General features: G+C 40.0%; 8 protein-coding genes across 13 annotated transcripts; 5 read left to right on the top strand and 3 right to left on the bottom strand.

Annotated features, from left to right (window-relative positions):
• The first annotated feature begins 11,633 nt into the window (after positions 1-11,633).
• LOC108598073 lies at positions 11,634-14,556 on the top strand. Its single transcript, XM_033293443.1, has 6 exons — positions 11,634-12,109; positions 12,164-12,297; positions 12,345-12,568; positions 12,619-13,193; positions 13,700-13,853; positions 13,926-14,556. Exons 1-6 carry the CDS (start codon positions 11,634-11,636, stop codon positions 14,403-14,405), a joined length of 2,043 nt encoding a protein of 680 aa, XP_033149334.1. The 3' UTR covers positions 14,406-14,556.
• A 958-nt stretch (positions 14,557-15,514) lies between these two features.
• LOC108598480 (spermine synthase) lies at positions 15,515-18,467 on the top strand. Of its 2 annotated transcripts, none has more exons than XM_017985132.1 (4): positions 15,515-15,909; positions 17,307-17,415; positions 17,678-17,800; positions 17,866-18,467. In XM_017985132.1, the coding sequence occupies exons 1-4, from the start codon at positions 15,622-15,624 to the stop codon at positions 18,447-18,449; spliced, it is 1,104 nt and encodes a 367-aa protein (XP_017840621.1). In that variant the 5' UTR covers positions 15,515-15,621; the 3' UTR covers positions 18,450-18,467. The 2 variants fall into 2 exon arrangements, with proteins under 2 accessions (XP_017840621.1, XP_017840619.1); XM_017985130.1 differs by lacking the exon at positions 17,307-17,415 and adding an exon at positions 16,552-16,663.
• Positions 18,468-19,434: 967 nt separating this feature from the next.
• Positions 19,435-21,177, bottom strand: LOC108598071. Its single transcript, XM_033293543.1, has 3 exons — positions 20,020-21,177; positions 19,763-19,911; positions 19,435-19,708 (listed from the first exon to the last, which is right to left on the bottom strand). The coding sequence occupies exons 1-3, from the start codon at positions 21,172-21,174 to the stop codon at positions 19,456-19,458; spliced, it is 1,557 nt and encodes a 518-aa protein (XP_033149434.1). The 5' UTR covers positions 21,175-21,177; the 3' UTR covers positions 19,435-19,455.
• A 4,247-nt stretch (positions 21,178-25,424) lies between these two features.
• On the top strand, positions 25,425-26,764 carry LOC108598987. The gene is made up of 2 exons (XM_017985763.1): positions 25,425-25,559; positions 25,617-26,764. Exon 2 carries the CDS (start codon positions 25,715-25,717, stop codon positions 26,741-26,743), a length of 1,029 nt encoding a protein of 342 aa, XP_017841252.1. The 5' UTR covers positions 25,425-25,559; positions 25,617-25,714; the 3' UTR covers positions 26,744-26,764.
• A 672-nt stretch (positions 26,765-27,436) lies between these two features.
• LOC108598979 lies at positions 27,437-28,895 on the bottom strand. The gene is made up of 2 exons (XM_017985754.1): positions 28,742-28,895; positions 27,437-28,689 (listed from the first exon to the last, which is right to left on the bottom strand). The coding sequence occupies exons 1-2, from the start codon at positions 28,893-28,895 to the stop codon at positions 27,554-27,556; spliced, it is 1,290 nt and encodes a 429-aa protein (XP_017841243.1). The 3' UTR covers positions 27,437-27,553.
• A 327-nt stretch (positions 28,896-29,222) lies between these two features.
• LOC108598306 (CG32204) lies at positions 29,223-44,007 on the bottom strand. 3 transcript variants are annotated; one of them, XM_017984921.2, is made up of 8 exons: positions 43,702-44,006; positions 35,961-36,247; positions 34,649-34,736; positions 34,309-34,394; positions 32,730-32,837; positions 31,786-31,845; positions 30,796-30,867; positions 29,223-30,688 (listed from the first exon to the last, which is right to left on the bottom strand). In XM_017984921.2, exons 2-8 carry the CDS (start codon positions 36,066-36,068, stop codon positions 30,179-30,181), a joined length of 1,032 nt encoding a protein of 343 aa, XP_017840410.2. In that variant the 5' UTR covers positions 36,069-36,247; positions 43,702-44,006; the 3' UTR covers positions 29,223-30,178. The 3 variants fall into 3 exon arrangements, with proteins under 3 accessions (XP_017840410.2, XP_033149423.1, XP_033149424.1); XM_033293532.1 differs by lacking the exon at positions 32,730-32,837 and having other exon boundaries at positions 43,702-44,007; XM_033293533.1 differs by lacking the exon at positions 35,961-36,247.
• On the top strand, positions 30,910-31,671 carry LOC108599291. Of its 3 annotated transcripts, none has more exons than XM_017986092.1 (2): positions 30,910-31,120; positions 31,245-31,671. In XM_017986092.1, exons 1-2 carry the CDS (start codon positions 30,968-30,970, stop codon positions 31,260-31,262), a joined length of 171 nt encoding a protein of 56 aa, XP_017841581.1. In that variant the 5' UTR covers positions 30,910-30,967; the 3' UTR covers positions 31,263-31,671. The 3 variants fall into 3 exon arrangements, with proteins under 3 accessions (XP_017841581.1, XP_017841580.1, XP_017841579.1); XM_017986091.1 differs by having other exon boundaries at positions 31,242-31,671; XM_017986090.1 differs by having other exon boundaries at positions 31,172-31,671.
• Positions 44,008-49,589: 5,582 nt separating the features above from the next.
• On the top strand, positions 49,590-53,908 carry LOC108601126 (organic solute transporter alpha-like protein). Its single transcript, XM_017989047.1, has 4 exons — positions 49,590-49,702; positions 52,641-52,860; positions 52,917-53,654; positions 53,714-53,908. Exons 2-4 carry the CDS (start codon positions 52,728-52,730, stop codon positions 53,827-53,829), a joined length of 987 nt encoding a protein of 328 aa, XP_017844536.1. The 5' UTR covers positions 49,590-49,702; positions 52,641-52,727; the 3' UTR covers positions 53,830-53,908.
• The last annotated feature ends 1,797 nt before the right edge of the window (positions 53,909-55,705 follow it).

Genomic DNA, 55,705 nt, shown 5'->3' with positions numbered 1-55,705 from the left:
GTTTTACATAGAATTCTTCTTGAAACAAATTTTGTAATATAGTTCAACAGTAGAAAATTTTGTTAAAACACACGCTAATTTTTGCTCTGCTTGCAATTTTGAAATTGAATTTTTCTTTCTTCCTCTGTCTTTATGTGTTTCTCAGCAGTGTTTCGAAGCTACTATGAAAAGTAGAGGGCCAGCGCTACGGTATTTATAGCCCCGTTGGCTCGCTCAGTTGCGGCGCTGCGGTGGTGGGTGATGTGTCGGCAAGATACACAGACAGCGAGAGCGAGCGAACGAATGAGAGAGAGAGAGAGCGAGAGAGAGCGAAACTGACTCAATATGCTTGCTGAGCAATTAGCGGTTTGTGCGCTCTCCGCTAAGAGACCGCTATACGCTCAAATGTGAGAGCAAGCATATACAATACGGCCGCTGTATGTATGTGGGTGCTGTAATTGTAAGTGTAGTTGTAAGTTGTAGTTGTTGCTTTCGGCAAACTGCAGGTAAAACGGCTGATGTAAGTCGCCTGCTTTTTACATTGGCCTCTCTCTCTCACGCTCTCTATGTGTGTGTATCAGCTGTTTCACTCAACGCTCTTACAACAGCCGTTTGTGCTCTCGCTCATGCGCGCAGCCACCGCACCTACAACCGGCCTCTGTCGTTGTCACTGCATGCGTGTGTGTGTGTATCTGTGTGTGTGTGTGTGCCTGCATACGTGACTTTTGTACCGGCTGAGCATGTTTCTGCTGCTGCTGCTGCTGCGGCTATGGCCTCTGCTGCCGGCGTCCAACGAACGAGCGTCCGAAGCAAGGATGATGAAAATGTTCTCTCTGCAGCAAGGAGGCACGTACATACAATTTTCACTGCAGCCCCGGCGCACTTCACACCCTCCCTCTGTGCGAACGTTTCGTTCCACATTACTGCGCTGCTTCACAGTCGCCGTCGTCGTCGTGCTGCTGCTGCTGCTGCTGCCAGTAGATGTTGCTGTTGTTGCTGTTGCCACCGAGAACGCACCATGTCAAAATTGAAATTTTCCACTGCAGTTTGCAACAACTTCAAAAATCGAAGCCCAGTGGCGGATTGAGGATTTTTCTTTTTGAGCAAGAGCGAGACAGCGTTCACTTACTACAATGTGTTGCTGTTGTTGTTGTTGTTGTTGTTGCTAATAGCATATCAAGTTGCAAGTAGCATGATGTTGCAAAGTCCGTGCATTGTTGTTGCCAGGCCCGTTAAATTTCGCAGTCCCCTAGAGAGAGATCTGCTCAAGATACAATTGTTTACGGCTATAAAACCTCAAAAGTTGAACACTACTTGGAATATGATCTATGGGTTAGCAGAAGAACTAACTGCTATTCCTAGAAGCATGAATGGGAAGGCTGCACTTGCAGCTTAGCTAGGTGAATGAAATTTGCAATGTGCAAAATTCTAGAATAATTAAAGCCATAAGAAATATAAATGCATAAAAAATGAATTTATTAGTTATTAAAAATATCAATAGTTTATTATTATAAACATGTTCATACATTTTTTATAACTAAATGGGTGACAAGGGTTGTATGAATCTAGAAAATTCTAGAATAATAAAACTTATAAGCAATATACATATAAACGCTTAATAAAATTTATTAAACTGCATATGTATCTATCAATAATAAATTTCATTATTTCATCACCATAAACCTGTTCCCAACTTCTCTTTTATGCTCAAATCCTCCAGCTCAGCATATGTATGTCCTTATGTATAAATATATTTGTATCTATGCGTGTTTAACGAATTTCATCAGCATTCGAAAGGCCAAATTCGAATGTATTTATTCTTAGTTTTATCTTTATCTCTTTCTTCACATTTTTTTTTTTTTGCATTGTATGGAATAATTTGATATTCATATCATGATTTGATGCTGGTGTCCTTTCATTTCAATTGAATGCATCTTCAAGATACAACTATTCTATTGACTGTCATTGTAGTTGTTGTTGCACACACACACACACGCACACGCATACATATGTAGATTGAAAACGAAAGATTGAAATGTATCTCAACCTGCTCTTGTGCCTGTTTAGTTGTTGTTGCGTGTCCAGTGTCGCATATAATTCAGTAAAATTTCATTTCAAATGGAAATACATGTGTTGTCAACTACAAACATATAGTATATATATATATATAAATCGACTTTAGAACTTTTGTTTGGCTGACAACATCAGCAGCATGAGTTTCGCAATCTTTGCATATGAGACAGCAAAAGATTGCGCTCATGATTATAGATTATTCCCTATAGTCTGACCAGCGACACGTAGACAGCCAACCAATTTGATTAAAATTCTGTTTAATTTTAATCGAAAACATTTTCTAATTTTTTTTTTGCCCAAGCATAAAACGTGCATGTTAAGGAAAAGCAACAGCCAAAATTTTCAGAATTGTGTATAGCAAAGAAAATTTGTTTCTTGGAAACAAAGCTCATTTATCTAAGAGATCTTAACTTTCGCGGAACAGATAACAATCGTTAATGGACGCAACTTGCGAAAATAATTATTATAAATAAATAAATTTTTGCTTTCAAGTCAAATATTTTTATTATAAACGTAAATTTGTTTTAATAATTGCATATTTGCTTATAAGTAAAGCCTGCAAGTCATAAATTATTAAATTATTGCAAATCGTCAGACGACTGAGTTTATAAAATTGTCTTGTCGTTTCGTTCGGCTCAACTTGGTACACGTGGCGCCATCTAGTGTGAGCAAAGTTTGTAGCGAGTGCTGAAGAGAGCGCTCGTAGGCATTTGCTTTGCTTTGAGTGCTGTAATTTAGTTGAATACATTTTTTTGTTTAAACAAACTTGGCAAATTAAGTTAAGTTGTATGAGTTCTTGAATTAGAAAAAAAAAAACTAAGTTAAAGATGCATAATTGATTTATGCATGCTCAATATGCAAAGCACTTTGGTAGCAACTTTTTAAACAATTTTTGCGTAAAAAGTTTTTTGATTTGAAACATTTCTTTTGCTTGACCAGCTCTAAACGTGTGACAAGCACTTTTGGCGAAGAGTGAGCGAGAGAGCGAGAAGTGGGGGACTGAGAGCGGCTGTTGGCCACTGGGGGCCGGTCGCCCGCAAGCAAAAGAAGCTGAGCAAAAAGCCATTAGCATAAATAAATATGCATTTACATATACTTATACATATTGCTACACATGTATATGTGTTTATATGTATTGCAAAGATTACTTGTGAGTTATTGCTCAAAGCGTTGTACAGTTAACGCTCAAGAGAACCAAACGCGCTCTTGAGTTGTTTGCTTGCGCTCAATTGCGCTCAATGCGCTCACTGAGTGCGTTGCGCTCTTTATTTCGACTGGCTGGCAGCTCACAGCTGTTTCGCTCATCATCTGTTTTTCAAACCCCAACAGCAGTCCACACATATATTATGTATGTGTGTGTATATACAAAGTAACATTTATATACATATGAGTATATGCAGTTTTGTTTGTTTGTGTGCAGCTAGAGCTCCAAATGCTTCTCAGTCAGTATCTTGATTTTCCAACTCGTTTCTCGCAGTTACATGCACACACACACACAAACACTCACATGCATACATATTGCTAGTTGTTGTTATTTTCTTATTGCCTGCCACGCTGTTGCCGATTTTCACTCGACTTGTGTGCTGAGGCCGCTGCAAACGAGTTGCTCAACGGCAACGTCGCCTCTCTCTCATCTGTTTTTCACATATGTATGTGCGCGCATATATATGCATTTGTATCTATGTGTGTGTGTGTGTACTGCGGCTGTTGATGTTTGCTTGTTTTCTTTTTAGCTCGCTTATTTATTTATTTATTTTTTATGTCTTCGCTGGCAGAGCCCACAAAGCGCGAAGCAGAGAGCCTCAGTTCATGTGTTAGAGCAAAGAGTGTCGATGTGGACTAAGGCGGGGGTGTGCGGGCGCCGGCCGGTCCGTCGGTCGTCGGAGCCAGCAGTTGCCAAGCTTTTGAGCTGCTGTTGTCTTTGTTACTTTTCTTCGCTTTGCTTATGGGCAATCATCTGTTTTATTCTGCACACACACATAGAAAGGCACACACACATACAAAGTCATGTATCTGTATCTTTTGCTTGTGTTGCATTCGCCGTCAGCTTTTTTTCTGCTGCCTGTGTTGTTGTTGTTTTTTGTTTTTGTGTCCATCAATAGTTCATTTTCTGCTTGGCAACGGCGTTTTTTTTTTCTTCTTTTTTGTTTTTGGCTACATAAAGTTTCATGAAATTGGAGAAAACGTAGCAATGATGAAATTACTGGACATACGTGAGTGTGCCTCGTTCATGGGTTAGCGCTGCGCATCCCTTGAAACACATTTTAGACACAACACTGGCGCCTCTGGGGCTCTGGGGCGCGCTGCAGTTATTGGATACGCTTTTTCCCCAGTACAGCGAGAGCTGCAATACACAGAAAAAAATATATATGTATGTGTATATTCATCCGCTGTAACAACAGCTGTAGATTAGTTCCAATGAATCAACATATGTACTCACTTCAAGACATATGTATTCATGTATCTGTAGCTGTATGCAATGGCGAAAAAGATACAAAAAGAGAGCGACATGCTACATGGTTGTGATCTTATCGCTTAGTGCCAATATGTCTGGTGAAATTGTACGCTTTGTCATATTATCTACAGATCTGACCAATAGATAAGGCAAACAAAGAATCATTTTAAAAGTCGGTTAGCTCATAATAAATCAATATCTTTATGCAATCTTGCGAAATTATTAGCTTATGTAAGAGGGAAGTTAATTATTGTTATGTAAGCAGCGAACTCAATTGAATTTTTTTTTTGTGAAAGAAGATACATCTAAATCATATATAGCATATATAATCAAAATACAATTGCGTAATTAATTCTTAAAAATATAGCTGTCTAAATTTACTTTATTTTATTATAGCATGCAAACTTATAATTTATTTCATTAATAGATAAGCCAAACAATGAATTAATTTAAAAGCTAATCAGTTAGCTAATAAAACTGAATATCTTTATACAATCTTGTGAAATTATGTACTCAATATTAGAGCAGAATTGGGTTATAAGCCAATTAACTGCAACCCTTTTGTATTTCATTACCATGTACAGTGCATAAAATTTGACTAACTATATTTCCCATTTGTGCGAAATTCGTTCTTGTCGTAAATTTCATGTCTAAATAAACTATTTTAATATGTTATCAAGAAGAAACTTATAATTTTATGTTGTATATTGTGTGTGCTTCAAAAATTTTATGACTTCTACTCTGCCTTAAATTTCCATATGCAAAGCATTGACTTTCCAACCCCCCACACCCTACAAAAGTTCTGAGCGCAAACTATTAAAGAGTTGGGCAACTCTCAGCTTGAGATTTTTATGTTAGTTTGGGAATGGGAATTGCTTAAAGCAACTTGATGCTCGTAAAAATGCCGTCACCCCAAAGTGTCAGGCAGGCAACTTCCTTTCCAATAAAGGCAATTTATCAATTTAACACTCAGCTACTTTTTTTTTTTTTTTTTTGAAACAACAACAATTCCCCTACTCTAACTCCCCAAACTAAACCAAATGCCTGCGCCGCTTGCTGTCCAAGCTGAGAACGCTAATCACCCTTAAAATTGTGCGCTGCGTGTGCGTAAACCGGAACGTAGGTCAGACAAACTGATTCGATATTCCATCCTGACTTATTGACATCGACAGACGGCTTGGGGCAGTTACTAAAGCTATAAAGAACTAAATTTAAACAGCTCCCAGCGCATTTCATACTAAATCAATTAAAATACCAATTCAGTATATACTGTAACTATTTGAAAACGACGACCCTGTGAACCAAATGCGACCTGGGCTCTACCTTTGAGGCAGACCCAGCATAATTTATGCAAACACAGTTGGAGTTTGAAAGGGTCGAGTTGATTTTTTTTATTTTCAAATTGATGACATTGCATCAGCTGAAAGTGTTTGCTGTCCATATATATTGTACAATTTTCCATTTTCCACTTTTCCATACACGTTTAAGTGCTCTTTGTTGTGCGGGTTTTCTGTTTTGGCGAGTTACCCAGATACAACTGCAGCTGATCTACCTGATGGTGTTTGCTGGCCTATCCATCTACCTGGCTACCAGTTTCAAATGACCCCGCAAATTATCCACAATGAGTTAGCCCTTGGGTTTTTCCACATTTGGCCAAGCACGACAATCCCCTATAAAAGTTAAGTGTTATGGCTGCAGTCATAAAGTTATCCCTATAGGTGATTTGTCTGCCTAAACGTAAATATGTTTGAGATTTTCAGAGCTAATCTCCCAAAGCAATTGCAGCTGCTATACACGAATTGATTTCCCAAAGTTTTCTAATGCCAAAATAATTTCCAAGCTTAGCTGAAGATATCATTTGAAGTGCTCAAACTGTTTGCAATCCTTTTGGAACGATATATTTGAAATTTGTTCTAGTACTTTGAATTGATTTAAATTGAAATAGCAACTGTCATGGAATCAATCAGTTGTCAATTATTTGCTTAAACCTTTCCAAACGATCTACTCAATCCTTTTGGAACAATCAATTTGTTCTATACATTTAACTTCCAAAGTTGTCAAGCTACTTTGGTAAGCGAATCTAATTTTCAAACTAAGACTTAACATTGAAGTAGCAACTGTCATAAATGGAAACAATCAGTTGTCAATCTTTTTCTCTAAACCTTTCTGCACGCTCTTTTCATATTTTGTTCTAATCATTTGCCTTTCCATCAAACATAAGTATATCATTTATCATCATATTGTTTGAACTAAATTGCAAATGATGAAGATCTTTTCCACTGATGGATGGATCACAATATATATGATATATAGAAGCGACCTTGCTGATAGGCACAATTGTAAATGGGGACGCCTATCGGTCTGACAAGATCTGTCTAGTGCTTTGTGTTCTGTGTGGCTGATAACAATGCAATTTTTGCTATTGTTTAAAATGCCTGTTAACAGTTTACAGTTTACACAACAAATATTTGCCAACAGCAAATCAAACTAGTTGATATGACAAGGGTGCAAATTGATGGAACTAAAGTTGTTTCAATGCCTATCTAATTGCCAACGACAAAATGTCTGACTGTGTGCCAAAGCTAGACGAGGCAAAATATATAGTATGAGTTATACTATTTATCAACAGTTGAGTTGAAGAATATTAAATCAATATTTAACGGCTGCTAGGGCAAGAATGCGTCATGGAGTGGAGCGAGAGTCAGAGCTAGGCAGCGGAGTGGGAGTGGCTAACTATTTTGCAAGGTCGCGTGCTTATCGCTCAAAAAAAAAAAATACTCTTTGCACTTCATAAACGAAAGACGATGGCGTGATATTCAGCCCACATGTCAAAGCAGGCGTAGACAACAAGGAGACTACGATTTTGATTAGATCACTGAGCAATTATAGCCCGAGCAGCGTATTAACAAAAAGAGAGGCAGCTACGCAGCTAGAGCGAGAGAGAGAGAGAGAGAGAGCGAGCGCGAGTTGTTATCAGAGCAGTGACGAGCCCTCAGCAGCTGCATAAAAAAATACTTTTGGCTTTATATATATAAGCATATATATTCAATATTGGCGTAAATTTCATCACTTGACAACCGTTTTAAATTTGAGTTAGACTCATATTACTCAGACCCCAGAATTTCGCAAGCTTTTTGTGCAGATTTCATGATAACGTAACACGTCAGTCTTAAGTTTAAAAAAGTAAGCAAAAATAGTTGCCTACAGATAGAACTTAGCCCTATGAGTCAAGCCTTGGGTATGACTCTTTAGCTTTTAATATATACAGTGCAGCAATAATAACTCATTGGCGTTTATATAACAAATCTTCTTTTTTTTTATATAAATGCTGCATTTTGTTGAAATCAACTTGCATAATAAATAAAAAAGCTTTTGATTGATTTTTTAACAAGTCTGATGATATAATAAAATTTTTGTTGTCGCTTCTTTTCACAATTTCGTTGATTTAAGCGATTTTTTCTAGTTTCAGTTTATGAACAAATGAAAAGAATACATCAAACATGAGGCTCGTTGACATGATTATTGTTTCAGCAAAGGCAATTTACTATAAAAAATTATGCAAATGTTAAAGTTATAACCAACAGTTACCCACTAATGTTTAGAAGTAGCAACAATTAAATGGGTTTGTTTATTTTAAGCAACTTGTTTAATCAGTTAAAAACAATATCAGTCAGTTGGAGTTCATTAGCTTTTAGCTTTAGTCATAGACCAATGAACTAATAAAATGAATAATTAAAAGCAATATGGAGCTTAAAATTAACTTTTTCAATTAAATGTTAATAGAAATCTCTAGAGAGTTAAAGCGAAACAAAGAGCTATGAAATTATTCAACTTAAAGTTTATTTAGTGTTGCTTTTGGGGCTCATGCCCATCTATTTATCCCAGCTAATCCACCCTTTACACTAAAAATCTCTAGCGTATTTGCAACCGTTGTTAACTGACAATTGTGATTATATAAATAAAAATAAATCGAAAAAAAACTACTTAAACGTCAGTTGAGTTTGCGAGTGAAATGAAAATCAGTAAAATAATACTAAAGAACGATTTATCAGCAAAAATGGTTTGTTGTTGCTTTATTTTTATTTTTTTTACTCGCTATACAATTGATTTACATAATGAACAAAAACGCGCGTTCCGTAGCCAAACCCTCCAAATGGCAAATCAAAACCCCTAAACTCATAGAATTGCGAATGCTCTGTGCATTTAATTGAATACTGATTAAGTTTTATTCAATGAAAGCAAGCTGCACACACAATGTATACTATATATATATATTGTATATACTTTGTATATAGTCGCTGTGTATGCATAGATTAGTCATTGATATGGACAACGTTGCGTATACGCTTGGCACATTTCTAAACGTGAATAATTTAATAATGCCTCATTAAGATAATGAATTTAGTTCAAATTGGCAGCTGATACTCCACAATATGCCGACACAAACATGCATTAATCTATTGATTAACAGATGTCTAGTTATATGGTAATTAAGTTTGTGTGAACATAGCCATGTGCCAATGAAGGCTTCCAAGCCAATATAGACTAGCGCACTAATTACAGTTTCTAGAGCACTAACTAAGCTAGTATATATGCTATATTTGCAAAAGGCAAAGCACACAGCACACATTTGACACACACACACATTTGATTAATTAATTTGTAATCCAAGAGTTCACACAATGTATAAATTTTTTGGTTAGCAGCAAAACATAAATAAAACAACTAGCAAAACCAGTTAGTATTTATTTAGTTGTTCCCACGCATTGGTTTTAAACTTTGTCGTGTGCAATATTTACATAAAACGCGCTTTAAAATTTGTTAAAATAAAAGTTTATTTATAGCTCTATATTTATTTAAGGTCTGTCGCTTGTTTTTGTTGCGACAAACTTTTGTGAAAAATATAAAATTCAACAGCTGTTTGCAATTTAGTTGGGAAAATGTTCTTTTCGTCTTTTTTTTTTTTTTTGCTAAGGCACTGGCAATTAGTTGGCTGTGAGCTGGGAAAATTATTTGCGAAACGCAATTCTCAGGCAAAAGTAAACAAAATAGAAACCAAAGCATGGAATTTGAAATTTCACACTTTTGGCAAATAGGCTTAACAGCATTTTAAACAGTAGCACACAGTCTAACAAAAACCCAAAGGAACTGTTGCAACGACGACGACGCGTGCAACATATGACTGCTCATAAAGATTTTTGTAGAAAATCTCAAGGAAAATCTCAGCAAACGTCGCTTTTCAAATGTGTCAAATGTAAACAAAAGCGCGAGAGAATTCGCTGCCAAAAGGGCAAACCAAAACCCAAATACAAGAGCAAACCCATAGGCAGCGCACCGACTGTGCAACAGCAACAACAACAACAACAACTACCTGTGTGCTCAGGTTTGGGCCATGTTGTTCTTTTGGCCTGGCCTGGCTCGGACTGGACTGTAACGAATGGTACCTGCAGCTAATGGCTAATGGCCCGACCGCGCAACCGACATAAATCCATAAAAACATAAAAAGAAAATAATTAAATTGCAATTATGTGCAAACAATTCCAAATCCGGAGATTCGGAAAAAGTTAATTACATGACAATAAAGAGCAGAAGTTGCCACAGACTCGACACCAACAAGCGCTCAGACTCAGTCCCAGACCCAGACTCAGACCCAGGGCTTGGGCTTGGCTTGGTTTTTAGGGCACAGGTATAAATCATGACGATGTGTGTGTGTGTGTGTGTGTGTATACATCCGCTTGGTCAAGCGAGAGTTTCGCATTGGTATTGGTCTCTTTTTTTGGCTTTCGTTCTGAGCTCAGCGTCTCTGAACTTAAGCTGACATTAATGTCTATTTGAATGTGGCTTCTGGTTCTGGTCTGCGTCTCTTAATCGGGTTTGGGTATTTCGATGGTTTTTGACTGATTTAGCTGCTGGTGACATTGCGTCTCTATATAATCATTAGCTCAACCCAAAAATTGTCTCTCTGACTTTTGATCACAATTTACTGATTCGCGTGTCTCTCTTGGCTAATGAAGACAAACATAATTAGCTGCTAGCTGCGTGGCGAGGCATGGGCCATAAAATTAGTGCAGCTTTGAAAATGTAGCGTAGATTTAATTTTCGAATTATGCATGAGAGAGTTTTAATTGCAAAGCAAATATATTCCAAGTAGTCTATTAACTTAATCAACTGTTGTATCGCTAAGAGCTTGCAGCGAAGTTGATTAAAAAGATATAAACTTTGGAGTGTTGGAGTTGTATATAGGCTTATGAATTTGGTTGCATAGTTTTCAATAAATTTCGTAAACGTAGCTTTGCCACTTTGAATTTAAAAACAAAAAACATCAAACCAACGATGGCAATATCGATAGTATCGATTAGCATATATTAATATGCAAGCATTGAACTTATCTAAAAGTAGCTAAGTAGCTTTGCTGATCTCAACTGATCTGAAATCTAAAGTGTTGCTACGAAGTTGCTTAAAAAATACAAACTTAGAAGTGTTGGAGCTTAAAATATGGTAAGCTATATAAATTCTAAATCTCTTAAATGTTTACGCTTGGGTTTGGTATATTTTTAACTCGAATATTTTTGTTACAGCTGCATTAGTAAACAACAAACTATCGATAGTATCGATTAGCATAAATTAACAAGCATTGAACTATCTCTGCTGCTAAACTTATTGCCCAACTTTGTGTATTTCAACTGAGCTGAATTCTAAAGTGTTAGAGCGCATTTGATTTGTGGACTAAACTTGTGAAGTCTTCTAAATATTTAAGGTTAGCATAACTTACCATGAACTGGATAACAAACCAACTGAGCTCAGCTTGTCTGTCCAACTTTTGTGATGAGTCATGAAACCAATTAGAGCCAACTAACAGGCCCATATGCTAAGCCTATCAAAGTCTTAAGTCTCACTGCTATCAACAGTTAATTGGAACAAGAGCCAGCCAAGTTTAAATGTTAGTAAATCAGGTCAATTGCAGGTGCATGCAACTAGTTACAACTGACACTTGCTGACACGAGTTCAGGCAAGTTTAATTAGTTCTGCATATTAAATGCATAAACAAAGCCACGAGTTTTGCCCAAAAAGCAGAGCCAAGCAGCAGTCACAGTCAGTGCATAATGTTTGCTGCTGTCGACAGGCTATGGCCATGCAACTGATTGTGAGCCAAACTCAACTTGTCGATGGCTATCGAAGCAGTTTGCAACAATTGCTGGGGCATCTGCTGTGGACGTCGCAGCTGCAGCGCTGCTTTGCTGTAATCAGCGATGATGTGCATGCGGATATCTATGAGCGAAGCTTCTACGAGTCCACACAACGCTGGAGTGTGCCGTACTTTATGCTGCGCATCAATGCCAGCGAGGATTGGTCTAATCCCAGCCAGCAGGCGCAGCTGCTGCTGCAGGCCATCAAGTCGAGTGGCTGTGATATGCATGTGCTGACGCTGCTGAATGGCTGGCAAGTGAAGCAGTTTATTAAATATGTCTACGATAATCGTGCACTGAATATGCAACAAAGGTTCATACTGTTGCACGATGAGCGGCTGTTCAGTGTGGATATGTTGCATGTATGGAGTGTTTTTGTTAATGCAATATTTTTGCAGCGTCAACAGCTCAACAGGTGCGTGGCATTTACAATATAAATACATATATATTATATTATATATATCTTTAGCTTTAGCATACATAGCATTGCCTATCCGGGCATTTTAAGTGGCATATTGCTGCTTAAGCAGCTTGGACATTGGACCAAGGGCAAGCGCATTGCCAGCGCTCAATACTTTGCAGACAAAACCAGCAATCTAAACGGTTAGTTAGCAGCTGATTTAGTATCAAATTAATAGTTTTAGTTGCAGGCATGTCGCTTATGATTGCTTTGGTTGAACATGCGCCCATGGTGCTTTTGAATAAAACCACAAACAAATACGAGGGTGTTGAAATTGAAATTGTTGCAGCTTTGGCGCAAACTTTAAATTTCCAAGCTGTCTACTATACACTAAATGAAAGCGCTGCTGCTAATTGGGAGCAGCTGCCGCAGTCTAACGACAGCTCACTGCCAGCAGGACTCATAGGCGAGCTGGTAAGCTTACATATTTGTTTATTATTTGCATTTAATTTATTGTTTGGCAGGCTCAGCATCATGCACGTTTTGCCATTGGCGACTTGCATTTGTTCAGCAGCTATGGGCCGCATGTGGAGCTTAGTTTGCCACATAGCGTTGAATGCTTGACTTTTCTAACGCCCGAATCCTCTGCTGACAACTCCTGGCAAACATTCATTCTGCCCTTTAGTGCTGGCATGTGGTTTGGTGTGCTGCTCTCGCTTTTCGTTGTCGGCAGCATCTTCTATGTCATCAGTTTTCTCAATTCGCTGCTTACGCGCCACAGTCAGCTGCGTTTCTTTCGCTGCCTGCGCCGACGCGCTACTGCGCAGCTGCCACAGCAGCGCTGGCAGCGTTTGAGCTTTCGTCTAGCGCTCAGTCGTCGCCACAAAGCGCGTGCAGCTTTGTTGCAACACGATCTATTCGATGACTATGCCACTTGCCTGCTGCTCACCTACAGCATGTTGATGTATGTCTCGCTGCCACGCATGCCACGCAATTGGCCACTGCGCGTGCTAACGGGTTGGTACTGGATCTACTGCATCTTGCTGGTGGCAACATATCGCGCAAGTTTCACAGCCATTCTGGCTAATCCCGCTGCACGGTAAGCAAATGAAACGAAAAATCCCCAACAGTGCCACACAAATTTCTGAATATCCTTTAAGCCAAATCATAGATTCATATTTCATTTATTTATATTTATTTTACTGCAACAAAAATTAGTTTTTGATTTAAATCAATATGCAATTAGCCAAAACATATATTAAGCTTATACATTTTTTATATCAAAAACAGCGAATTACACATTTTATTATTAATACTAATATTTTGCTTTATACTAATTCTTTTGCAATTATTTCGTTAAGTTTCTTTTAATAACAGTTTTTAAAGCATGAGGCAGGCAGATTGTTTCACAAATGAGTAGTAAAGATAGCAGAGATATTAGTAATATACATAAATAAAATAAATAATATACACTGTTAAAACGTAAGCTTAGCTTGTAGCTCTTCTCTTTAAAAGAAATATCTCTGTCCGCTATTGAACTAGAAACTGCTTTTGGATTGTTTTGTTACAAATGCTATAATTAAATCTAATTTTTGGTTATTCTAGTGTTACCATAGACTCACTGCAGGAACTATTACGCACCCGCATACCGCCCGTAACCGGCACCGTGGACAATAAACAGTTTTTTCTGGATGCCAGCGATGAGCTTGCACAGAAAGTGGGCGCACAAATGGAAGTAGTGCAGCAGTTCAATGATCTGGTAAGGGCAGTTAATTAAATACTATAAGCTACTTAATAAGTTTTATGTTATTTTTATTTTTATACTCTGCAGCCGGAGCGCATTGCGCAGGGTCGTTGCGCCTACTATGATAACGAGTTCTATCTGCGTTATCTGCGTGCTGCTGATGTTACCCAAGGCTATGGATCGTCCGCTTTGCATATTATGCGTGATTGCGTTGTGCAGATGCCAGTGGTGTTGGGGCTGGAGAAGAACTCGCCGCTGAAGCGGCAAGTCGATGGTTTGTTGCAGCAGCTGCGTGAGAGCGGATTGATTGAGAAATGGCTGCGTGATGCAATAGAAATGCTGCCAGCCGAGGAGCAGGCGCCACAGGAGGCGCTCATGAATTTGAAAAAGTTCTGGAGCTCGTTTGTAGCTTTGGGCATTGGTTATCTTGTCTCGATTTGCGCCCTGCTCTTGGAGCACGGCCACTTTAGATATATTGTTATGAAGCATCCAATGTATGATGCGTACTATCCTAGTCTGTATTACAATTTTAAACGTCTTTATCCAGATGAACGCATAGCTAAATAATTTGTCTGCCATCAGCATCAGCACTTCAGCACAGAGCCGCAACGTTTGCATTTCCATAAGTAACGTCATATATCATTAGAGTGACCTCAAGTACCCAAGCAATGTGTTAAATTCAATTTCAAGAAGTTTTGAATTCTTTCCATCACTTTACATAAATAATAATTGTTTGCATTGTTTATGTTCGTTTCTAGATTAAGCATCATCTTGTGTTTATATATTGCAGTTTGAAATATTGATATCTGAAAGCTAAATACTCGTAAATATTCTTGGCACTTTTAAGTGCCCCAGACTAAACACACAACAGCATCAACAAATCTATTCTGAATTTTATCAAGAAATAAATGAATTTGTTATTTATTAGGAAATAATAAAATAACTATGCCCATTGGTGAAAACCCGCACTAGTACTTTTGCCATACAAGTTTAAAAATACATTTTTTTTATAACAACTTGATGAAATGTTGCTGCCACTAAGTATGCAACAGATTGTGGCAACAACATTTTGACCTATCTTGTGTTGTGTGAGTTCAATATTCGACGACTGCAAATTTGTGCTAAACAAACTCATTCAGTTTATAAAAGAATCAAAGAAACCAGTATATTTGTTATTAATTATTTTAATGTTAGCAGTTTGTAAATGAAAGTGGGTAAATTGGGAATGAAAATATTAAATAGTTATGGCAATTATAAATAAGCGCTTTATATATGCCAACAAATAAAGACAAATATCTAATTATAATAAGCAACACGATTAATACTGTTGTAAATAAATATTTGCATTTTATATTTTCAAAATTAACGTATGCGCAATATTTGAATTCAAACTACCCGCCAACTTGACAGTGTAATGGAACTGCTAACAATTGTAGCGAATGACAGTGGCAGTAACGCAGTCGATAGTAAATTGTACTGGATGACAGTGTATTGTAAGCAGCCAAAATTATACTTGATGGCAGTGTCAGTGCAGCAGTTGAGATGAATGGCTGTGTCGAAGTCTCTGCATGAATTAATAATTTGTTAAAACGGCAAGTGTAGATAAATAATTAACAAACAATTGATTGAGTTTGCTAACTATAAACCTTTATTTCGCACATTCATTTGCAGAGCACAACAAACAAAAAAGTACCTTAACTGTGTGGCGTACAAATTTGACAAAAACTTTTATATAAACATTGTGTGCAATTGGAAGCCGGCTAACAAGAAAAAAAAATTTGCAATGGCAGCGCAGACAATACTCTTTGATTTTACATTGAGCGCCGAAAGCCAAACAACAACATCTGCCCAGCGCCAAGAGGTGGCCAAAGTTATACGCAGTGAATTGGAGCTGCTGTTCCCGCAGCTGGAGCTCGGCTACGTCTTGGAGACACCGGAGAATGGCTACTTTGCAGTGCTGCACGAGAACAAGGAAACAATTGTGACCATACGTATTTTCAAGCAAGGTTTGCTAACTATTAATGTGGAATACTATCTGCCTGATGGCAAGGAGCCACTCATATCCTTTGATGTAAGTACATATGTGTGTGTGAGTGTGTGTGTGAGCAAGGGCAAATTACTTGTCTGTATGTGTGTGAGTGTCTGCCCCACGTGAGAGAAGAGCAGCGGTGAATGGGGGCGCGCAAGTGAAATTGATTTTTCATGTCTCGCTCTCACTGTATGTGTGTGTGTGTGTGGGTGTGTCACATGCACTTGACCGTTGTTTTGCTTTGGCGGCTAAACATTTTGTTTGTTCCTATGTCTGCACTCTTCACAAGTTGGTCAAGGGCAGGGACAGGGACAGCGGCCAAGGGGATGTTGCTGCAACATTTGGGGCAAGCAGCCAAGGTCACAAATACATTTATGAAAGCTTCACGTATTAAACCGTCTGAAGGCAGCATTTTAATCTTAGTCCACGTGTTAACTTAATCAGCTGTAGTACATTTGTTTGCTTGTATGTGTGTGCGAATGTATAAATTTTGTTGAATTTAGCAAACGCGGCTGTGCAGCTGTCAAATACTTTCCTTTTTCATAAATCTTTTTTTTTTGCAATTGAAACTATAAATAGTTGGCTAGCTGTGCTGGCTATATATTTAGCGAGAGTTGCTACTAAAGTTCTATATACATATGATTTTATTTTTGATACACCAACAACAACTAATTTAATTTGCAGACCTTGCGTACAATGGAGCTTATCTTACGTCAAAAATTAGATTCTGATCGATCCAAGTATTTACCGCCGATTAAACGTGGTGGATATATTGACATATATATGACTAGCTCAGGTTGGTCCCAAGTACAATATATAACTACAAAAAGTTAGTTTTTGCTAGTTTCATAGTTTCTATATAATGCAATAAAAAAAAAAAAACCAATTTGTGCAAATTCTTTCATTCCAAAATTTGTAAACTGCCCAAAATTAAACCCCAAGTGCAGTATATATTCTTCTATTTAACTATCAACTATATATGCAGATCTGAGCTGGATTTGCAGTCATTATAAATCGGTTTAGCTTTCCCCATAGAAATTGCCTTTCTATTCCGTCAGTTCATGCATGTTTAGTTTCGTCATCTTAGCTAATCGCAGCTGCTAAGTTTTTATAATTAATTTTTATATATATAATTTATTTTTGGTAATTTATTTATTTGAATTTTTATTTTCATACCGAAACCTACACGACGTCTTTGGTCAACATGTCATCATGACTATCATTAAAACTAAATCAAAATGCAAATAATTAAAAACAAAAAAAATAAACATGTGTAAATCAATTAAAAATTGTTCGTACGCCCTATGCACATGTGTCACCGTCACCTGCCCGCTCGCCACCCGCTCGTCACCCGCTCGCTCGTTCGCTTCGATCTCATGGTACCAACACCACCACCACCACTTTGAACATATATGTATACCACCTATATGTATATGCAGACTGGCAAGCGTCTGGAAAATGCCATTGCCTTGAAATTGAAAGCCCGTTCGGGTCAGAAGTTGCCAACATTGAAGCGCGGCGATGTCGCCAGGTATTTTCCATCGTCAGGTAATGTACCCACTCTCTACCTCTATCACTGTCTACTTAATTGGAAATCATAGAAAGGATGCACCAAGCATGTTACATACAATCATATGAGCATAATTAAATATTGATTTTGTTTAATTGTGCACATTTTATTTTTAAACTACTAACAAATCATTGCGTTTAGCATGTGTCTATATTTCTAGCTTAACTTGTAGTACTCTGCACACTTTAATTTAATCAATTTGCTATAAATGCATTGCTAATTTTTTGTATTATCCAACAGATGAGCGCATTATCGAGTATGATATTGATAAGCTTGTGTATGAGGCACGTTCGCCTTTTCAAAAGATTCAAATTATGCACTCCAAGACGCTGGGCAATATGCTAATACTCGATGAATTGCAGAGTAAGTGCCAACAATATCGATTAGTTGCTGTTTAAAGTTCAAGGCTCAAACCTCTTTGCTTACAGATATTGCCGAATCGGACTTGATTTATACTGAAACGCTGATGGGTCGCGGCGTGGAGAACTATGAGGGCAAGGAAATTTGCATACTCGGTGGCGGCGATGGCGCGCTGCTCTATGAGCTGCTCAAGGAGAAGCCCAAGTATGTGGTTATGCTGGAGATTGACGAGCTGGTCATGGTGGCCTGCAACAAGTACTTGAACTCCATTTGTGGCGATGTGCTGGAGAAACGCAAGTCGGACAACTATGAAATCATTGTGGGCGACTGTGTCGAGTATATGAAAAAGTTTATCGAAGATGGACGCAAGTTTGATTATGTCTTTGGCGATCTAACCGATATACCCATATCGGGTGCACCCATTGGCGAATGCTGGGATTTTATACGCACTATATTTGAGCATTCGTTCAAGCTGCTCAAGCCCGATGGCAAGTTCTTGACGCATGGCAACGGCACCAGCTGCTTGGAGTCGCTGGAGCTGTTCGAGGAGCAGCTGCGCTTGCTTAAGCCCAAGGTTAAGTATACCACAACCAAGGCGTTTGTGCCTTCGTTCATGGAAGAATGGCTGTTCTATCAAGTGACCTTCGCTTGACCAGCTCAACAGCAACTTAATACGCGACGACGACAGCAAGCCGACAAACCAACACATTTAATGCTGGCAAGCAGCAATAATTTCAAAACAAATAACACACAACATGCTACATCCATGCCCGCCACGCACAACAACAACAACGAGAATGCGACCTTAGAGGTCCTGGAGCCGCTTAAACTGCACAGCTACACCGTGATACTGCATGCGGCCCAGCAGCCGCAGCAGCCAAAGAATCTTAAGAAACGCCATCAGAAACGTGTGCACTACCATCATGCGCTGGTTTCATAGTTGAGGCCACAACACGACTCGCCAAACGTAAGAAAGAAACTTAAAAGACAAACATATGCAGACTATCCCAACATCAACATCAACATCACACACTTCCAATGGCTGTAACTAGCATCAGTAAACCAAACCAAATATTAAGAAAAGCCCCACACATAAATGCATATTATTTAAGTTAGGATTTAGTTCACACACAAACATTGATTTAAACAAAAGAAACACAAAAACTTAACCTAAGGCGAACACGCAAGAAATGTTATGTACTTATTTCTGTTATTTAAAATTATATAATTTAGCATAATGACTTGAAGTATTTTCATATACAATATATATATATAAACTATATAATATAACACATATATATATGTATTAATTTGCAATTTCGACACTCACGAGTGTGTTAGTGTGTAGATGTAGGCTAATGTGAGTGTGAGGAATGTAGCAGTCACTTCAAACAAATGTTTTAATGTCAAAAATAAAAAGTCGTACGCAATTTACATATGTTTATTTAAATTGAAGTTTCAAATTTAATTGTTAATTTGCGTCTTGTGCGTAGCGCACAAATTTTAAATAGCGCGCCTAAGCTACCGTTTGACAACACTGCAAGCCAGTGCTGCCCATAAGGCAGCAAGCGCTGCTCAACAGTTGCGCAGCTGTTGACACAAACACAAGATGGCGGCACTAAATATTAACGCACGAAAGCTAGATGGCAAATAGTTAGCTAATTAAAAGAAATGAATTGCTGCAGCCGCTTAAAATACGTTAATATGCCGTTGCCATGTTTCCAAATTAGCTCAATGAGAAAGAGCGTAAAGCTTAAGCCTGCACCGCAGCCAAAAATACCAAAAGCATAACGACACTCAGTTAGCCCAATAGAAACAAAGCCACCTACGCCGCTCTCACATTTTGGCTTCTGTGGTATCCACTTGCGCTCCTCACGATTCACCAGACTCACCTCACGTTGCCAGCGTAGTCTAGCATTAAATAAAATAGAGCTAAAGCTAAGCATATGCGTAAGTTGTACTCACTGTCGCCTAAAGAGTTCCTTATAGGGAAAGTTCTTGCGCGTGGGTATGGCCAGCATGGGCAGTTGAAACGGCTCCAGCTCCATGAGTCCGCACTTTTCGGGCTCGCTAAAGGTATCGCTAACAATTTGATAGCCCGCTTGCAGCTCCACCTGATAGCCAAAGAGACCAGTGCGCATTTTTTCCATGCCCAGGCTGGGACGCATATAAACATGCTCACCCTTGATGGCAATTTTCTTGTGGTACAAGCTTTTGGTAACCGGATCCGTAGACTCTGTAAAATATATTTTATTGTATTGCGTATCCTGCACGCCAATTTCAAGCGGCGACTGCCCAAGATCTCCCAGCGATCTGATGGCATCGGACGGACTCTGCAGCAGCGCCACAATATTAGCTGAGAAGGAGGTGAAGAGAAACACTGCTGAGACAAAAGTGGTGAACACTATAATGCGAGCTGAGCGATTGCGCACATTGACATAGAATCCTTGCTGGCACATGGCGCCGAGCACAAAGTTCAGCGAGTCCAGATAGTGCATATCGTGGTTGTGTGGCGAGAAGAACATTTCCAGCAGCAGCACGACAATGGTGACAATCAGCAGAATGAGTATGGATATCCAGACATCCAGCTGAAAGGGCATGGAGAATATGTTGGCCACAGCGGAAAGCGGCGGCTGTCTGAACATAATGCCCGCACGCACGCGATAAGTTTCGGCTACAAAGCTGACCAGAGCAATGCGATCCAGGCGCATGAATATGGCCAACTGCGCAATGTCCAGTTCGTAGCGCTGAAAACGACCCATGAGACCATCAAACGAGCCATTCGGCTGACGCCAGCCATAGTTGACCGTTTGAAAAGTATTGTAGCTAACATTCAAGCGATTGGCCAGCTCAAGCATTAGACGATGATTTACTTTGGATATGGTGTCAATATGCCGCATGGTTAGATCCTCAATGTTGGTAAACACATCCGGAAAGGCAATGACTATGGCTGAATTAAACACAATGCCCTCCAGATTCTGTCTGTAGCTAATGGCGGAGCCAAATTGCTGCAAAGCGTGCAGCATATGCCGTGGCTGGCGCATATGTTGAGCGACTAGACGTAGCTTGAGCGGCTTCCAGGCGGCTACCTTATAGATATCAAACAAGCTGGCAGCCAAAGGCGGCGCAGCGGGATAAAACAAAACTCTAACTTCGCTGTCGGGTGGTATAAAAATGTCCGCATCCTGCAGCAGCTGCAGCTGCGTCAAATCTTGTGTTAGCAGCAACCAAAAGCGATTGGTAGTGAAATAATTATGCTCGGAGGCTGCAGACCAGCGTAGCAAATTCAAAGCGCAGTCGCTTTGAAATTCAAACAGTAATATGCCCAATTTGTAGTGCAATGCGGGCAGCCTAAAGTTGATAGCCCAGTGGCTCATATTGTTGGCTTCAAAGCTGCTGGGCGGCGGCGCCTCTGGGTAGTCAGTTTCATTGCTTGCTTGGCTTAGATCATTCAGACAGTCCGCTGTGCTGATCTGCACATAGAAATTGTGCTGCTGTAGTTGTTGTAATAGCCCTGGCAATTGGCTCTGTGCTGCTGTGTTGTGTGTAGGGCTCGTAAATTTTCGCTGCTGGCCAAACAGGATATAAGCAACAACTCACCAATGTCTGCGTGACAAACAATCAGCATCAGACTATGCACGCCATGCTGGCGATAGTAAGCGACTAGCATATCCGGCAACAGATTGCGCCATGAATTCAGCTCCAGCTGCTGCTGTGGCGCGTCTGTTGCTGCGTCAGCTGCCACTGACACTTGCTCTGACAGCAACAGCAACAGCAGCAGCAACAACAACGTTGCGTAAATAAATGACTTCATGTTGCGCGCTTGGCGTTTATTGCATTGAATTTCCACAGGACTCGGACTGTTGCTTTTATACGCCGCAACATTAACGGTATTTGTATTGCCATTGCCTCAAAAAAAAATAAATAAAAATGCCAGCAATTGCATTAAAATTATGCATTGATTGCTGCCGTAATATTTTCAGCTCACTTTACTTGCCATATTACGTATACGTCGGCCGAGCGTAATTTGTCGCGCAATTTCTGACGACAACTGCAATTGGTCAACCGTTGGCGTTTAATTGCTGCTGCAGCAAAGTGGCAGCCAAAGTCAATTACGTGCAAGGACAGCAGCAACTCACAGTCAAGTTGCCTCTTTTTTTTGATTTTCTCTACTTTAAACGTAATTGCGCTTAAATTGCTAAGAAGTGTAGTGAAGTCAACTGCTCTGAGCACTTCAACAACTTGCCACAGACGTCGTTTTAAAGTTGCCGCATACTCACAGCTGCTCTGATTTGTCGTAGCGCCAAAATAAATAAAAACAGCAGAGCAGAGCGCAAAATAAAAATCCTTTAATTGATTTGCAGCTTGGCAAGCTTGTTGAGCTCAATGTCCTGCTGAGCAGCAAATTCGTTTCGAGTCTACAGACACAAACGTGTGATAAGCTGTATAACGGTTGTTTGTTATCCTCACATTCTCTTTTATCTTGTGGGTGTGTGTGTTACGCCTACAAGGACAAAGCCAAACGCTTCAATAACTTTGCTCACTTTTAATTGGGTTTTTTTTCTTCAATAGTCAAGGCTTTGCTTTAGCTACATGTGTGTAGCATCCTGTTAAACTATTTGCTAATTGCTGCTCAAGCTCTAAGCTGTTCAACTCTTTTGGTATTTTAAACAGTAACTTAAAATAATTGTGCGTTCAGTATTGCTGCTACATTAATCATTAGGTCTTGCTACTTTTCTTTTGTTTATGCTTGTCATGTAGCATTACTTTGTTAATTTTCACGCTTTGCTTGTTCACTTAATTTTTCACTTTTACTGCTGCGTGTCAGGTAAAAACTTTTTCATTTCCTTCAAGTCATGACGAGCCGCAAAGTTATTCAAATTCGCAACTAGAAATTCGGTTTGCAAGCACAAAGACTAACACACACACACACACTCACAATCAGCAGCAGCATCAGCAGCTTAGTTGCTAATACGCTTGTCTGACTTTATTGAGCGTAAGTCAATGTAAATTCAACTGTAATGCTTTGAGCAGCAGCAGCAGCAACAGCAGCAGCATCTACTGCAATTATCGGAGATCTTTCAGTTGAGTGCACAGCTGTTGGCCTCATTTGCATTTGATAATCGCCATGATGATGCTGCTGCTGCTGCTGCTGATGATGAGCAAAGTGCTTGTAAGCCGCTGGCAATTAGCCAATAGATTTCAAACGTTCACTGCATGTTTAATATGCAGTGTGTGGTGTGTTGTGTTGTGGCCTTAAGCTAAATTGAAGTGCGCTCCGCTTGTTGATTATGTAACCACAATACGCTACTTTGTGCTGCCTTTTAGCTTTCACGCCTTTGAAATACATTTAATCCATCATTGCGTTTGCCAGTAATACGACGAGTAACCCACGCCCACACACGCGCGCACAAAGGAAGACAAACTGTCAGTCAGACACTGCGACAGTCAATCGTTAGCCCCGGAGCTTGCGCCACTGTCCACAGCTTTATTGACTCACGCTTTCAATTTGCTTGACGTCCATTCACACAACCTGTTGAAAAGGTGCAAAATGTTCGCCTGCCTGGCTTCTTTGACTATCGCTAAACAAACACACTTTGGCAGCCTTATCAATCAAAGGCATCTGCTCTAACCTCATGTCTGCCCTGCTCCCAGACACACCCAGGCATAATAAACGCCCACACACACACACACATACACACATATGTTATTAATATGGCCCATTTAGATGAGACGCCCTTTATTGATGGCACTTTTTTTATGTTTGTATGTTTGTATGCTTTATACGTTGAGCTGCTATACACTGTAAAAAAATAAAGCTAAAGCTGCTTGTATTTTTAGCACTTAAGTTTAAGCATTTTAAATTTATAGCATTGTATTAAAAACTACTGTAAATAAAACATCAGCATTGGTTTACTTGTCTTAATTTTGTTTAACTCATTTTTTTATTGATTTAATGAAATCACAAATGTTTATTAAGACTCTTATGTGTCTAAAAACGTTTAACACGCTTTAATCGCAATATTTTTTCGTTGAGTTAGAGTTGCTTAAAGTTTGAAATTAGCAAAACAAAAGCATTTTGGCTGCCTTTGGGTTTTAGTTATAACTTGCTCAAACATTATCCGATTCCGTTTTATGCTCGTATTAAGCATAAAAACAAAGTTGCATTATTACAAGTGTTGATATTACAACTTTAAAATTGTTCGCTTTTTTGAAAATGAAGCCAAAATCTTAAAAGTTTTAAGACTTCCATATTTGAATGCAGTTTTGTTTAGTTGAGTTTTACGAGTCCAACAAGGCATAACAACTCTGAAATCCGACGTTATTTCTCTGAGTTAGAGCTTTGATATTTCTTGTTTTTTATTTTACTATTTTGTTCATAATTTTGCAAACTAATCTTTTAAAGCTTTCAATTTATACTCATTTGAATTGTAATTGTAACGCTAATAAAAAATTGAATTTTTTCTTGCATAATTTATTGCTTTAAAGTAAAATAAAATATTTGTAAGTATTTTTTAAGTATTTTTTGTGTATTTTATTTGTGCTAATTTTTTCTCAGTGCAGTGATGAAGTTAAAATGCTAAAATTGAGTGCGTGCCTTGGCATCTTTGGAGCAAATCCCATATTGGCCATATTTTGTTAGCGGTTTAAAGCACATTGAAGTGCTAATTTTAATGCTTAAATGCACAAGTCTGAGCATAGGAGCGCGCTTTGGCTATTTTTGCAATTATGCCAATTATTTGTAATCAACAAGTCATTAGGCCGCCTGATACTTGAAATTTCGTTAAGAATGTGTGTGGCCAGCTGCTGTGGCCGCGGCCTGTGGGCCAGCTTGGAATCTCAATTAATAGGCGTTGGCCTGCGTTAAGTAGGAGCTGCGTTTTCCCAAGGCGCACATTAATCATTATCTGGGGCACCAAGAAGCGCTGTAAGCTCATTTATCTGAATCAAATCAATTAGCGAACACCTTGGAGCACTTGGCAACGGCAACGGCAACGGCAACGTTGGCACTATTGTTGGCTCGTTTTGCTTGCTCATTCGTAAATCTAAACAAATCATCAATTTTCACAAATTATATGTCTGCTTGTGTGAGTCGCTCTCTCTGTGTGTGTGTGTGTGTGTGTCTTTGTCCTTTTTGTGTGCTGTCCTTGGGCCTAATTGCTTGTCTGAGCGCAGCTTTGCTGCTGAGTTTCCTGTTGTTGTCCATTTTACATTTCATTAATTAATGCCAATGTGCCGTCGACATCGAACTTTGACATATTGAGCTTGCTTTAAAGTTTTTTTTTGTGTTATTTATCAATTTAATATTTACTGTGCCATTTAAAGTTTGCACGCGAGCGAAAGTCGTGCTAGCAATGTTACGTATACGCAGCGTTGGATTAGCTCCGACTGAGTTTAAATATTTAAACAGTTTTTTTGCGCGCTTACAAATTATTTACCACTACACACTTGAATTGAAGCCACTTGAGTTGATAAGCGGCGGCGGCGGCGTTGGTTTGTTTTGTTTTTGTGGGAAATATTCTCATTATAGCGCGATATGTTTATCAGCTGATGCTAAGACAGCGACAACAGAGCCTATTTAAGCATGGCTAATACAACGACAAACAATCAAAAGACAACATGAAGAGCTTGTGTTGTTTACTGCTGCTGCTGGCTGCCTCCCACTCCGCCTGGGCGCGTGTGGCGCAATCCCCACTCGAAGACGAACTCGAGCTGCCGCCCATTGTGGAGCAGTCTGAGCTGATCGAAGGTCGTGCTGCAGGTAAGACGGCTCAGTAGTTAACTAGGGCAAACATATGCTAATTAACAGTTCACATAGCCTGCAGTGTAACCATACGCGGTGGTCTGCCACAGCCTCAGCCCGTTTATTTGGAAACCAACTCGGAGAACTTTTATCCCTTCAACGATGTCGGCGCTATGGAAGTTGAAGCGGGCAAAACGCTGCAGCTTTGGTGCCCCAGCGGCTTTGCCACGCATAGCGCCAATCTGCTGACCGCCAGCTGTGTGAGCGGCACAACCTTCAAGATCGATGGCAGCAACTACGAGTTCAAGGAGCTCACCTGCAAATCCTGGCCAGGCTTTGTCGCTCTCAAAACAGGCGCCATCTGCAATGGCGGCATTGTGATACGCGTTGGCTTCAAGATCAGCGAGTCGCGCTTTGCCGAGCAAATGCAAATCTGCTTCAATGAGCAGGAGGAGGTCACGCGCTATACGCGTCATCAGCTCTTCCCGGGCAGCAACTACTACCAGACTGGTGTGGATCGCATTACCTTCCAGACTGCTGGTTTCTTTGGCGGCAAGAACGTGGACAAGCTTTACACTCAGGCCACACAGCTGGAGACCATCAACAAGGATCTGGGCGGCAATGCGGGCCAATATTTTGACTCCGCCAGCAATGTTTATTTGGCACGCGGTCATCTGGGCGCAAAGGCTGACTTTGACTATGCGCCCGAGCAGCGCGCCACCTTCCTCTTCATCAACGCCGGTCCACAGTGGCAGGTGTTCAATGCCGGCAACTGGGCGCGCGTTGAGGACGGCCTACGCTCCTGGGTGTCCAAGAACAAAATGAACGTCAACTGCTACACCGGTGTCTATGGTGTCACCACGCTGCCCAACAAGGATGGACGTGAGACGCCGCTGTATCTAGCGCGTGATGCCAACAACAATGGACTCATTCCTGTGCCCATGCTCTACTTCCGCGTCGTCATTGAGCCCTCCACGCATCGCGGCATTGTCTTTGTCGGCGTCAACAATCCTCACTTGACAGAGGCGCAGATACGCAAGGACTACATCATCTGCAATGATGTCAGCGATCAGGTCAACTACATTAACTGGAAGAAGACGGACATACGCGCTGGCTGGTCCTATGCCTGCGAGGTCGCCGATTTCCTCAAGACCGTCAAGACTTTGCCCGCGCTGACCGCCAAGGGTGGTCTGCTGGTCTAATACGCTTATCAATTGAATTAATAAAAGACTTTTTATCGTATATTAACATTTGCAAAGCTAATTTTATGCTTATCACGCCTCCCGCAGCGCGAGTTGATTGTCGCTTTAACTTTCGAGTAGCTGCCTGAAGTGCTGCGATGAGATCTGCAGATCTGCAGAGCTTTCATTATTTCATTCACAAGCAAATAAACAAATAGTACTCTACACTCTAATCAAAAGTATCAAGTGGCTGGCAGTAGTTATCAAACTGAAGAGACACACCCACTTTATTTAGCAAACGTGTACAGTTGGATTCAATAGCGAACTTCCAAGTAAAGTTGCACTCAAATCAGTTTACAAAAGTCTAAGCAGGCAAAATATATCTTATATATCCCAACCATATTAAATAAATATGCTCTTAAGTATATATTTTATATATTTATAAACTTGTTCTTAATTGATCAATCGATATACAAAGTATAAGTGCTGAGTGACTTGACTAAACTATTAACTATTGTTATAACTTATAATTAATGGGAAATTTCTATTTGCGAACATTTGTTAATCAATCAAACACTTAAACTAACTGACAAAAAAATTATATAATAGTTGTACGCATAGTTGGATTAGATAAGACTAAAAAGTGAAGATGGCAGCTCCAAAGTACAAAATGCCTACATTAAGTTTAAATATTTATTTCGATTTATTGCATGTTTTCTATAACTTGCTATGGCTAAAACTAAGCTAAAGAGGTAGCAGTTGTTTTAAAAAGTGTTAAGTGTTTTACTTTATGCTGTTGTCTATTATTATTATTAATTATATTATTTTTGCTTAGACCAGCAGACCGCTGACCGAGAATTCTGGCAGATGTGTGACCTTCTTGCGGAACTCGGCGACCTCGCAGGCGTAGGAGTAACCAGCGTTGATGTCCGTCTTCTTCCAGTTAATGTAGTTGACTCTGTCGCTGACATCATTGCACAGCACATAGTCGCGCTTGATCTCGGCCAGACTCAAATGCGGATTATTGACGCCCACAAAGACAATGCCCTTGCGTGTGGATGGCTCGATGACGACGCGGAAGTAAATCTTGGGCACAGGTATCAAACCATTGCCGTTCTTATCGTAGGCCAGATACAAGTCCGTCTGGCGACCATCCTTGTTGGGCAGCGTGGTGACGCCCCACACGCCAGTCCAGCACTCCACATACTTCTTATTCTTGGTTACCCAGCCACGCACGCCGTCCTCGACGCGCGCCCAGTTGCCAGCATTGAAGGTTTGCCATTGAGGCGCCGCATTGATGAAGAGGAAGGTGGCGCGCTGCTCGGGCGCGAACATAAAGTCGGCCTTGGCGCCCATGTGACCGCGAGCGAGGAACACGTTCTTGGGTGAGTCAAAGTAGCGTGACGAGTCCATGCCCAAGGCCTGGTCAATGGTCTTCTTCTGCTCCGCTTGCGTGTACAGCTTGTCCACATTCTTGCCGGCAAAGTAGCCGCCAGTGGCGAAGTTGATGCGATCCACACCGGTGGCATAGTAATTGCTGCCGGAGTCAAGTGTATGATACACATAGCGGGTGACCTCTTGGTCCTCATTGAAGCACACGTCGTACTGCTTGGCAAAGCGCGAGCCGCTGAGCTCGAAGCCGACATTGATCAGAGTGGTGCCGCCATTGCAACGTGCGCCGGACTTGCGACCCACAAAGGCGGGCCAGGAGCTGCAGCTAATGGTGGACAGATCGTGATTCTTGTCGCCAATGCGGAAGGTGGTGCCACCAACGCACTTGGCGGTCACCGATTTGCCAGAGAGTGGCGAGGCCAAACTGCTGGTGCAGCTGAACTCAATGGTCTTGTCATTGGCCACATCAACATAGCCGCTGGCGCTGAAGGGATAGAACTCAGTAGTGCCGGGCTTAAGCAGCAGCGGCTGTGGATTCTTCATTTCCGTGCTGCGTATCTTAATGGAGCAGCCAGCTGTGCGTATACTTAATTAGCATTTATCGAATATCGTTATGCGCTAGCTTACCTGCTCTGCCTTCAATTTCAGGTTGCTCCAGCTCCTGCGGCAGCTCGATGGCATCCTCTTGCCATGACAACTCCTGCTCAACGGGCACTATGCGCGCCTGACTGCAGCCAAGGAGCAGCAGGACACTGCTCGCCAATAGCACTGAACTACGCATGTTTATCAACTAACTTGAGTTGTGAAAAACCCAAGCGCTTTTAAATATCTTCGCGCTTGCAAATACTTAAGGCCTGATAAGGCGCCCGCATTTATTTTTTGTACTCAGCTGTACTCAACGCTGCAATCAGATCAGAGTGGTCTGGATTGCTGATTGCTGTGATTGCCACACGTGTTGCCGCCGCCTGTGTCGTGTGTCGTTATCATTTAATTAGTTGTGGCATTAACGTCACCAGCGATCAAGTGGGCAACCCACTCCCTCACGTGTCCCGCACGTTTGTCGACGCCCAGCCCACATTTTCGGCTATTTATATAACACATTTTGCGTATCAATTGTTTATTCATAGCTCATAATGTATAACTCACATTTAATAGTTAGTTGGTTGTTTTACTTTTGGCGCAACTGTACCTACATTTATTGCTAGCCTAAATAGTTTGAATGTTAGTAATATACAATTAGCGATATGATTAACAGTTTTGTCATGGGCGTCGGCAGCTTTTTATATTTATATAATGAGCTTATTTATGTTTTATATTTTTACACGATGTGCTACGCCCATGAAGTTGAATATTATATGTTTTATGTACAAATTGTTATGGACAACACTTAAACATTTGAAACGTTTACTACTTAAGCTACAGCTAAACTTTATTATTTTGATTTATTTATATTTTATTGTTGCATTGTTTTACGCTTAGTGTTTGTTTTTAAAGCTTTTTTTGCCTTGCACTTCATGCAGTAAATGTAAGAGAGCAATTTGTTTCAAAAGTTGCAGCCCTAATGGAATTTATTGTTGTTGGACTATTGTTTATGGCAAACTTTAAATTTACATTACAACTATTTTAAAATTATTTATACACACACTAGCAACATAATATAAACCCCTATGGCATTTATTGTTGTTGTTGAAATTGAAATTGCAAAAAAAAAATGTTTCAAAATTTACAAAGCTCGCTGCTACAAACATTTAACTCGCTCTCTCTCTCTCTCACATGCCGTCGCTCTCTTTACATAAATATAGCCAATTGTGCATAGATCTCTACGGCCACGAGCAGACCCATTATGGTTATATTTACAGCGCAGTAGACGCTTCGCAATGAACGTCGACGCTTACGCTGACGCTGACGATAACATCGCGTAGCGAAACCGCTGCAGGATTGCTCGTCCTCGCTGCTGCTTTCACTGCTGTGGCTGTTGCTGCTGCTGCTGTCGCTGTCGCTGTCACTGCTGCTGCTGCTGTCGCGCCCAGGGGTTGCATTTCCATTGAAGCCTGGCGGCCAATGTCAAACCGACGCCAGCGACGAGCTGCTGTCATACGCCACCAGCAGCGAGTCGTTCTCATCGCTGCCGCTGCCCGCACTGCGCTCCGACTCATTGATGACCTCCAGCTGCGTCTGCGGTCGACTGATTTTGTATTTGTTGTGCCGCTTGTTAATCAGCACACTGCGTATGTTGTTGTTGGTGCGACGCTGGCGCTGCGTCTTGCTTTTGGCAGCGCGTCGCGGCTTGGCGCCCAGCATGCTGCAGTCGGCATCGTCCAGCTCCAGCTGCTGCTCATCCTGATCCTCATAGTACTCGTAGTAGTCGTCGTAGTCAAAGCCTACACTATCTTGTGCATCATCATCATCATCATCCTGCTCCTCATCGTAGTCGAAATCAAAGTCGAATATGGCGCAGCAGCCGCTTTCGACTTCAACGCTGTAGCGTCGCTTGGAGCGCTTCGCCTGCAGCTGAGCAGCGGCTGCGGATTTGCTGACGCTTTTGTACATGGGTGCAAATATTGCGGTCTTAGCCTATGGAGTAGTGTCAAGAGGGGAGGCGTCGAGTGATTTGGTTATGAGTAAACACTTGAAGCAATCGTAAACAATTTGCAAAATAATCTCAAGTGGCTGAAACTTACCTCCGGTCCGCGCCAAGTGATGCCCGCTCGCACCAGATTATAGAAGCGTAGCACGCCCCACATTGCCAGCACCTGTAAACAAATGCGTATTATGTTGAAATCAAGTAGACTTGGCAACCGACAACTTAACATTTATATTTATTGTTTATTTTTATATATTTTTAATTTCAACATGCTGCAGCTCAAGCCGTTTGAGGAACAGTTTTGCAGCTTGGCCAAGAGCTATGAACTATTGCGGGACTCTTGCCCCAGCGCCACACTCAGCTTGGATAACTTTTATCCCATGCTGCACTGGATGCTGCTGCTACTCTGCCTCTATGGCGTGGTAAGCTCTACAAAATTCCACACTATACGATTTGCTTATACTCTGCTATAGCTACGCAGCTTAATCGATTTGCTGCAGCTTTCTAAGCGCGACAAGCTCAAATGTTATTACATTTTCTCAGCAGCAACAGCAACATTCTTAGGCGTGACCATGGGCTTCTTTGACTTGCATCTCTGGCTAATGCTCACCTATGCGACTATCAATGTTGCGCCGTTTTATATGTGGCCCTGGCTAGTCTATCAAACCATAAGCGCCGCGTGTGCAATGTTCCAGTTGCTGTCAGTTGTACTCTGGGGCCATTCGGAGCATAAGATGTCACAAGCTGTTGATCTATCGACTACGCTAGCGTTCATTAGCTATGTTTACTTTAGCAAAAGAATGATTGACCTAATGTTGAACCAGCATACAGCTGAGGTGCTTATGCTTTGGCGCGCACAAAATTAAATGCGCAGGCTGCATGACTTTTAAAATTTGTAGGTCAGCAAATCGTTGCTGTATCAGAGTAATAGTGTTGATTAGGAAAGTAAATTATTGCATAAATATAAAATAAAAATATGCTACTAAGCATTGTTTTAATTAATTATGTTAAGTAGCAGCTTAGCTTAACTTAAGTTAATAAATAAAAGTGTATAGCAGCTGTTTATATCTCAATTAAATTTACTTACATTAATAAAAGCGCGAGCTATGAAAAAAGCCACCTCAGCTTTGCACATGGCATCGAATTGCTGTAAATAAAAATGTTAACGCAAGTTAATAATTTAATTAATGTAATTTCGATTGCAGCTTAAGTGAGCGCAACAGCAACTGCTAAAAAGTAGCACAAACTACGCCACACCACGCCCACTTGCTTTAGTCCAAACTTGTGTTTTTTTTGGCGCACAGGTAACAACAACAAATATTTTTGTACTTTTTGTTTGTGCAACAATTGCGATAAATTATGCATGAGGCGACAATTTTGTAACGTTTTGGGTTAGACAAACGAAAACAAAAACTAGAACCAGCGTCGAGTCAGCATGACGTACGTGCTTGTTTGCATGTGTGTGTGTGTGTTTTAGGCTTGTGGCTATGACACGCTGCAGTAGCAATAAAAAAAGAGAAAGAGTGTGTGGCACTTTGGCTTTGTAATGTTGTTGCCGCTGCTCTTAAGTGTTCCAAGTCGCTACAGTTGTGCGCTTCATTTATGGCCCAGTTAGCGCTTTTGTGCATTATTGAATTGTAAAATTTACTTAACATTTGCAGCGCACACAGCTGTCGCTAACAAAGTCTAGAATAAAAAATACACAACTTTGCTTTTGTTTGATTTGAACACAAAACAGCGCAAGTTTTACATATGTAACGGATGCGCGTGTCTCTTGTTGTTGTTGTTGTTGTTGCTGTCCCTTGTAATTTATTTGCTTGTGCTTTGTGCTTTGGTGTGCTTGTGCCATTGATTTATGCCTGATATCAGTTGCTCCCGCTGGGCTTTGACTACAGCTTTTGTGTTCAATAATACCTCAAAAAGGGAGTGGGGTGGGGTAGTGGGCGCACTTTCATTAAACAAATGGATGCGCCAAGGCATCTCAAATATGCATTAAAAGCGCCGCTGCCCCCTTTGGGATGCGTTTCTTACCTTGTTCACATGATCGCGCAGCACATTCGAGTAAACCATGGCGACAGCCTCCAAAGCCATAAACGTTATATAGCCAATTATCCAAGGTACAATTAGGCCGGGATTTTCCTGTGGCAGCAAAACAGAGACCATTATAAATACATATGCGCAAGCTTAGCTAAATCCCAAAGTGTAACTGGGCTGAAATCAAATTTAGCGCATTGATTTCCTTGCCCCATTTGCACTACATAAAATATTTTCACGTGTTCGTGTGTGTGTTGTAATTTATATGAAAAACCTCTGATTGGATTTGCGGCGCTTGAATATTTTTGCAGCTGTAGCTGCTGCTGCTGCTGACAGTTTTTGGTAGCACACTGTTTATTTATTTTAGCTTGTGCGGTTGGCTTTAAAATATTCTAAACCCAAATGCAAGCAAATTTAATGGCCTTATCTTTTACACACGTTTTGGCCTGCATTCAAATTAAGAGCTCAAGCAGGCACTTGGCAGTTTCAATTAATATACATGCTCAGTCCGTAGCCTAAAGGCAGGCTGCAATTAATTTGCACACTAATGCACGCCCACGCTCATGCGCTAGGCAAATAAATGTAGCATACATTTGTGCGTCGAACTGTTCATTGCTTGCTTTTTGCTTTTGTTTTACGAGCTGGCCTGGCCTAGCTGACGCTTGTTTTTGTTTGCAGCTGCAAATTAAAAAATTCCACAAAAACTCCCACACACAAAACAGTGTAAACTTTTGTCATGTGTCCTGCCACGACAGTCATCGTCAGCTCTGGGGCAATGTCTGCCCAATTGTGTGACAAATTGTCGACATTTTTTGGCCACTGTCATTGCCAAATTGCATACCTAACTCTGCATACATTTGAAATCATAGCCAAAGTAAATATTTAAGGCTTTGCTTACTAGCGCATTTTTTTTAATTGCGCACTTTGCTAATAAATAGCAAACAGCTTGTTTAAGTTATGCAACAAGAAGCAGAAGAAGCTTATAAAGCTTATGCCAGAAATCTTTTCTTACAAAACTATTTATTTAAACAGCTATGCATCAATGCTTTGTGAATAAAATAGGAAATAAATAAAAACTTGCATGCAGTATGTTTTGCTATGAAAAATGTTTTATTTTGCTTGTACTAGTTTTAAATTAAATATAAATTTATGTCGCTAAGCAGCAAGCAAAAGCTTCATTTCGGTTGGAATTAACTCTAAGCTACAATTAGTTTATACAACTAAAAATAGCTTCATAAATATTAAAATATAACTCTTCTATTTATATATAGCATTGCATGTGCTTGTCCCTAATCAAAAGTGTATCAAAAACTTGGCTGCGTCCAAACTCTTGTGCGTGCGTGTTGTTGCGTGTGTGTGTGCGTATTTGTGCGTGTTGTGTGTGCTTTACGCCTACTGTGGTGTAATTTACATGTGAATGCGCTTTGTTTGCTCTGGCCCTGGGTCCTGAGCTCGACTTCGCAACATGCGCATAATTTGCGCATATTTGGCTTCAAGTTATTTGATTTGTGTGCTGTGCTGTGCAAGTTTTTGTATTTCTTTTTTGCTTTTGGGTAAAAAGTGTCGGCTGACTTACCCGACAAATGCCAAATATCAACACAATGCTGAGCAATATCATCGACATTTGTGTGCCAATTATGGCAAAGTATGCAATTTGTACACCTGCAAAGAGAGAGGAAAATAAACAAAAGGATTTCATTTAAATTTATCTGCTGTAAGCTGAATTAACGAGCCTAACTAATGCTCTAAGCCGGCAGCACAAATTAAGTTGTAAACTCGTTGACTTTTGCTCTACACGCATTATAAGTAATTAAGCATTCAAATCCGTTTGTGTATGCGGCTCATGTTTGTCGAGCCGAGTTTATTATGCCTCCCAAGGGCGCAGGCAGGCAAACTAGAGAGAGCAAATTACTTACCATAGTAGACATCCTGCAGCTCGGCAGATTTATGCATGTTGGCATTGATGCGCCAAGAGTAAATCAGCACAATTAAAAGTGAGATATTCTGCAAGCAAAAAGCATTAAATTTATTAAGCATACGCAGCGTCTGTTGTTAACACGCTTTTACTTTTAAACGAGCAAGCTACACACGCATGCAGCATATTAAATCAGCTTTTCAGTACTTTCTTTTTTTTCTTTTTTAGCTTTTTGCACGTATTGTTAACTGGCAAACTCATTAAGCTGTCTTTTGTCTTTGCTATAAAACGTAACGCTAATTGCCCTCCAGGGCAAAGAACTTTAAATGTTAGTTGCATGCGCATAATTTGTCTGCGCGCAGCAAATTGCATTGTATTTTGGTAGTTTAGTTATCGTGCATATGAAAATCGCCAGCACGATTCGGCCATTAACATAAATTAAGCGGCCATAATGAGCGTCATGTAATTGCAATTTATATGGCCCACAAACTTAACGCTACCCAAGCAGTTGTAGATAACTACAAGAACTTGTTATTATAAATAAAAACTGACATTTTTAAGCGACAACAATAATAATGAGCGCGTTTTCCGCACCCCCAATTAATGTGCTGTAATAAAAAATAGCGCAAAGTCGTGCACAGCCGACATGAGAGTGATTAAAATCAAGTAATACATTTTATATAAAAATGAAAATATCCTTGCCTAAATTTGCAGCCTGCGGTAATTCAAGCTTTAGGCTACGAAATTCTTATGAATTGTTTTCAAACCTTTATATAAATACATGAGTTCTCAGAACTTTTAGTTACTTCAAAGCAAGCTATGCACTTGAAAAAAAATATGCAAATTAAGCGTAAAAAAATATATAAAAAGTAGTTCGAGTTAAGTATAAGCATCTTAGCAGCTTTGGCAAATTAAAAGCTTTAACAACAAATTGGAAAACTGAGTAGAAATTTTGGGTTTATAATTCGATCTACAGCTCATTTATTTTCTCATATCTACTACACTTTTAATACTTATAATTTATAGCCACTGCTATGTTCTGCTGCTGCTCAAATTTCATGCGGCTAACTAAAAGCCCTTTGTACACTTTACTGTGCTGGGTCTGAAAAGCAGGAAAAATGTCAGCGGAACGTAGCGCGCCTGCAGGCAACACTTGTATTAATTTCGCTCATAATTACAGTGTGGCGAAATACACAACAGCTCGCAACAATGCGAAACGTTTACAATGCCATTGCGCATACGCCCCATGGCGCGATTTTTCATGTCGTATACGCTCGGCTGCTGCAAAAAAGTTAAAAACATTGTGCACTTACTATTGTGTAAATTGCACTTGTAATGGCCAAATTTTTGGCATGCAACATGCGACAGCAGCGAGTGCCGCCAGTTAGCGGTCCATATGGATAAAGTATAACGGACTTCATTTTCGTATTTCAACGCAATGGAAATGCAACTTTTATTGTTGTTGTTGTTGTTGTCTGTTGTTGTATTGTGCATTCATTCCGTTGACATCAGCAGGCGCAGCAGACTGAAGCCAGCAAGGCTATTGTTGTTCTCCATGACAATTGTTGCTGAGGCGTGTACCACGTGGCGTATGACGAAACTGCAAAAATACAAGATAAAAGTTGAGTTGAAACATTTGTGTGTGTGTGTGTTGGAGCTACAAATTCAATCAAACGTTAAACATTTTGCATATGCTAAAAATTCGGTTTCGTTTTTTGTAGCTAGTAATCATATTTGCAGCAATTTGTTAAGCTTGAATGCTCTTGCATATATATACACATCTTTTTCATATACGTATTCGAGTGTGAAATGCTATTGGGGATTTGCAGCTTGCGGCTGAAATTTAAAAATGAAATTTGTTGCAATTTCGGCAATCAATTTAGCATTGACAACTGCAGCTTAGAACAAAAGCTTTGAATTGAAAAAAACAAAATGACATTTCGTTGCAGAGCGTAGTACAAGTATTTTTCATGCATAGAGCTTTACTGATCAGCTTACGGCGCATACAACGCTCATGTGTCTCTAACACGAGACACACAACAAAAAAAATATAGAAAGGGAAAATTGACGTAGGTCGTGGTGCTTATGGAATTGAATTTGTTGACTGGCATTCGTTTATGTGTGTGTGTGTGCGTGTGTGTGTGTGTTCCCTTGGTGGCTGCCACATGACAGCTGTGCTGTTTGCCACATGTCAACGCTGCGATTGCAATTTGTGCTGGCTGGCGGCGCCTTTGGTTATGCAACGGCTTTCGTGCCTAGCAATTGCGTGTGCCTCTGGGCTACGAAAATCAATCATACGCCAGCATGGCCGCCAAAATCGACACACACAATGTAAGTACCACACACACACACACACACATAATAAAAAAAAAAACAAGCAACGCTATTTTGCGCTAAAAGCAAAGCGTCTAAAGTGTGTAATGCGATATATTTGCTTCTATTGATTTTCATACGCTCTCTGTGCAGATTCTGCGTGCAATATGCATTTGCCACTTGACTTTTGTGGCAGCTGCAAAATTACAAAGCGCCTGCTAAGAGCTTTGAGTGGAAATTGCTGCAGGATTTCCTTGAGCTATCGCTGGCTGCCTTTCTGCTGCTTTTATTTGTCCAAGCAGTTTTTGTGTATACATTGGTTTCACATTTGTTGCTTTATTTTTATGACACTGTAAACATTTTACATTGTGTACTTTGCCCTGGCGCACAAGTTGGCTTGTTGGCATAAGGTTCTTTCACTCTGACCAGCAGACCATGCGCTGCGTCCTTCGGTCCGTACACATAATACAGTGAGGCCTTTCACTTTGACTTGGATTCTTGTCTTGTTGCGCCTTGACTATTTATCATAGTTCACATAATTACTTAAGCGCCAGTTAATTGAAAGCGTCTCTAAGAGAGATTTGGCGTTGATGAAGTGTTGCTGCTGCTGTTTGTCAAAACATAAAAACCACTGACAGCTGACAATTGCGTGAGCATCATTAATTACGTATACGCCAGCATGGCTGTCAGTTCAGTCTTGTGCGACTCTAATGCGATTTGTTTATACATTCCATTCACAGCTAAAGGCAAGTCTATTATTTTTGTCAACATATTATAGTTAAAATTGCTTATTACTTACTCCAGCACGCGCGCTTATCAGTGGCAGGCGACTCAAAGCTGTTTCTGCAAATTACTATGTGAGAACAACGCCAAAGGGCAGCTCGAGTTTGGGGTTTGGGACGTGGGCACAAAGCAAATGTGCAAAAATCTCATTTACAGTTACAGCTCAGCTTAAAAATGGCAAACAAACTCAAAGGCCAGACCAGACCAGACCGTATACGCCACAGATAACTATACTTGGATAAACATTGGCCAGCTGCCAGCAAACAAACACACACACACACATACAGAGACAAACATATCATCAACATTGACGTTCGGCCGCACACTAAAAAGAGGACCTTTGCTTTTAACGAGTAATAGTTGTTGTTGTTGTTGAGCTTGATGTTATTAACTTTGTTTTGCCAACTACGCTACGCTTGTTTTTCTTTTTTGCTAGTCAATGTTGGAACGCTCTGGCTGTTTGATATGAATATATATGAAATAATTTCAAAATTAAAATGAAAATACTGCGCACTACGGTCAAAGCTAAAGCTGCAGGCTAAAACCTTGAGGCGTAGCAGCATTAAATGACTTTTGCTCATAAAGCGACTTAGGCAGTGATGAAGAAAGGCATATTACAAATTGAAATGCAAAGGGCAAGAGACAGAGAGAGAGAGAGAGAGAAATGGCACTGCGTATTATATAACGCAGAAAATATTAAATAAAAAAAGTAAATAAAAATATGCATAGACAACATTTGCTTTCAACATTTAAAATTCAAATTAAAAACTAATTGTGATTGCAACTTGTATGATAAGCAATGCAAAATAAATTTCATTTATTTTAATAATTTGTTTTTGGAGACTTTATAGCAAAGTTAATTTATTGATTTATTTCAAACAAAAGTTATAGCCATGCCCCAGCTCAGCAAAACATAAAACACTGCAGCTAGTACTTTAACTAAAATTATGATTGGTTAGTCAGCAGATTAGTTCAGCATATTCAGCTCTTGCCATAATGCGCACTCGCTCATATTTATGGCCCCCAACACATATGCGTTGCCACAAGTTAGAGCCCTTGGCTTGTTAATTGCGCATTGGTATCGCTTATGTGCGTATAATCGCCACATAAAGACATTTCATTATGGCGCTTTGTTGGCTACTATTATGTTTTATATAGCACTCTCTCTCTCTCTCTATCTATGTGTGTGTGTTTGTATCATTTTTAGTGTTGGCTACAACAATCAAAAGGCCTAACAAGCCCGTTTTGGCGCAAGTTGTGCAAACAAAGTTTGCGGCCCCGCAGGCAACTAACAGCATAGCGCACGCATTTGCTTGGCAAACATTAAAGTTTGTTTTAGCTTTTGTGGCTGTGCTTTGCTGGCTAATTTATGCTGGGCCATAACATTAGGCTTTGCCTTTGTCTTAGCGGCCGTTTGACTTTGCCTGCCTGCAAAAAGTCAAAAGGTAACGCAGATTTATTGGCCGCAATTTAATAAACTTTTGGCTAGTTCATGTTTTGGCCATTAAAGTGCCAATAGCTGTCAGCATTTATTAATAGCTAATGAGCACATTTGTTGGCAAAAGCAATCACTGGACAGTCGCCTGCAAGTAAATTCAAGTTGACAACATTTCAAATTGTGTAGAGCGCACCTGTTGCGCTTGAGCTCATCGTGCCTTGTTAGCCTCACTCACAACGTGCTCAATTTGTCAGCAAGTGTGCAGCACAGACACTTAACACAAGCGCTCGGCACAGAATAAGCCAAGTCAGCGCCCTAACAATGCCTTTTACCGTTACCTTTTCGCCTGAGCCCTAACGTTTCAAATGTGCGGCATACGTGGCGTATGTGCAATTTACCAACACACGTAGGCGAGCGCCCTAAATGCTGTGAGTGTGAGTGTGTGTGTGTGTGTGTGTGTGTGTGTTTGGGTTTGCTGGCTGGCAAGCAAATTATGCAAATATGCGTGCCATATGAGCAGGCAATATTACGCATACGCCGCGTGGGCCATTACACGCTCTTGTGGGAGGCTGGCTCTGGTTTTATGGCTTGTGCCTAATCAAAAGTGCGCTTTGCAAATCGCAAACATTTTGATTACAAGCAGCATTTCAACACTTTCTAGTTCAACTAGAGCTACAAAGTTTCCACCAGTTCCACGTGTTTGAGTTGGGAGTGAAAATTGCGCACCACGCGGTGTTTACAAATTCTTTTTCTTCACGAATTTGTTTATCGCAAGGGGTAATGCTTAAGCAGTCAGCGGGGGGTAGCCGAGTCATAATTTTTAGCTGTTGGCTTTTAGGGAAATTGTTTTACTTTGCGAGTCAGGCCCAGCATAGAGAGCGGCGGTGTCATAACATTGTCTTTAGCTACTTAATAAATGGTTTCATTTAATCAAAGACTTTTATGCTGCACGCTGAGAGGATTTATGCATGTTTATGTAGCAGCTCAGACTGGCGGGCACTGGCTGCCTTCAAGGTTAGGTAAACTGCGCTGTGGTTGACATAAATCAGCATTTAAAATAAGCTGCAGCTGATGAAAAGCGCCCGCATTAAGTAAAAAGCGTAAGCGCGCTTAAAATTCGAGCACGAGTCGTAAAAATTCGTTTAAATTTCGCTACACTTGTAATTTGTTAAGCAACGCTGCGTCACTAATTTGGCAAGTAACTAAAATGCTTTGAGTTGCAAATCAAATTTAAAGCAGCCACAGTATAAAAAACTTTTGTGGCAAGCCCAACAACAACAACAAGCAGCATAAGAATAAGAAACTTTGTTATGCTAAGTTAACTAAAAAGGGAAGCGCTGCAAAAAGAGCGAGAGCTGTGGCTGCCACGTCAGCCTCATGAAACTGTCAACTAAGGTCTCTGGCTTGCAGTTTTGTTTGTTTGTGCTCGGGCGCTTACACTTACTACGTACACTTGTCTACAAGTTTCGTGTACAAAGTTTAGCTTGTAGGCAACTTTTCGCAGCTGGGCGTGGCAGCAATATGACACATTAAAGTCCACTTAGTCTAATTGCAGTTGCTAAGCGAAAACTTTGGCCTGTCAGGCTTTAAGACATGCAATGCAAATTCCATAATCTAAGCCTTATCTTTGGCTTGGCCGCCTGCAAAAACTAAAAGCAATTAAAGCCGCTTGTCAACAGCTGCGTGCGCTCCATTTAGCGCGGCTGCGAGACTCACTAACGCATAAAATTTGACTGATTAAGTGCTGCAAGCAAAGTCAACTAGCATAAGTCGAGTTTGGGGCTCAGCTGCAGCTGCTGCTGGCAGCAGAAAGTTTTACCCCAACAGCAACAGCTCAACGAGCTCATTCTACAGATTTTAGCGCTTATACTTAAAAACAACTGCTTGCTATCTTTAATAATAATATTTGCATTAACCAATTGCATTTAAAATTTATTTACAACACAAAGAATTGTAAAATGTATTAGTTAGTGCTTAAATATGTTGCTGCCAATCATTGCTAATTGAATTTAGTTTGCCATATTTATATTAAAAATTATGTTGCTACTTTTTAAAGCTCAACGCGCTTGTTTGTGTTGCATTAAAACTTTAGGTCGAACAACTTGCAAATTGCAAAACTTGAAAAAGCGTCAAACTTTGAACTTTGCTACTTGAACAGCCCCTAGTAGTTAGTTCTATAGCTAGTTACCACTACTTAAGAGTTATCAATTTTCAATTGAATGCCCAAAAACAAGAGCAAGCAAGCAAACAAAAAAAATTTGCATATTTTATTAAATTCCCGCACAAATATCCAATCAATAATGTAGTACGGCCGTAGTCAAGATCCGGATACTTGGGCTAGCAGTCAAAGCCGTGGCAAATTAAATATGCATACGTATTCAAATGGCTCCACGAGCCTGGCAAAGCCCAAAGCCGATTCACAAACACAAATACATGCAGACAGTCATAAGTGTGTGTGTGTGTGTGTGCGTGTGTGTGTGCCCAGGAGAGAGATTTTTGGTTTCTTTGGCTCTTATTGGTTAAGGCGCATCATTAAAGCGCCGTCGGATATGCTTTTGGGTCCTGCGTGTCTGGGTGCCTTTTGTTTTTTCTTTTTTCTTTTTTGCAACGCTATAAAAGTGTTTATGTGTGTGGAGAGGGGCAGAATTATGCGAGGCATAAAAATAAATAATGCTATGCGTGTGTGAGCAAGGACAAAGCGACGCCTAATAGACTCAATAGCAAGCGCTGGGGTGGGGCGCGCGGCGTTTAATTAGCCAAAACTCCCACTGTAGGCAAAAACTCAGTTAGCCACATTTATGTATTTGGCTTTTGATAATTTAGTATGCATAATTTCCTCGCCTACTGACTTGCCATGCGTAAATATTTCATTTGCTTGCCAGCCAGAGAGAGAACTCTATTTTCTATATATATAATTTTTATTTGCTGTTTGTTGTTTGCGCTCGCTGCTTCCATTTTGCTTTATTATTTATTGTTTTGGCATTTCATTGCCAAGAATTTTACGTTTATGGCTTGAGCTTCAACTCAACTCAAACTTCGACTCGAGCAGCAGCTCAGCTTAAATGTATTTTCGTTGCGTTTAAAGACTCTGCTCTGGTCCTACATATTCATTTTTTTAAGCACTGTTTGAGTATTTGCTTTGCTCTCTGACAGCGCCAAGAAAACTTTCTTTGCTGTATGGCATTTTATTGGTGGCACAACTGCGTGCAAAGTGCAACGAAATTGCATTTTTTGCTGGCCATTGTAAAGTTTTTTCGGCTGCTTCGACTTAAATAAATTGGCAACACTTGTCGAGCCATTTGCATATTCATTTTGTTGCCAGAACTTTAAAGTGCTCGCCAGTTATGGCCTTTTAAGCAGTATTTATGATTTGGCGCTAAGTCGTGTCGCTCTCTAAATAATTAAGCTAAATGCTTTCGTTTCCGCGCCGCGCTCACAACTTGTCAGAAACAAAAATATTATTTTATGTATGCGCTGCCATCAAAAGTGTAGAAAACTTTTGCTTAGCCCACCAAAACAGGCGTGGCCAACAACTAATGAGCGCATTGTTTGCCTTTTGGGTAGCGGAAATAGCTGGGGGCGGCGAAAGGCTTGGACAGGACAGAGAAAAGTTTTGCTTTATGAAACGCGTGCTACAGAATTGCCAATTTAATTATATAGCATATATAACTTACAGTCTGCCAAGTTAGCAACTAAGCCTAAGACTCTGCTCCATTGAAGTTAATTGTTTTCGCTTTGAAAATAAAAAAAATTAGTTGCATTAAAAGTTTCAGACAGCAGCAGCTGCTCCGCCGCCGCATGTTTTTGTTGTTGTGGCTTGTCTTTAACCTAAACTGAAATGTAATTAAATATTTTTTTTTCAAGGCAATTCGTTTAATTGAGTTTTAAGCCGCAACTTTTGGCGCTACCAAATTGAAAGCTGGCCAGCCTGCTGCTGCTGCTGCTGCTGTTTGCTTTAATTTCTATTTTTATGTGCTTGGCCTATTAAAATATTTATAAAAGAGATGCCCGCAAACTTGCCGAAGAGAGTAACTCTCAGTCGCGCTGCACTTTGCTTGCTTGTTTAATCTGTTTTTTGCGGTGGTGTTGGTGAATTTTATGTGCTCTCATCCCTTGGCAGTGTTTGCGCTGTAATTAAGTGCGTCTAATTTGTGTTAAGCGCTGCGCCACTTGAGCAGCGCCTACATTTTAACTTGTCTACTTTTTTTTTTTTGTTGCGTTGCGTTATGTGCTTAAAATAAGCCCAAGCGTTTCACATTGCCACGTGCTTGATTTTAAAGGATGCGTCGGCCGTTAACAAAGTCAAACTGCCGTAAAATTGTCGACTCTGCTGGGAAATGCTTTTTGTCAACATTCTCTACATTTTTTTTTTTATTTTGTTGCGTGCGTGATTCCCTTTTTTATCAAGTGCAACGAGCCGTGTGCTGTAGCTGATATCAACTGCTGCTGCTGTGTGGCAACAACATTTATTTGTTTCTTTTTTGAGCTATGCTCTCAGCTCTAATTAAGGTCCAACTTACCAAAGCAGCTTGGGGCGGCACTTGTACTATAACAAATTAAACTTGCACACCTTTCACCTTCAACTGTTGGCTCTGCTACACTTTTATGCGCAACAATCGGCCATATATATATATGTATATGTATTTGAATGGCTTAAAACTTGGCTTGCAGGCACATTCATGCACAACTTTGCCGGCACACACACTTAACAACACGCAAGAAGCGCGGCCATTAGATCGTCACGTTTACGCGCGGCGCTCAAAAGTATGCAACTGTTTTATTTACGTTAAAGTTTTACTTGCTGCTGCTTTTACTGCGGCTGCTGCTGCTGCTGTTGGCAACGCGTACGTAACGGCAACTGTTGTTCGTTTTATCAGCCTGGCAGCTTATAAGGCACACAAACGAAGCTTTGCACTGTGTGTGTGAGCTTTTACGAGAGCGCCGTCGTCGCTTTTCGACCTAAATGTCGTTTGGCATTTCGACCAATTTTGCCATTGGCCATTTGGGCCCAGTTGACTGTGCGCTGTTTGCCGCCAATTGTTTTGAGTGTGCAACATATCAAACATCTACTTCTTGCCTCTGCTTTGGCATGTGAACTAGAAAAAAAAAAAACAAGCACGAGGTGCAGGGCATGCTGCATGCAAATCATTTGGTGCTCATAAATTATGTAGCATTGGCAAGCCAAGCGCATAAACTTCAATTTATCTTGACCTGAAGTTGGCCATGCCAATTTTTCCATTTCGATTAGCTGCCACATAAGCAAACTTAACTTTACTTTACGTTTGTGTAGCACTTGAGCTAATTAAGCTGCAGCTTTATTTTGCTTTGGGTAAGCGTATTTGAGCGTCTGCTTGGCAACAGTTAATATTTTTTTTTAATGCACTTGAAGCGGAAACGGAAATGTCAGCACGACTGGCACTGGCAAGACTTACATGACTGCAGGGGCTACGTTGGTCTCGTTGTAGTCAAACTGGCAGCATATTTTCATCAGCAGTGGAGTCTCGTGTTTGCAGTATGCAAATTGGGCAGCCTGCTTCTTAGGACAACGTGGCGCAAATATAAATATCGATTAGACAATAAAAAGGGAGTATGTAAGCCAAGCTGACAGGCTGACATGGACTTGGTCGCTCTCTGTGTATCTGTGTGTGTGTGTTGACGGCATTGAACTTGCCCCATACCGAATGCCAATCAAGTTGCATGTTGTGCTTACGGCAGAGTTGCGTTAACCTTTGCATGATTTAATTATTTGTAGCATACTTTTGTGCGCCGACCAAAGCTTCACACCTCAGTGCACACATAACGGCCAAAGCAGCAGCAGCAGCAGCAGCCACCCAGCCCGGCGTGCTCGACAACTTTTGCCACTTTTGCATTCACACAGTTTTTAGTAGTTTGTTGGCCAAAGTTTGCAAAAGGGTTCTGCTCAGCTTGCGGTTTCTCTGTTGTTCTTCTTGTTTCTTTTTTTGTTGCTGTTGCTATTTGGGGTTGAAACTGAATGTCTCAATTCATTTTACGCTACACTGAATCCCAAGTGGAGCGAGCCATGCAAAAAGGACTGCGGGCTGAGCTGCTGGGTTCTCACATTCACAATCGCATTCAGATTTATACTTGTGGCTGCAGGGCGAGCGAGCGGCGCAGCGCAGCGACTGAGGTAAGCGAAAAGTGCACACACACTAGCTCACTTTGCTTCTTAGTGCTCAGCATCATTACAATTTGTTGATTTTGCTTCGTTAGACAGCAAACAACAGCAGTCGGCAAAGCAGCGCCAGCCAAAAGGATACAAAATGAGATAAAGACAAGCAAAGCAGTTACTCTATATACATATAGCATATATATAAAAGGAATATCAACAGCCAGCCAGCGGCATTGTCGTCGTTGTTGTTATTGCTTTCTTCTTTTCGTTTTGGTATTTAAAAATCATTGCGTTGCCGCCTATTTGCCAAATGCTGGCGACAAAGAAAAAGAAAAACAAAAAGGCAAAAGTGCAAAAAAAAAGAAAAAGAAAAGCGCAAACAGCTCGTGGCATGGGCCAACGACAAGGCGTTGATGCTGATGGCTGCTTCAAAGGCAGCGCCTGGAGCGCACACCAATGACTACAAAAGCATTGCCGGTTGATATTGGCTGCAAGCGGGCAGCAGCCGCAAAAGGAAACACACAGCAGCAGGAGCAGCAGCAGCAGCAGCAGCTGTGAGGCAATCAAGGTTTGTTGTTTTTTATGGCCAAAAGCAGTTCGGAAAGGCTGTTGAAGAAAAATTTGCACTAATTCATATTATCATCATTCAACGCTTTTTGCCCCAAAATAATTTGCGTTATAATACGGCCGCTTAATAATTACCATTTAATTTGAGCTTGCTGTCAAACTTTTTATTATCAAGCTTAAAAAAAAGGGCTCAAGCCTCATTAGCGTTTTTATTCAGGAAATTTATTAAATATTTAATGAGCACGCATGCAATTATGCGCTCAAATTATATAATCTGCTTAGTTTATTATTATTATAATACTAATAATGAACAGCTTGATAATTGTTAAGCTGCTTGCTGCTTTGGGGTTTATCATTTTGAGGCTTGATGAGCAGTAATTATGAAAGCAAATTGCATCATTACACGCACACGCAAATTAACTTGAATTAGAGGCCATATCATATCAATTTGCTGCTACCAATATATAAATAACAATTCAAATGTCAAGTGTACTTAAACCACTTTGAGCTACTATGAGAGGCATTGCATTTCTGCTTTGTTTAATGTGCGCTGCTAGAGCAATTCTAGGACCAGCTTAATATTTATTAATTTTTCATTTTCAGAGCCGCTTGGCAACATTTGAATAAAGCGCGCATATTAAAAAGTCTATAAATATTTACTTGCGTGTTTTTCTGTTATTAGTCATTAAGCAATAGCGTGATATATGCTCTGTCTAAGTTTATTTTGAACATTTCAAATCAATAACAATTGCAGTCGATTGTTCTGAAGATTTCACTGTTGACTGTTTGATGTGTTCATATATATTTAGCTATACTTCGATAATTTGAAACAGCTAGCAGCGTTAAAAATGAAAATCAAATAGTTTGCTTGCTCAAAATGTCAAGCGAACTAAAAACTGATTCGATGCACTTACATATTGCTTCCTTATTTATTTATTATATATAATAGATTTATGTTCAAATTATATATACACAACTAGTAAGAATTATGAAGTGTTTTAGCCTTTTAGCATTTTTATTGGCTGGACTGGCGGCTGCACAGCCACCGGATCTCAGGCCAACATTTAGACCATTTTACGCCCCTCGAATTAATGGCTGTAGGTTATAAATAAGCCTATGACATTTACGTATTAATTGATTTGTTTTATTCAGGAGACTGTGTGGCTGCATAATAAAGCGAGTTAAGCAGCCAAAACCAAAAATATATTGTAAAGTTATTCAAAAATAAAATGTGTATACCAAAACTGTTGAATTATTGTTTTGGGAAAATAATGTATAGTGTGTGTATAATTGTTTGGTAATGGTAATTAAATAGATCGTTTCAAATCTCAAGCGGATTAAACATTAATGCAATGCACTTACTTAATACTTCCTTATTTACTTATTAAGAGTTATGAAGTGCTTTACCCTTTTTGTATTTTACTGGCGGTTGCAGCGCCACAGGGCAGACCAGGGCTGCAGGTTAAATAAGCCTATGATATATACGTATTAATTGATTTATTTTTAATTCAGGAGACTGTGTCACATTGATGGTAATTAAATCTTTTAATAGCATAAGAGCTCCTTGCTAATGTCAAGCGAAACAAAAACTCATTCGATGCACCTATTTATTATTTCCTTATGTTAAATGCTAAGCGATTCTAAATTCATTTGTACAGAATACACTTATATTGATTGAGTTTGTAGCAGTTATTCTTTATTATACAAAGCTCATAGCTTAGTACTTAACTCTTATCGTATTTATATTTGCAATAGCATTGGCAAGGCCTCCATATCGTCCACCCGACATATTGTCATAGGATGTAGGTCGCTAGTTGGGCAGACAAAGCTAAATTCCATGTTTATACCATAACATAAGCGAACCAAAAATACTTAAAAATTTGCTTAAATAATATTAATTTTATAAAATCAATAATCTCTCTTAATTTACAAAATTTCGCATGTGCATTACATAATCATTACATATATTTTGCAATAATATTTTAATTGATCAGTAAAGGTAGCTTAATGCTTTAATAGCATTAGAGCTTATTTTAAATGTCAAGCGAGCTAAAAACTCATTCGATGCGCTTACGTAATAAAATGTTTTTCATCAGGACTTACAACAAATTAATTCCCTGTAACTCATTCTTTGTTTTCCCTCATATCCACCCCCAAAAAACTATAAAAATGATATATAAAATCAAATTCTTCAATATTTGCTTGACTTATGAAATTTTTTAGCCTAGATAAAAATAATTAATTTGCATGCTGCAATTATATTAACAGCTGCTTTAAATGTCAAACGAGCCATTTCTAAATAAATAGCCCGTTTAAACTCAAGTACTTAGATCTTAGTTTCATTCAGTTGTAGCATATCAAACTGTCCACAGCCATGAAGTGCCTAACCTATCTATTCCTGTTGATCGCAATCACACTAGCAGTGGCTGCTCCACCACCAGGGGCACGGGGTCCCCCAGTTAATCCACCACCAATTAACAGCAAATAAAACCAAAACATCGTCGCCGCCAGGACTTAAATAATAATTTCTTAAGTTTGTGAAATTATTGATTTAAATAAATTGTGAGCTTAAGCATTTAAAAATTTAATTACTTCATTTAATCATTTAGAAACCTTAAGATTTATTGACAAAATACTTTAGTATGCAATATATTATTTATATTTAAAAGCAAAAATTAATTCTTATTTATCGTTACTTCGATAACAACTTTGTGCTATATTGAGCCGCATGAAATAAAGCGTAACCAAGATGCAAATAATTAATTTGCATGCTTCAAATGTCAAACAAGCCTTTCCCCAATAAATAGTCCACTTATACTCAAGTACTTAGATCTTAGTTACATTCAGTTGTAGCTTATCTAACTGTCAACAGCCATGAAGTGCATAACCTATTTATTCCTGTTGATCGCAATCACTCTACTAGTTGCTGCCAATGCAGATGAACCCGCGAAAAAAGACAGTATAAAGGTGAAGGCTGGAGCTGCAAAGCCAGCAGCAGCAGCAGTGAAGGGAAAGGGTCCTGACGCAAAAAAAAAAGCAAAACCAATGGTCAAGCCAAAAGCCTGAATAACTTGAATAATCAGTTTGAATGAATTATTAATTTAAATAAATCGAACGCATTAATATGTAAAGGGTTTTATTATTTGAAACAGAAATTTATTGTGAAGCATGTAAATGCCAAATGTTGTTAATTGCAGTTATAGTGCGACTCTAATAGAAGTTACGCTTTCATTACAAGATTGGAAGCTATGAAGCTTGCTGTGCTGCTGTTAATTTGCTTGGCTAGAGCCAGACGAGTGATCGAGTCTGAGGAAAATCCAACTGTAAGTACAGTTTGATAAATAATATATAATAAATGAATAAATTTAATTTATAGGAATGGAATTATTTGGACATATCCTCAGAGCTATGTTGTAAATGAAAAGTGTTAATAAAGTTACAGCAAATAATATAATTTTATAATAAACTGCTGCATTTACACTAGCGTCCAAAACAATTGTCACGGCTGTAGTTCGAACAAAAATTCGCCAGTTGGGACTGCGCAATAATTTGCCAGTTCGATGCTGTAACAGCGTCAGCAACATATGCTATTAATATAATTATTGTTAATGTTGCTATTGTTGTTGCTGTTGTTGTTGGTTTTTTGCTGTTTTAGCCGGGGCGCAAGCAGTTTGTGCGCTTCGTGATCAGCATGTTGCTGAGAAAATTTTTCGAGCTTAGTTGTTGGCCAGCGCGCGAGCGAACAAGACACGCGGCGGTTCGACGGCGGAACGAGCAGTGGAGAGAGAGAGAGAGCAAGCGGAAGCAAGAGAGAGAGAGAGCGTGTGTGTGAAATTTCAACTACTTGACTTTGTTAGTTTTATTGAGCGCGCGTGTTGATGTTCAATCTTTGGTGTCAGCATCAAAACATTTAAAAAAAAAAAACTTGCACGTTTGACGCTTATCAATCGCAATTAATATAAATAAAAACTACAAGTATAAGCAACAAGTTCAATGCTAGTGTTCATCGGAAAGCTGCCAACAATTTAATTTAAGAATGTCATGCACATGAGTTCAATTAATTGGCCAGTCTTGTTTAATTTCTTTTTTGTTGGTCAAGGTTGAGCAAGTGCAGCAAATAGAATTGCATTTAAATATAAAATGCAAATGTGCGTGCCTGGTGTAACTTTAGTTTGCTTGACAATGTTGTAAATTATATATTATAGCTATAGCTATAGCTTGCAACAAATTGCAAACAATTTTTAGCTTTGCTTATTTTCAATTCGATTTTTGTTTTTGTTTTCATGCGCTTCACTTTTCACAATTTCTTTGTGTATATTTTGTTTACTTTTTCGCTTTAGTTGTTGCTGTTGACGCTTGTGTGCAATATTTGAAAAATTTCTTAACCACAAGCAAAGCGCAAAACAGACAAAAAACTCATCGCAACTTGGTAAATGTTGAGAGCAGCAGCCACAGCCACAGCCAGGGACAAACTTGCCGACTGTAAAAGATTGTTGACGTTAACTTGTCATGGGCAGTTTTTTAAGCCACTTGTACTTTGTTTATGGGCAACAAGCAAGCGTTTAAGCTGGCCAAGTTGTTGGCTTTAAAGCCAAAGTCCGGCGGCGTCTTATATTAAATAATAAGAGTTGTTATGCTAATTGCTGGCAAATTTATTGAGTCAGCTTACAGCTTTAACTGTTAAGTGTTGCTTTAATTATTTTATATTTTTATAACGTGCTTTATTCATTAGTATTTTAAATGTGTTAATTTATGAGCTCAGTGGGTGCTAATTTTAATAATTTTTGTATAGCAATTTCTATTGTTTGTTGAAACTAATTATTGCCCACGTTGCTGCTTGGCAATAAGGTCAAAAGCTGTAAACGAACCTTAAGCGGCTTGGACACGTCTCAGCTGCTGTGAAGGTCGCAGACGTGGAGAAATTAATTTTCGTATATAAACACATTTTTTTTTTTTTTGCTTGATTTAATTGCGCCAAACTGACGACCGGTTTGCAATTCAACAATTCACTTACATAACAAAACACACACACACACAATGAGGAAAATGAAATGTGAAAAAAGTAGCAAACAAATTGTTTTAGTATGGCCGGTCGGTTGTTACAGTGACTCCAAAACTGGTTTCTGAGCAGAGCCGACCTCATGGCTCTTTTATCTTTCTTTTTAGTGGGTCGCTTAGGCGACGACTCACGTGCTTGCTTGTTAAGCAGCTTTAAAGCATGATTTGCACTTTTTTGTTAAATATACTTACTTTGTAGGGTATAACTCTTGTGTTATGTTGCTATGTGGCAACGAGCATTGTGTGTGGCAAGCAGAAAGTAATTGCAAATGGAGCGAGACTAAAACTATTTGATGTGAGCTAACAGGGATGTTCAAAATAAATAAATTGTGTACAATATGAAACTCAAAAGTTCAACAATCTTAAGCAAAATTTATGGCAAATTCTTATAAATGAATATTCAAGCTACCTTCAGAGCTATAATTTTTACGCTATTTTAGCCGTAAAGCAAATAATTAATTTACATGCTTCAATAGCTTATTTTGAAATGTCAAACTTATTTAAAATGTCAAATGTCCCCACTAAATAGTCTACTTATACTCAAGTACTTAGATCTTAGTTTCATTCAGTTGTAGCATATCAAACTGTCCACAGCCATGAAGTGCCTAACCTATATATTCCTGTTGATCGCAATCACACTAGCAGTGGCTGCTCCATTACCAAAGGCACGGGGTCCCCCAGTTAATCCACCACCATTTAACGGCAAATAAAACCAAAATGTCCTCGTCTCCAGGACTTAAATAATAATTTCTTAAGTTTGGTTTCTCCAAATGTGCAATTATTGATTTAAATAAACTATGAGCATAAACATTTAAAGCTTAACTTCATTTAATCATAAAGAAACTTTAAGAAGCTAGTAATATATAATTTTTTTTATATATATAACTAAGTTACTGTTACTGTTATGTTCAGCCGAATAACGTAACCAAGCTGCAAATAATAAATAAGTTGCATGCACTTGTTTTAAATGGCAAACGAGAATTTCCTTCTTAGATCTTAATCTTAGTAACAGCGAGACCAAGTGCTTGATAAAAATCAAAAAATTTTATCAAATATGTAATGCATTGCGAATAAATCTAACATTTCTATTGAGTTTCATTGACAGATTTTAAAATTTATATGACCAATAATGATTAAGATTTAAATTTGTATATTAAAGTCTAAAAAGTAACTCTGTTAGGCTTGTATATATTACTGAAAAGTATTTAATTGTCAGTGTGCGTTGGCTGGCTTTTGATAAATTATTCATTTGTTTTCGTCACTGCGGTGTCTGCTTGTGCCAACCTGTTGAACTCCAGCAATTCATTTAAATAAGAAGCCCATGAATCGCTCAGAGCTATAATTCGGCTCAAGCAGATCACATGACTAGATATTTATAAACAATTTATATACACTATGCTCTGGCAATTGATTGCCGGCATTTTAAAGCTGCGTTCCCATATATAAAGGTTGAGAGTTATGCGCGCGCTCTTAGTTGGCCTAAACGACTCATGTGAAGTGTGTCTGCTGCTTATTATATGCGATATATATTGGGTCATTGTGCTGATTGTCGTCTAGACAACGATTAGCTTAATTATAAGCAACTTATTCATTGTCACGACAACGCTCCAGTTGTCTTTAGTTTTGACTTGTGTGCAGCGCTAAGTTGCCAATTGAACAGCAAATAAGCTTAGATTGTTTATTATTATATTATTGTGTTTTTAGCACTTTCACCCAAGCGACAAAATAATGCCAGACTTAGGCAATTAATAGCGAATTCTTGACAAATTGAAATCTATAATTGAAACAAACATGAGTGCGCGCGATGATTTCGAGCAGCTGCGCGAGCAGCAGCAGCAGCAGCAATTCGAACTGGAGCTGGAGCTCAAGCGCAATCACAGCCTCAGCATGCACAGTCATCCCAAGCTCTACGAATATTATACACGTAAGTTATTAAAGCAAATACAGTAACTTGAACTTAACTGAACTTATCACTTGTAGATATGACTGCGTTTTTATCGCTGGCCATCTTCATTGCCACGCTGCTGACCATACTCAACATTTGCATCTACTTAACGACACTAACGCGTCTGCGTAGGCATTTGAACAAACCACTGCGCACGCCTTCGATTATACTGATTAGCCTATATCCGATTATATCGCTGGCGGCGCTGCTTACAATACTGCTGCCCTATGCGTGGTTCATGTGCCACACGCTGATGCATGCGATGTTCATGATAGGCGGCCCCGCATTTCGCACGCTGCTCTTTCGCTATGTGGACTCGGAGCAGAACTTTATTAAGCTCACATCGTCGGAGCCCGTGGCGCTGAATACGCCGCCTTGCTGCTGCTGCTGCGGCGGCTGCCTGCCGCTGGTGGTGCCCACCAAGGCGAAGCTCTGCATCTCACGCTACATGGTCTGGCAGATGCCGTTCTGGCAGGGCAGCATTATGCTCGTTATGAACATACTCTACTATCGCGATCGCGAGCTCTACTCGCAAGTGATGCTGTTCTTCATACCCTTCATAGTGGTGTCCATTGTGCTGGGCGTTTGGTCGCTGCAGATCACAGTGCGCATGATCAGCAAGCTGCATGGCGACTATCAGCTGCGCAAGAAAATGTTTTGCCTGCAGCTTGTGGTGCTGCTCTGCAAGCTGCAGTACCTCATACTCTACGAGCAGCTGAACAACTTTAAGCTGGGCGGCGAGTATCCCATCAATCATACCATCCATAAGCAAAGTAAGTGTGTACAGTGCGTATACTTTATTTTTTATTTAAATGTGAATTTGCCATTGCAGCTATCATCAACATACTGATACTGGTGGAAATGGTGTTGGTCTCTATGATGACGCAGAGCGCCTATCGCACGCCCATTCAAGTGCAAATCGATGAGTTGAATGTGCATTCCAGTTAGTTGAATTTCACTTAATTAATTACGCACGCAGTCATAGGCAAAGTATTGTGATAATTTAATAAAGCCAAGCTATAGCAAACGCTGTTGTTGATGAGCCAATTAAGTTTACTTCATAACTTCTATTGAGCTCTCCTATTTGCACGCACGCCTTGCGTTTTATTTAGTTCACGTTTAGTTATCAACTTTGTAGTCCTTTGTCTGCTGCAGTAAATCAAAGCTGAACGAGCCAAATCTCGGGTCGCTGCCTTGTTGCCTTATCCCTTGCCACAAATCATGTGTCCACCAGCCTGGTCAGTGTCAGTTTTGCAAGTTGAGCTAAGCAGCATACGCGTGTTCATAATTCTCAAGCGGCCCTTAGGGCAGCCCTAACGTTTTACATTCTTTTTTTTTTGGGTGAACCTTCAACAAAATTGTGTGCGGCTTAAGCGGAATTTCTAGGCGCCATAAAAATACAATAAATATATTTAGGGGATAACTCAATTGCTGTCGCTTGGGTTGCTGCCCGAGGGCCCAAAGCCATAAAGCATGCGGCGGCCATAACAACAATTGCTGCGTATTTGCTGCGGCAGTGCGTTGAAATTTATGATTTATTTGTAAAGAAAGTACATTGTGCGCTGCCCATATAAATCACACTAAAAGAAGCTGCCAGCCAGCCAGGGCTACAAAACAACAACGTCAGCCAGCGAAAAATCAAATAAATAATTTGCAGTCAAAGTTGCGGTAGCCCAAAGTCGCATTGCAGATGCTCTAACAACAAGTCCACAGAGAGCGAAAGCGAGAGAGCAGCATGTAATCCCATTAAGGCGTAGAACAGTTAAGGCATGTGTCGCTAACGGCGCAGGGCAGCAATTATGCCTCGTGTGGCAAGCGGCCGTCCCGTCCGTCCGTCCGCCCGTCCGTCCGTTGGGGCAACAGCGCAGTCGAGTGCCGCCTTCCTTGGCTGTTATCTTATCGTTTTTTTATGATGTACACAGCACAGCCACAGCGCATGGCTATGAGCCGCATTCAAGCTTTTGCCAGCTTGGCCGCCCACTTTCAACTTGCCCGCTCGCGTTGCAGGCGCCTGAGCCGGACACGCCTGGGGTTTGGGCTGAAGCATTTTGCTGTCGGTTTTTATGAAGACGCTTGTTTACTTGCTTGCTGCCAGTGCCAGAGACGTCGAGCTGCAAGTAAATCAGATTAAGTACCCGCTGCTCATTTTGATGAGTTGCGAGTGCCAGCAACATGGACGTCGAAGACGTAGACAAAGCCTTAGCGCGTTGCACGTAGCAACAGCAAGAGGAAGAGCGCAGCAAGCTGATTGCAAAATACTCGTATGTGTTGCAAAATTTAATTAAAATTTACTATAACTGGCGTTGGTTAGTCCAAGGCTTAGGAGAGAGACAATTTATGCTGTGATTGCAATCAACAATTTGTTGCCTACTTGCAAGCGCAAGTGTAAATTTTACACGCCGCTCAAAAGTATGGCGCATAAATATTTCATTTGGGCTTTAATAATTGAGCAGCGTAGGCGACTTTTGTTGTGCTGTTTGTGGGCTAAACATTAAAAACTTTTACGCGTTTCCCCGGCTCAATTGTGAACGTGATGTGCTGTGCTTTAGGCGCTGTCTACGCTGCTTAGACATGTCCAAACACGTTTGCCCAACAGCAACAACAAAAGCATATTGCTGTCAGACAGTGTCTTGTCTCACTGTCCATTAAACGACACCCTGCTGCCATTCACAGTACACACAGTGTGCTTGGTGGACGCATCTTGGAGCTGGAGCTGTAGCTGGCCAATGAATTGTTTACAATGGCCACGTTTAAGCCACTTGGCATATTCATTGAATTGTCACAGCAGCTGGAGCTAGAGCTAGAGCTTAGATACATTTCATGG

This window comes from Drosophila busckii, chromosome 3L (assembly GCF_011750605.1).
Source record: "Drosophila busckii strain San Diego stock center, stock number 13000-0081.31 chromosome 3L, ASM1175060v1, whole genome shotgun sequence".
NCBI lineage: Eukaryota > Metazoa > Arthropoda > Insecta > Diptera > Drosophilidae > Drosophila > Drosophila busckii.
The sequence above is the reverse complement of the archived record's forward strand: the minus strand, read 5'-3'. Positions and strand labels throughout refer to the sequence as shown.

What these genes read in the sequence shown, in the direction of transcription:
- LOC108598306 (XM_017984921.2), bottom strand. Translation starts at nt 36,068, where the DNA reads ATGAAGTCCGTTATACTTTATCCATATGGACCGCTAACTGGCGGCACT. An exon ending in CAAGTGCAATTTACACAATA is followed by an intron (nt 34,737 to 35,960) that starts GTAAGTGCACAA and finishes TTTTGCTTGCAG; the next exon opens with AATATCTCACTTTTAATTGT. An exon ending in TAGCTCGCGCTTTTATTAAT is followed by an intron (nt 30,868 to 31,785) that starts GTAAGTAAATTT and finishes ATTTGTTTACAG; the next exon opens with GTGCTGGCAATGTGGGGCGT.
- LOC108599291 (XM_017986090.1), top strand. Translation starts at nt 30,968, where the DNA reads ATGCTGCAGCTCAAGCCGTTTGAGGAACAGTTTTGCAGCTTGGCCAAG. An exon ending in TACTCTGCCTCTATGGCGTG is followed by an intron (nt 31,121 to 31,171) that starts GTAAGCTCTACA and finishes ACTCTGCTATAG; the next exon opens with CTACGCAGCTTAATCGATTT.
- LOC108598987 (XM_017985763.1), top strand. Translation starts at nt 25,715, where the DNA reads ATGGAAGTTGAAGCGGGCAAAACGCTGCAGCTTTGGTGCCCCAGCGGC.
- LOC108598073 (XM_033293443.1), top strand. Translation starts at nt 11,634, where the DNA reads ATGGCCATGCAACTGATTGTGAGCCAAACTCAACTTGTCGATGGCTAT. An exon ending in CAGCGTCAACAGCTCAACAG is followed by an intron (nt 12,110 to 12,163) that starts GTGCGTGGCATT and finishes ATATATCTTTAG; the next exon opens with CTTTAGCATACATAGCATTG. An exon ending in CAGGACTCATAGGCGAGCTG is followed by an intron (nt 12,569 to 12,618) that starts GTAAGCTTACAT and finishes ATTGTTTGGCAG; the next exon opens with GCTCAGCATCATGCACGTTT.
- LOC108598979 (XM_017985754.1), bottom strand. Translation starts at nt 28,895, where the DNA reads ATGCGTAGTTCAGTGCTATTGGCGAGCAGTGTCCTGCTGCTCCTTGGC. An exon ending in TGAAATTGAAGGCAGAGCAG is followed by an intron (nt 28,690 to 28,741) that starts GTAAGCTAGCGC and finishes GTATACGCACAG; the next exon opens with CTGGCTGCTCCATTAAGATA.
- LOC108598071 (XM_033293543.1), bottom strand. Translation starts at nt 21,174, where the DNA reads ATGAGCCACTGGGCTATCAACTTTAGGCTGCCCGCATTGCACTACAAA. An exon ending in TTACAGAGTCTACGGATCCG is followed by an intron (nt 19,912 to 20,019) that starts GTTACCAAAAGC and finishes TTTGGCTATCAG; the next exon opens with GTGGAGCTGCAAGCGGGCTA. An exon ending in AAGGAACTCTTTAGGCGACA is followed by an intron (nt 19,709 to 19,762) that starts GTGAGTACAACT and finishes ATTTAATGCTAG; the next exon opens with ACTACGCTGGCAACGTGAGG.
- LOC108601126 (XM_017989047.1), top strand. Translation starts at nt 52,728, where the DNA reads ATGAGTGCGCGCGATGATTTCGAGCAGCTGCGCGAGCAGCAGCAGCAG. An exon ending in GCTCTACGAATATTATACAC is followed by an intron (nt 52,861 to 52,916) that starts GTAAGTTATTAA and finishes TATCACTTGTAG; the next exon opens with ATATGACTGCGTTTTTATCG. An exon ending in TCATACCATCCATAAGCAAA is followed by an intron (nt 53,655 to 53,713) that starts GTAAGTGTGTAC and finishes TTGCCATTGCAG; the next exon opens with CTATCATCAACATACTGATA.
- LOC108598480 (XM_017985130.1), top strand. Translation starts at nt 15,622, where the DNA reads ATGGCAGCGCAGACAATACTCTTTGATTTTACATTGAGCGCCGAAAGC. An exon ending in AGCCACTCATATCCTTTGAT is followed by an intron (nt 15,910 to 16,551) that starts GTAAGTACATAT and finishes TTTAATTTGCAG; the next exon opens with ACCTTGCGTACAATGGAGCT. An exon ending in AATACTCGATGAATTGCAGA is followed by an intron (nt 17,801 to 17,865) that starts GTAAGTGCCAAC and finishes CTTTGCTTACAG; the next exon opens with ATATTGCCGAATCGGACTTG.